General features: G+C 37.9%; 2 protein-coding genes across 3 annotated transcripts; both read right to left on the bottom strand.

Annotated features, from left to right (window-relative positions):
- Positions 1 to 27589: 27589 nt before the first annotated feature.
- On the bottom strand, positions 27590 to 31494 carry LOC149485514 (acetylcholine receptor subunit alpha-like). 2 transcript variants are annotated; one of them, XM_089700333.1, is made up of 10 exons: positions 31360 to 31494; positions 31146 to 31285; positions 31019 to 31063; positions 30669 to 30778; positions 30266 to 30446; positions 30071 to 30186; positions 29450 to 29755; positions 29142 to 29297; positions 27976 to 28342; positions 27590 to 27906 (listed from the first exon to the last, which is right to left on the bottom strand). In XM_089700333.1, the coding sequence occupies exons 1-10, from the start codon at positions 31421 to 31423 to the stop codon at positions 27709 to 27711; spliced, it is 1683 nt and encodes a 560-aa protein (XP_089556459.1). In that variant the 5' UTR covers positions 31424 to 31494; the 3' UTR covers positions 27590 to 27708. The 2 variants fall into 2 exon arrangements, with proteins under 2 accessions (XP_089556459.1, XP_089556460.1); XM_089700334.1 differs by having other exon boundaries at positions 27976 to 28294.
- Positions 31495 to 36771: 5277 nt separating this feature from the next.
- LOC149485513 (uncharacterized) lies at positions 36772 to 38571 on the bottom strand. The gene is made up of 3 exons (XM_089699670.1): positions 38323 to 38571; positions 37052 to 38228; positions 36772 to 36828 (listed from the first exon to the last, which is right to left on the bottom strand). Exons 2-3 carry the CDS (start codon positions 38153 to 38155, stop codon positions 36772 to 36774), a joined length of 1161 nt encoding a protein of 386 aa, XP_089555796.1. The 5' UTR covers positions 38156 to 38228; positions 38323 to 38571.
- Positions 38572 to 64713: the final 26142 nt, after the last annotated feature.

Genomic DNA, 64713 nt, shown 5'->3' with positions numbered 1-64713 from the left:
TGTTTAGTTGATGAGTTGTGGTGGTGGTGTTTGGGAGGGGAATGTTTGTTGGGTGGGTGGGGGTTTTGGAGTTAAATTAAGTTATGTTAAGTTAAGTTAAGTTAGGTTAAGTTAAGTTAAGTTAAGTTAAGTTAAGTTAAGTTAAGTTAAGTTAAGTTAGTAAGTTAGTTAAGTTAAGTTAAGTTAAGTTGTTAGTAGTTAAGTTAAGTTAGTTAAGTTAAGTTAAGTTAAGTTAAGTTAAGTAAGTTAAGTTAAGTTAAGTTAAGTTAAGTTAAGTTAAGTTAAGTTAAGTTAAGTTAAGTTAAGTTTAAGTTAAGTTAAGTTAAGTTAAGTTAAGTTAAGTTAAGTTAAGTTAAGTTAAGTTAAGTTAAGTTAAGTTAAGTTAAGTTAAGTTAAGTTAAGTTAAGTTAAGTTAAGTTAAGTTAAGTTAAGTTAAGTTTAGTTAAGTTAATTAGTTAAGTTAAGTTAAGTTAAGTTAAGTTAAGTTAAGTTAAGTTAAGTTAAGTTAAGTTAAGTTAAGTTAAGTTAAGTTAAGTTAAGTTAAGTTAAGTTAAGTTAAGTTAAGTTACGTTAAGTTAAGTTAAGTTAAGTTAAGTTAAGTTAAGTAGTTAAGTTAAGTTAAGTTAAGTTAAGTTAAGTTAAGTTAATTACGTTAAGTTAAGTTAAGTTAAGTTAAAGTTTGTTAAGTTAAGTTAAGTTAAGTTAAGTTAAGTTAAGTTAAGTTAAGTTAAGTTCAGTTAAGTTAAGTTAAGTTAAGTTAAGTTAAGTTAGTTAAGTTAAGTTAGTTAGTTAAGTTACGTTAGTTAAGTTAAGTTAAGTTAAGTTAAGTTAAGAACCTAACCTAACCTAACCTAACCTAACCTAACCTAACCTAACCTAACCTAACCTAACCTAACCTAACCTAACCTAACCTAACCTAACCTAACCTAACCTAACCTAACCTAACCTAACCTAACCTAACCTAACCTAACCTAACCTAACCTAACCTAACCTAACCTAACCTAACCTAACCTAACCTAACCTAACCTAACCTAACCTAACCTAACCTAACCTAACCTAACCTAACCTAACCTAACCTAACCTAACCTAACCTAAGCTAACCTAACCTAACCTAACCTAACCTAACCTAACCTAACCTAACCTAACCTAACCTAACCTAACCTAACCTAACCTAACCTAACCTAACCTAACCTAACCTAACCTAACCTAACCTAACCTAACCTAACCTAACCTAACCTAACCTAACCTAACCTAACCTAACCTAACCTAACCTAACCTAACCTAACCTAACCTAACCTAACCTAACCTAACCTAACCTAACCTAACCTAACCTAACCTAACCTAACCTAACCTAACCTAACCTAACCTAACCTAACCTAACCTAACCTAACCTAACCTAACCTAACCTAACCTAACCTAACCTAACCTAACCTAACCTAACCTAACCTAACCTAACCTAACCTAACCTAACCTAACCTAACCTAACCTAACCTAACCTAACCTAACCTAACCTAACCTAACCTAACCTAACCTAACCTAACCTAACCTAACCTAACCTAACCTAACCTAACCTAACCTAACCTAACCTAACCTAACCTAACCTAACCTAACCTAACCTAACCTAACCTAACCTAACCTAACCTAACCTAACCTAACCTAACCTAACCTAACATAACCAAACCATTACCACCACACCACACAAGCACTGACTGGACACGGTGGATTCGCCTTCTACTTGAACAGATTCAAGCTGAAGGAGAATCCATCGTGCCTGTGTCAGCCCGGAGTCGACGAGACGGTTTCTCACCTGTTGCTCGAGTGTCCGATTTTTGCAAGAGATAGATATTATGTTATTGAGCAAAAATTGGGCATCGCGATAACGGGTGAGAATCTGCCTGCGGCCCTGGGGGATAAGATGAGAACTGAATTCTTGGAGTATTGCGAACGAATTGTGAGGGTGGTTAATAAAAGACACTGTGATAAGTTGTGATGTTAGGGTTAAGTTTATAATTTATAGTTGTGCCGTGTTAATTTGTATATTTATTTGTATTGCTTTTATTTTAATTGTAATGTTTGAATTGTTAATTTTAATGTGACCTTTAATTATTGTATCTTATTATTATTATTTTGAAAATTTTATTGTATATTGTAAATTCGTATTTTAAAATTTTATTGTATTTTAATATTATGTGCCCATATTGTAAATAAAGAAAATTGTGTTTTATCTGATTAAAGAAAATAAATGTCTCTAGAGAAAAAGCAGACAACACCCTGCGATGGCGGGTGCTTTTAAAAAAAAAAAAAAAAAAAAACCAAACCATTACAGAAACCTAACCTAGTTTGGTAGTTTTTCTTTAAAAGTTAGGTTAGTATAGGTTATGTTTCTACAAAAGTTAGGTTAGTTTAGGTGAGGTTTCTGTAATAGTAAGGTTAGTTTTGGTTAAGTTTCTATAAAAGTTATGTTAGTGTAGGTGAGGTTGCTGAAAAAGTTAGGTTAGTGTAGGTTAGGTTGCTGAAAAAGTTAGGTTAGTGTAGGAGAGGTTTGTATAATTATAGTTAGGTTAATTTTGGTGAGGTTTCTATTATAGTTAGGTTAATGTACGTGAGGTTGCTGATACAGTTAGGTTAGTTTTGGTGAGGTTTCTGTAATAGTTTTCTTTAAAGGTTAATGTCAAAGTTAGGTTAGTTTAGGTTAGGTTTATGTCGAAGTTAGGTTAGTTTAGGTTAGGTTAATGTCAAAGTTAGGTTAGTTTAGATTAGGTTAAGTCAGTTAGGTTAGTTTAGGTTAGGTTAATGTCAAAGTTAGGTTAGTATAGGTTAGGTTAATTACAAAGTTACGTTAGTTTAGATTAGGTTAATGTCAAAGTTAGGTTAGTTTTGGTTAGGTTAATATCAAAGTTAGGTTAGTTTAGATTAGGTTAATGTCAGTTAGGTTAGTTTAGGTTAGGTTAATGTCAAAGTTAGGTTAGTTTAGATTAGGTTAATGTCAAAGTTAGGTTAGTTTTGGTTAGGTTAATATCAAAGTTAGGTTAGTTTAGATTAGGTTAATGTCAGTTAGGTTAGTTTAGGTTAGGTTAATGTCAAAGTTAGGTTAGTTTAGATTAGGTTAATGTCAAAGTTAGGTTAGTTTAGATTAGGTTAATGTCAAAGTTAGGTTAGTTTTGGTTAGGTTAATGTCAAAGTTAGGTTAGTTTTGGTTAGGTTAATGTCAAAGTTAGGTTAGTTTAGGTTAGGTTAATATCAAAGTTAGGTTAGTTTAGATTAGGTTAATGTCAGTTAGGTTAGTTTAGGTTAGGTTAATGTCAAAGTTAGGTTAGTTTAGATTAGGTTAATGTCAAAGTTAGGTTAGTTTTGGTTAGGTTAATGTCAAAGTTAGGTTAGTTTAGGTTAGGTTAATGTCATAGTTAGGTTAGGTTTCTGGCCTGGATAGGTTTCTCTATAACAACTTTAAAAAAAAAAAAAAAAAAAAAAAAAAAACAGGAACTTAAAATATTTCTGTAGCCCTTTGTAGAAGTCCAAATTCAAAAATTTTCAAATATTCTTCTTCATTTATCATTTTTCTATTAGAAAAAAAATAAAAAAAAAATAGGTATAAAATTGTGCGAACCGAGTTGATGTGCCTAAGAGATGTGGACTGGGAGGGTGGGTGGGCGCTGCGTTTCGTTTTTCGTCGATTTCTCCTAAACCCGTGGGCCGATTTTTACAAATTTGGTATCAAATGAAAAGTCTTTTTGGGCCGCATCCCTGGACACCAAATTGAATGGGGTGCATAGCCCAGTTCAATAGATATGAGAGGTGGCTCCCAACGTGATTTTCCTCGTTTTCTCCTAAACATGTTAGCAAATCCTCCTGAAATTGTTATCAAACGATAGATCTCGTTATTGCGCATCCGTAGACACCAAAATCGATAATATTTATTTACGGGTTGATTAATTATTCGAGGGAGAGATTTAGCGCTTTTGGAAGTGATTTTCCTCTACTACTCCTCAGCGGGTTTATAAATTTTCACAATATTAGTTTCAAATAAAAGTTCTTATCGATGCGCATCTATACATACCAAATTTAATGAAATTGAAGAAACGGTTAATAAAATATACGAGATAAGATTTTAACGCTAATCCGCACTATAAAACTCGGTTGAACAATAATTTTTATGTAGTTATTTTGTTATTTACTTTTATTTTTATTTTAGACACCCTGTTTATCACCATCTTTGAAGTGTTTTGGGTAAAAACAACAAAAACTTCTCGTACACAAATATAATAAAATAAAATAGGTAATGCTGTTTTAAATTTGTTATATTATGTAGTTAAATGTTTTATATTATAATATAGAAATGTAAAAAAAATAAGTTTTAACTACCTTTTATAACTACTATCCTCCGCAAGCAGTAATTTACAAGAATAAAGAATAATAATAATTAATTTTTAAATATTATATGTCTTAAGTGTATCTAAAAGATAAAAAAAACACTACGAATCCACACAATACATCTAAATAGGGTATATAAATTATAATATCATCTGATGTCGATAATTCGCAGATAAACTAAAAAATAATAATTAGCATGCCCACCCGGGCTCGAACCTCGGACCTTTTGTGTGGGCTTTAATCACAGAGTGCTGCTGCGTTTATTAAAGTTTTTCATCCGTCGCATAGATGGCCTTGTTTCCAAATATAAACATTTTCATTATATTATCTATCGGTAATCATAATAATACGCATAAATAGATAAAAATTAATTTAAGGTAGAATTTATTTTAATCATCATTTCTATAGTATTGTACTAAAAATGGCTTAATGGAGTGTTCACAACAGATCGTTCGATATAATTAATATAACTTGAGTAAGGTGATAATAGATGGCGGTAATTTATTTTTATTATTTCTGTATCTCACTATAATTATTTTTTCTCGAGTCCATATATTGTAGGGTCAGTGTGGCTACAATTACCTACCGGAAGGTTGGTTGTTTGTTCTTGGTCGTTTGGTCTCTCGTTCTCAGCGTTCTGCTCGCTGATCAATAATTAATTGATTAATTGATTAATCAAAATTAATTAATTAATTAATTAAATAAATTAATAACTCATAAATAATTTGTTTATTTCTGAGTTGTTAGAATTTTATTGCGGCCAGATGTGAATAAACACATCCTGCGATCATGCCGCCGCCGAGCGTGCCGCTGCTGCCGCAGCGACGCGCGACTCGTCCGCGCGCACTGGGCCGCAGGGTCTATAGTCGGTCGGTTGCCGCACTTGAAATGGGCCTGGACGCCATTGCTGCTTCCGGCCAGGCTGCAATCGTGGCCCGCTCAACAGCAACCGGCCGGCGTCCTGCGTTGATACCGGAACCTCTGTCAGGTGCCGGCGATGAATCGTTCCTGGCGAGTCCCCTGACGTTGTCGCCGGCCCAATCCACCGAATCAGTATCGTCGATTACTCGCTCGCTCACACCGAGTCGTCAACAGGCCTCGGTAAGCGCCGCCACACCAAATCCGGGCACTTTGAAGCGCCCCGCACAGGCACCACTGCCGCGCACTCCGCGCTTCCCCGCCCCTTTACCGGGTATTCCGGTGGGACGCTTTCCCTCCCCTCCACATAGAGTAGGAGAGAAAGCCATCACAACATCCTCGTCTCCGCCCACGCTGAATATGCCGATGATGTCACCGGGTTCTCCTATGGAAACCGGGACAATTGGCACTTCATACGCGAACATAGCCGCGTCTCAAAAATCCCCAGCACCTACACCCTCCACCTCCTCCGCCGCCGTTGCGCCCGCCGCGACCAACTCTACCTCGACTGCGACCGACACTACTGCCTATGCCTCCACCTCTGCTGCTGCCGGCGCCACAAGCGCCGCGCCCCCTACCAAACAGCCCAACCGCTACCCCCCGCTTATCGTGGAGACGCTGCCTGACTGGCCCACCCACTTTAGAGAGTTAAAGAAGGTCCTCGGGCATACCCCAAACGGACGTCCATTTGGCAAGGGCGTCCGCTTCATACCAAAGACGGACCAGGAGTTCCGACTCATCCAGCGCTATCTTACGCAGCTGGAGAGCAATACCGGAATCTCCTGGTTTTGCTACTCGCTGCCCGCTGAAAGAAGCGTTAAAGTAGCGATCCGCGGCCTGCCGGCTAACACAGAACCGGCACTAGTGGAGACAGAGCTGCGAGAGCTCGGGTTCATCCCAGAGCACGTGCGCGCAATCCCCGCTCGTCCAGGTAGGCCGGGCTGTTTGATGTTCGCGCAATTGCAGCGGACCCCGGATCTCATCCCAGGCATTTATGAGGTGAGCGAACTGCTCTGTATGCCTGGGATCACTATTGAGGCCTGGCGCGGCAGAAAGGGGCCCGCACAATGCCATCGCTGCCAGCAATTTCGGCACTCCTCCCAAAACTGCCACCGGCCAATAGCCTGTGTGCGGTGCGGTGAGAACCACCCGGCGAAGGAGTGTGAACGTCCGCGCGAGGATCCACCAACGTGCGCCAATTGTGGCGGCGCCCACACGGCTAATAATGCGAACTGTCCCATCTTCCGCAAGGAGACGCGCAACCGCCGAGCAGGCACCGTCGCACGCACTGCCACAAATGCCCGTGCGCCCGCAACAGAAGTCGATGCACCTGGCTCGCTCATGGCTGCCGCCAACCAGCCAGGGCCGTCGGGCAAACGCCGCCGTAAACGTGGCAAACGCACACAAAAGCGGCCACCAGCTGCACAGCCTTCCGCGCCACTTACTGCAGCGCCAGTCACTGCACCGCCTAGTATACCGCCTGCAGCAACCACCTCTAGGCCACGCTCTGCGCCGCCCGCTGCGCCGCAGCCTACCCAGCGTAGCAAAACGTCCAAGCCCACCGTGGTCGCCGCCCCCGTACGGGGGACGAAGGCGAAGCGAGTGATGCCGCTGGACCCCCGATTAACCAAAGTAATCAGCACCCTTAACCAGGTGCTGATAGCCATCCAAGAGCAGCGTGACCCAGTACCGCTGATCTTGGGCTGTATCGCGGAGCTTTGCGCCACATATGGCTGAGCTTCGCATTGCCTTTTGGAATGCCGACGGGCTCTCAGCTCAAAAAGCCCGTCTCTTCAAAACCCTGCTCTCCCAGCGCCAAGTGGACATCGGCCTGGTAAACGAAACGCACCTCAGACCAGTAGACAAGTTGAAGGTTTCCGGATACTATGTCTACCGGGAGGACCACTCCTCGCCGATCGGGACTGCTTACAGGGGATTAGCAGTCCTGGTACGTCGGAATCTTATCCACCAACTGCTGCCAGTACCTCAGTTGCAGTCGTCGTACGCCCTCGGCGTAGAAGTCTGCATAGACCGCCAGCCCACCCGTGTGTTCGCCTTCTACAAGCCGCCGCATAATCGGCTCGCAGTGGCTGATGTCCGAATCTTGCTGGACTCGCCACTGCCTACGATCCTCGCTGGCGACTTTAACGCGAAACACACGGCGTGGAACTCTAACACCGTGAATCCGGACGGCAGACGCCTCCTGGACGATGCAGACCGCCACGGCTACGAGGTGCTAGGACCAGAGGTCCCAACGCACTACCCGTACTATGCAGCCCACACTCCGGACGTCATCGACATAGCAGTTGCTCGTGGCCTCGTCGCCACACCGTCGCTTGACGTCCTGGATGACCACCTTATCTCCGACCACCAAGCCGTCCTCCTGACACTGGCAACGACTCCGTTGACGACATCGCTACCCTCTCCAAAGCATCGCCAGGACTGGAGAATCTTCACAAAACACATGGCTGAACATTCGCCGTCCTTCAAAGTAGAGAGCCCTGCAGACGTCGATCGACTCGCAACGGACCTCAGCGCAGTCATGTCCCAGGCGCTTCGAGAGTCCAGACTCGACGCTGCATCTACTCGTAAGAAACCCCAGGTCCCTGCCTACATACAAGCGATGATAGAGGAGAAGAGGAAGCTACGTAGACTATGGCAAAACCTGCGATGTCCGACCATGAAGACGCGGCTGAACGCTCTGGCAGCCAAGATCTCCGACGCACTGGAAACGGTAGCAGTCGAATCTTGGCACACCGCCATCGAGCGAGCCGGCGACGACTGGTCCGGCATGCACCGCCTTTGCCGCCTGCTCTCCGGGAAGCCGTCTCCGATTAGACCCCTCATGGCCGGTGACGGTACCCCACGTTACCGCGCCGAGGATCGAGCGGAGATATTTGCAGACCACCTGGAGACGCAGTTCATGCCTAACCCGACTACGAATGTGCAGCACGTAGAAACCATCGAGCGACACGTGAAGGATTACTTCGAATCGCCGATTCCGCCGACAGAAGACCCCGTCGTATTCTCTCCTGGACGAGTTCAAAGGATGATTCGACGAACTAAACTACGCAAAGCTCCCGGTCCCGATCGGGTCTCCAATGAAGCGCTGCGTCACCTTCCTCCGCGAGCCATTGCGACGCTGACGCGGCTCTTCAACGGAATCCTCCGTACCGGGCACTTCCCATCTCCGTGGAAGCTCGGCCGAGTCATCCTGATCCCCAAGCCAGGCAAGAATATAATGCTACCTGAGAGCTACCGACCCATCACTCTTCTGTCGTCTACCTCGAAAGTCTTCGAAAAGCTACTGCTGCTGCATATCACGCCTCATCTTCAGCCACGCGACGAACAGTTCGGTTTCCGTGCTGAACACTCCACCACTTTACAAGTGACGAGAGTACTGCACCACCTCGCTACCGCCTACAACAAGCGAGAACAGTCAGTCGCAGTATTTCTCGATATGGAGAAAGCGTTCGATCGCGTCTGGCACACCGGACTCATCTACAAGCTGTCCACGTCTACTACTCCGCGTCGAGTAGTTAAGACTGTGGCCACCTTCCTACAAGACAGGCGTTTTCAAGTGGCGGTTGAAGATGCTCTGTCCACTGAGCGCCCCATCCGAGCCGGTGTGCCCCAGGGAAGCTGCCTATCGCCCGTCTGCTATAGCAGATATACGGACGACATCCCAGTCGCAGGCGGAGCCATTCTGGCGCTGTACGCAGACGACGCAGCGTTTATCACCACCTCGCTGAACGCCAAACATGCATCTGTTAAGATGCAGCGAGCACTGGACGCGCTTCCCTCATGGCTGGAGGACTGGAGACTCAAGGTCAACGTGGGTAAAACTCAGGCGATTTCCATCGGTCGGGCGCGCATTTTGCCACCCCCGGTGTCTCTCATGGGCGAGAACGTCGAGTGGTCACCGAAGGCCAAGTACCTCGGTGTGACCATAGACAAGACCCTCTCGATGCGGCCCCATGTGAAAAACGTGGTCGCCCAGACGCGCGCCGTGCGGAACATACTCCGCCCCATGCTGGCGTCTCACCTGCCTCTCCGTACGAAGCTGTGCATCTACAAGGCGTACGTTCGCACGCGACTCACCTACGCGGCCCCTGCGTGGTTCGCGCTGACCAACGAGACGGACCGCAAGTCCCTGCGAGCGCAGCAGTCGCTAACGCTCCGCACCATCTCCGGAGCACCACGCTTCGTACGGAATCAGGTCATCTCCAGAGACCTGCGCATGGAGAGCCTGGACGACTTCGTTCGTCGCCTGAGTTCCTCTATGTTCGCGCGCGCCGACGGAGCGCGATCCCAGCATTTGCAGGGCATCGCGCCATACCATCGGCGACCGCCGGACATAAGAGGCCTACCACGTGACCTAATCTCCTAGGACACGACCACTTTCTCGCCGCTGGCTGATGGGCGCCCCCCGGCACTCTGCCGGCGGGCTCGACCTCGCTAAGCGGCGGTGAAGCACCCACGGACATTCCTCCCTGCTGCAGCTCGCAGATCGCCCGCGATACACGCGGGCTCGATCGCACTGCAGCAGGACACCTCCCGGACTCGACACCTCGGACCATTAGGTCCCACCCAGTGCCCCGCCTGTAGTTGCAGGCGGCGTTGCCACCACTGAAAGGGGCCGTCGCCCCGAACAGTTACCCCGAGGCCTGTGAAGGCCTGCGTGGAAGACCCGACTTGCTGCTTGACTTGCTACAATTACCCTTCATGGGTTGGTCTTAGGTTGTTTGTTTGTTCAGTTGTTCGGTTGTTCTGTTGTTCGGTTCTTTGGTTAAGTTATTACTTGTTTTTGGATGGTCGGTCTAAATTTTAGAGTTCAGAGTTCAGACCGAGCATCCAAGAGCATTGGATGGACACTATAATTAGTATTTTACTTTAGACTAAAACAAAATAATAATATAGTATCCATCGCAAATAGTCTATTGAATGAGACCCTCCAAGGGGGGTCTAGAGTGCGTGAGTTAGTAACGAAAGATGTTTCTTCGGAAACATGTCAAGAGTGCCTAGGTAATAAACATACTAAAACCCCGGGACACTAGGAGGAGCCCCGGAGTGGGGGGAGGGGGGGAATGGGTCCATTTTTTCATTTTTCGCTTAAGGGTGCTATTACCGATTTTTAACAAAAAACGCTATTTTACGGTACCATTTTAACTCAAAGCAATTACACGTGAGAACAAAGTAATATCTTAATTTAAAGATAATATATTCAGTTCTACGATCATCTTATAAAAATAATTGGAAGGACGGGTGTATCGCTCCTCGTCCCAAAAATAAAACGAATTAGAAAAAGATTATTGTGCGTGCACTGTCGTTTTCGTGATTTGAAATATTTGATACTTTTTATAAGAGTAAACTGTATAAGTTTCATATTCCAATTATTTGTAATTTAAAATTATGTTTTAAAAATTACCTTGCCTATGAGATGCTCTTTTTTATGGCCGTTGTTGAATAGATTGGTGGGGTAAAACAATTCAAGATGGCGTCGACGAAAATTTGACTTTTTTTCGTGATGGGTGTCATTTTCATAGTTTTTGGGGTAGCTATTAACGAATATGAGGTCAAAACTGAAATCCAAGATGGCGCCGACGAAAATTGTACATCTTTTCGTCATGGGTGTCATTTTCATGGTTTTTGGGGTAGCTATTAACCAATATGAGGTCAAAACTAAAATCCAAGATGGCGCCGACGAAAAATTTGACATATTTTCGTCATGGGTGTCATTTTCATGGTTTTTGGGGTAGCTATTAACGAATACGAGGTCAAAACTATAATCCAAGATGGTGCTGACGAAAATTTGACTTTTTTTCGTGATGGGTGTCATTTTCATGGTTTTTGGGGTAGCTATTAACGAATATGAGGTCAAAATTATAATCTAAGACGGCGCCGACAAAACTTTTACATCTTTTCGTCATGGGTGTCATGTTCATGGTTTTTGGGGTAGCTATTAACGAATATGAGGTCAAAACTAAAATCCAAGATGGTCGTCGAATTTCAAGATCGCGTCATGGTAATACTGTCGCATTATGGAGCAAGGCGGCGATTTTGGTATCTATGAATCTCGCCAAAGAAAATTCACTCCTGACACGTTTTCTCGGCACACACGTTCTTTTTTATTTTATTCTCTTCGTTTAAATGTTTTAGATAAACTTTATTTTAAATAAAGTTTAGCGAATAAATTTAAAGTTAATAATAATATCTGTCAGAATATAAACACAGATGATGATTGCCACAAAGTTGCGTTTTATATTACATTTCTAAATTCTAAATATCGCTCATTTGCGACAAGAACGTGTTAACGAGCATATGTATCGTTATGGAATAATGATACAGTAGAATCCGTCGCATCGCGCTCTACTTGCTGCTAAAACGCGATATTTCTAGCTCCAAAAATGACCGAGTTATGAGGGAAAAGGTCGGCGACTATCGGTTTAGCGAAATCTCTTTTCGCTCTTGAATTTAATGCAAGAACGGTTTAAGTCAGTTGTCGCTGCTCCCTTGAGAAGGAAACTGCTGCCCGATTGCGGTAAAAACGTAACAGCTTATTGTATCACGGTTTTGCTGAAAGGTAAGTACAGCTTTTTGTTTTTTTACTGATTTATATTTGCAGCTATAACGGGACATTTGTATGTGGGTCATTATTGTAGTAAAAATAGTATTCGCATGCTACGGTTTACATAGGATTGTCCCGTTGTTGCTGAAATAAACAATGTTTTTTGTTGGTTAATTTAAGATGTTCCGTTACAGTTGATAATAAAAGTATAAAATGTTTGGTATTTATGTTGGTTATCTCAAGTTAACACATTCTTGATAAAAAATAATACATTTTTACAACGAATACGCTACAATGTTGCATTATAAATGATAAAAATGTTGTCTGATTACTTAATTTATTTTTCAGATGGAATCACGGTCTAGGAAGCTTGTAAATCTTGTACGAGAAAATATTCATTATTTTATTTTACATTCACTTAAGTTAGAAAAACGAAAAGATCATACCGATTCTCGAAATAAGAATGAATTAAACAATCAATTTATTTAATAGCATAAACGAGTAAAAAATACCACTGGATAAAGAAAAATGAAAAAAAAAATGTGTGCGTGTACTAGAGTACACACGTAAGAAGTGAAACTTCTTTATGACCTTATTTTTCAAAAAATAATTTACTATCTACACTAATATTATAAAGAGGAAAACTTTGTTTGTTTGTTTGATTGATTGTAATGAATAGGCTCATAAACTACTGGACCGATTTTAAAAATTCTTTCACCATTCGAAAGCTACATTATCCACGAGTAATATAGGCTATATATTATCACGCTAAGACCAACAGGAGCATAGCCACGCGGGTGAAACCGCGCGGCACAGCTTGTATACAATATTACAGAAATACGTTAGTCTAACACGCTCGTCGCTTCGCTCCTCGCTACCTATTTAAATACAGTCAAAACCGTTTATGGCGACATCGTTTATAACAACATACCGGTTAAATTGACCAAAATGAAAGGTCCTTGCTGAATGTTATATGACCGCCTTATCGAAAACATTGGTTTTTACGGCATTGTTTACTACGACATACCACATTTGGTTAATATTTTTGGAGAATTATATCTGTAGAACGACCGGCTCAGCTGTATTGTAAACAATTTGAATAGGTAACTGTATCCACATCTGGCACAGTATAATAGTCAATGGCTATTATCGTAAAAGTAATCAAAGTTTAGGGTCTTTTGTAATTCTTAGAAACAAAGCACATGCATATTTTGATTGGACATAAAGAGTTTGAGGTTTATTCTTATAAATCGACGTCCCCCGCGAATAATCCGGTAATGACCTATTACGGGGTTCTTCATGTTATGCGTTTTTCGGCATCTAGAAGTTAAAATACACCATGTAAATTTTTTTCAGAATTTTTCTATCTTTATTTACGAAGATATAAAAAACTACGCGTTTATTCCATAAAATAACATTAAAATGTATTTGAAACGAATAATATGGTTTTAGATCTTTATGAAAAATAATATCAATATGATTTGACAGTAAACGTTGTTACGATATTATTCAGGTAAAAAGTTTTCTACATTATTTAATTAAGTGCCTAGTACAGCACTTATTCGGGGTTTTATTAAGAAATCGATTTCCCGCTACTTTCATTATGGAGTGCAAGTATGCAAGGTATTTTTTTAAACACTCTTTCTATTACTGAGCAAATGAATACACAGCCTTAGAAAAAATTAAAATAGATGAAAGTTTGATAGATAAACGAGGCAGGCATCAGAATAGACCACATCGAAACCTTCATCTTCATCTTCATTAGATGCTGGTCGTCCGACTCAGGTTCTACCTGCTGGCCAAAATAAGCCCCCATCAGTATGGCTTCATGCCACAGAGGAGCACCGACGACGCCCTCTATAGACTAGTGAGCCACATCAGAAATAAGAGGGAGGAGAAGAAGATTTCTGTTGTGATATCTCTAGACATAGAGGGAGCCTTCGACAGCGCCTGGTGGCCAGCCATAAAGGTGCGGTTGGCCGAAGTTGTGATGGAAGAGGTGTGAAAGTTAGGTGTGCGGGTGTGGAAGTGAGTAGAGAGACCAACAAGGCGTGCGTGCAGGGTTCCATAGGTGGGCCGCTCCTGTGGGACCTCTTGCTGGATCCTCTGCTGTGGATGTTAGAGGAGATGGATGTGTTTTGTCAGGCTTTTGCCGACGACATTGTGCTAGTGTTTGATGGAGATACTGCTTTAGAAGTAGAGACGAAGGCAAACTGCACATAGAGGAAAATTGACGAAAGGGGTGTCAGAAATAAACTAAAATTCGCGCCACACAAGACATGTGCCCTGCTCTCGACACGAAAATTAAAATTTGACAGGCCACGACTTGTAATGGGGAGTGTGGACATCCAATATTTCGAAAGTATTAAGATACTGGGCCTTACTATATTGATGGCGGCCTGACATTCAACGCCCATGTCGGGAGCGTTTGCAAAAAGGCAATCGCCCGTTATAAGCTATTAGCAAGAGCAGCTAAAGTAAGTTGGGGGCTTAACCCCCAAGTAGTTAAGACTATATATATCGCAGTTATATAACCGACTATATTGTATGCATCAGCAGCGTGGGCACCCAAAGCGGAAAAGATGGGGGTCCAAAAGAGGCTTAACACCGTTCAACGGGGTTTTGCCCAGAAGATCTGCAGAGCATATCGGACTGTCTCTGAACTCTGCGATGCTGTTGGCTGGGATTCTCCCTCTTGACCTCAGGATACTCGAAGCTTCGAGGCTTTATGAGATCAAGAGGGGTGTGTTGCACCCGGCGGAGTTGAGGGACAGGGAGATGAAACGAATGGCACCCGCGATACGGACCCACATACGGCAGAGCAGGTAGAGCTGGGGTTTGGCTTGATAGATGCCTATGCCGACGTGGTTAACAGCCACGTCTTCAGGGTCTATAGGAACGGCAGCAAGATTGCGGCCGTCGAGTCGGAGCCGCCCTTTCCGGAAACCGGATTACGATCTGTGTCCTGTTTCATTCGTCAAGCTTATTTTGAGACAGGATACGATCAGCGAATGGGATAGGAGATACGATGTAGGAGGAACGGCCGGAGTCACGAAGCCCTTTTTCCCAAGCGCTGCTGCTGTATACAAGGTAGTCGCGAAAAAGACATCACACACCACACCACACAAGTACTGACTGGTCACGGCGGATTCGCCTTCTGTGAGGTTCTGATGAACTGTAATAGGACCATAGTATAATTTTCATGATTGTGTAATCATGTGTAATAATAATAAAATAATAATAATAATAATAAGCCTCTCACAAATCTAACTCCACGTCCGGTACGAACACCTGTTACCACGTGAGGGGCGGACATTGGCAGCTTTCATAAGCTACACACTAACCAATGACTAACGGAGCGCTAGTAAAGTAGGGTTATGCAATGCGTTTAAGAAGTACACGTATACTACCCCAGGCGGGTACCGAAGCTAATAGTGGAGGAGAATCCCGCCCTGAGCCATCTGGCTCAGGCAGAGCCCTTCGTACTCTGGGGGAGGGCAACGAATCGCAGCTTACCCAGTCACAAACTGTTGTAAGCTATAGTCATGTCAGTCAAACGACAAGTGAACCATCTTATTTATCACGTTCATCTTCCACCAATGACCTCATACATTCACCCAGTTCATCATCTCTCAGTATGAACTCATCTACATCATCGACTCATATCCTCCCGATGCTGGCAGATGTTGGGCAGGAGGCAGAAGCCACTAATCCTGCTCCCACTGCAACCAGCAATAAACGTACGCGGATATACTGGACTAATGAAATGAATATGTTCATATGGCGTACATATCTACAAATAACAAACCTAGAACAAAACACAAAAAAATATCTTGACCCGTTATACAAAGCATTCACTAATAAATTCCCTCACATTATAGTTACAAAACAAAGAATTGGAGACCAAAAACGAGCCATTATTAACAACAAAATGCTACCACTTGACGTTCTAGAACAAATTAAACAGGAAGTTTTAAAATCTAAAGGAATTCGGACTCAGCACAATGCGGAAATACCAACATCATGCTTGCCTTTATTGATTCAAAATCAATCAAATCAAAATTCAAATAAAACTACTGCAACAGATACTATTACATCTAGAAATGTTCTAAACAATATGAGACCGTTAGTAACAAAAGCAGGCAAACAGCGTCAAAGACTACAATGGACTGATGAAATCAATAAAGAGCTACTCAGATGCTATTATATAGTCACATTGAATGAAACTAATAAGTCAGGATACAGACCACTATTATATTCCAAATTTATTGAGTCATTCCCAGAATTAAATTTCTTAAGTGAACAACGTTTATCCGATCAGATCAGAGTAATACTTAATGGTAATAGAATATCTGTAACTGAAAGAGAGACCATTAAAAATACTATAGAAGCTCAGGACCTTAATCACCAACCAACGGAATTATCAAGAGAAACAACACAGGAAGCGTATACAGATAATACCAATACATTAAATTCCACGAGCAGCGTTAGCCACACTATACCCAACTTACACAATAGTTCTCTAACATCAACACATACGAACATTAACCATTCATGCACACTCTCACCCCAGGAACCAGAACATTCAGAAGACAACATAGAAACAGATCATTTGGCACAAAATGACATTTATGTATTAAAATTGATAAGGGAAATGGAAATAATGTATGCATTTTATTCTAATACAGATCCAACTACCCGCCCAAAACTTCCACGTCTTAAAGCAAGTAAAAAACTATACGAATTGATTTATATTTTTAACCGATATATTCTCAGTAAATTTTATAACCTAGATTCTGATTTAAGTCACATACACACAATTATCTACTGCACCGCATTAATTATCGGCAGAGAATTGGGATACAAAATTAATACAGATACGTCAGATGTACAAGCCAAAAACCCTGTAAAGAAAAAACCGGCTTGGCAAAAGAGATTAGAACTAGACATACAGCAGCTAAGAGCTGACATAGGAAGGCTAACAAGGTATATAGGAGGTGATAGAAGCATGAACCTAATAAACAAAGTCAATAGAATTTTCGAAAACGCTAAAATACACTCCACACATGAAAGAAATAATGTTACCCCGGAAGAATATTTAGATACCCTAAAGCAAAAACTATCTCTAAAAGCACATAGACTAAGTAGATACAAAAAATCCTTAATGCGAAAACAAGACAACCGACTATTTAGCACAAACGAGAAAATATTTTACCGAACGTTGCACAGTGTGAATGAAGAAAACGTTATTGAACTTGTTCCACCTGAAAATGAGCTCAGAAACTACTGGACAGATATCTGGGGAATCAGCAAGAATTATAATGAAAGCGCCGAATGGATTAAAGAAGAAGAGGATCGATGGGATGAAGTAGAAGAAATGGACTTTTCAGAAATAACGATAGAAGACATTCATAGAATAACTCACAATATGAAAAACTGGAAGGCAGCAGGTATTGATTGCATTCATAACTTTTGGTACAAAAAGTTAACATCTCTCCATACAATATTAGCAAAAATAATAACAGATTTAATTAAAAGTTCAACAGCTCTGCCTGAATTTATAACTACTGGAGTTACCTACATGATACCCAAAAGTAAGCAAACTGCAGATCCGTCACAATACAGACCAATTACCTGTTTACCGACCATTTACAAATTAATTACATCTTGTATCACAAATAAACTAGTAACACACTTAGAATCACATAATATAATAGCAGAAGAACAGAAAGGATGCAGAAGGAATCACAGAGGATGCAAAGAGCAATTAGTAATAGACTCCACAATTCTTAAGCACGCTAGCAGTCATAATAGAAATTTGAATATTAGTTACATACATAGATTATAAGAAAGCGTTTGATAGTGTACCTCATTCTTGGTTAATACATATTCTCAAAATTTATAAAGTTAATTCAACTATAATAAAATTCTTACAAAATTGTATGGCTAACTGGAAAACATCCTTAAGATTAAAAACAAAAAATAGTAACCTAATTACAGAAGAAATTCAAATAAAAAATGGCATATTTCAAGGAGACTCACTCAGCCCTCTGTGGTTCTGTATGGCACTTAACCCATTATCAAACCTTCTTTCTAGAAAAGGAATGGGATATCAACTCACTAACGATATTGCAGTTACTCACTTGATGTATATGGATGACATTAAATTATTTGGAAAATCTCAGAAAGAAATTAAAACACTACTAGAAATAACTACTGAATTTAGCTCTGATATAAGTATGTCATTTGGCATTGATAAATGTAAGGCAATACACATAAAGAAGGGTAAAATCAGCAATAAAGAGGACATAATATTAAATTCAGATATTATAATAACTGCCATGGGTAATAATGATCTATATAAATATTTAGGAATTTTACAAACAAATACGATACACCATACACAACTTAAGAAAAATTTCACCAGGGAATACATGAAGAGAGTAACTGTTCTATGCAAAAGGAAACTAAATGCTAAAAATTTTATTAAATCTATAAATACATACGCAATCCCAGTTTTGACTTATTCATTTGGACTTATTAAATGGTCGAAAACTGATATACGACGTCTTGAAATTAAAACCAGAGCAATTTTATCAAAGTATAATTACCATCACCCGAAGTCTGCCATAGAAAGATTAACGGTTAACAGAGAAAAAGGAGGGCGTGGATTAATTGATCTAAATAGACTATGGCAAAGTCAAATACAAAACATCCGGGATTTCTTTTATAAAAAAGCTGAAACAAGCAAATTACATGCAGCTACAATAGAAGAAGACAACAACTTTACTCCTCTTAACCTAAAAAATAAAGAAATTCATTTTAAAACTAGACAAGAACAAGAAAAACAGAAAATAGATACATGGAGACAAAAAGAATTACATGGAAGACACCTAAAAGAACTAGAAAAATCCTACATAGATCTACAAGCGTCCAACGAATGGCTGAAAAAAGGCTACTTGTTCCCTGAAACCGAAGGCTTTGCAATAGCAATACAAGATCAAGTCATCAATACCAGAAACTACAAAAAATACATACTTAAAGAAAATATACCAACAGATAGATGCCGCAAATGCCAGAGACAGCCCGAAACCATACAGCATATTACGGGAGCATGCTCTAGCTTAGCACAAAATGATTACACACATCGACACAACCAGGTAGTTCATTATCTTCATCAAAAGTTAGCTGTAAAATATAATTTTCATAAAGGAAAGCTTATACCATATTACAATTATAAACCAAAACCCGTATTAGATAGCCCAACATCTAAAATCTATTTCGACCGCGCTATTCTTACCGATAGAACCATTCATTTTAATAGACCAGATATAACCCTCGTAAATAAAATCACAAAAACTGCATATCTCATTGACGTCACCATACCCAACACACACAACATACAAAAATCAATCAGCGAAAAGCTTCACAAATACACCGAACTTAAAGAAGAAATTCTCCGAATATGGAACCTTAGGACTGTTTACATTATTCCAATAGTTTTGTCATGTACTGGAGTTATCCCAACTAATTTACACCATAGCCTGAAACTTCTAGATCTACCAAAAAATACATACATTACAATGCAAAAGGCAGCTATATTAAATACTTGTCGTATTGTGCGAAAATTTCTTAGTGACAGCGAAACTACTGTAACCGATAGTTAAACCTAAGTTACCTAGGGTCTCTTGGCTAAATAGCCCGCGCCCCTAGCAAACAAACCCCTGAAAAGGGAGAAATAAAACAAACAAATAAAAAATAATAATAATAAACTCTTTATTAGCAGGTAGGCAATATTAAAAATTAACAATTTATGTACTTACAATCTACTTAATCTAACAACCTACATACTAAAAGGATAGCCGCTCAGCATTTTACAATGAAAAGCTTTCATTGCAGAGCTGATTTTCAGCGACACCTAGTTATAAAAACCGGCCAAGTGCGAGTCGGGCTCGCGCACAAAGGGTTCCGTAGCAGCAAATATAATAAATTACAGTTAAATCAACCTATCTCAAAAACTATAAGAGATACTTTGATCAAACCAAAAATCGTTGAAAGAGTTAATTAGCATGCATCACCTCTATTTTTTTTAGAATTTTATACCCCGTAGTTATAAAAATAGAGGGGGGGGGACATACTTTTTACGACTTTGAGAGCTGATATCTCAAAAACCGTTCACTTTAAGAAAAATGTTTTTTAGAAAACTTTATATCATTTTAAAAAACCTTTCCATTGATACCCCACACGGGTATGTACATCGAAAAAAAAAATTTCATCCCTCAGTTACATGTATGGGGGGCCCCACCCCCAATTCTTTTTTTTACTATTTAGTGTCATATTTTTGTAGCGGTTCATACAACACATATTCCCATCAAATTTCATCACTGTAGTACTTATAGTTTCCGAGTAAATCGGCTGTGACAGACGGACAGACGGACAGACGGACAGACGGACATGACGAAACTATAAGGGTTCCGTTTTTGCCATTTTGGCTACGGAACCCTAAAAACGATCTAATCTAATGTATTAAATATAATAAATAAATATAAAAAGAGGAAATAATATAATAAATAAAATAATAAATAGTAATATATATTTTAAATAAATATACATAATATTGTGTTAATATAAATACCTATATAAATACGTGTGATAAAAATATACATCGAAGTCATAACCAGAATATTATATTGCGTGTAGGTACAATGTGCTTTAAAATCTTTAAATGTTTTTCTGTTTATTTAAGAGGTATGCTGCTAAATACTTATTAAAAGAGAATTTTGACTTTTTATCCCGAATAGGAGGAGGTAAATCGTTCCAACAATGCGTTGCTGCCCATTTGTAACTACCTCGAAAAGCGCTTGTACGATACTTAGGTACTATAAGGGGATTCGACGTTGTTCTTGTGGGGTACACATTTGATTGTTCTCTCCATTTAATTTTATCGTAAAGATATTTTGGTGATTCCGTTTTGATAATTGAAAATACCAAATTAGCCAGATGCAATCTCCTTCTGGCAGCCATCTTTAAAATATTATTTTTATTGAGATAAGGTGTTACGTGATTTCTTTTTGGTATTCCAAAGCAGTATCGTGCGCATGCGTTTTGAACTCTTTGAATCATTCGCTCCGTTCTGACCAACAAGCATGGACCATAAACTGCATCACAGTAATTCAGTTTGGATAGAATCAAGCTTTCAACTAATTTTGTACGAAGTGATGTGGATATGAAATTTCGAAATGAGTATAATAATTTTAGCCTATAGAAACAATTTCTTACAACATTATTTAAATGAATTTCAAACCGGAGCTGTGGGTCAATTGTAAGACCTAAGTTGCACGCGACTTTTACACCTTCAATTACATTACAGTTAATAACAATTTGGGGTTTAGCGTTAATGATTGATTTTACTTGTTTCCTACTTCCAAGAATAATATATTTCGACTTCTGCGGGTTCAGCATTAGAGAATTTTGCTCAGACCATTCTACAATCCTCTGTAGTTCTTCATTCATTTTCTGTACAGCTAAAGGTGTGCAGTTTGGCTTACAGGAAATATAAAGCTGGATATCATCCGCGTACATATGATATCTACAGTAACGAAAACATTTAGTTATGTCAGCGCTATAGATTATATAAAGCAGGGGTCCCAGAATAGATCCCTGTGGTACACCTCTACAAATAGCTCGCGGGGATGATTTTAGTAACGATCCGTTTTCATTACGTATCTCGACAATCTGTGATCTCATAGATAAGTAACTTGTGAACCATTTGTGAGAGTTACCCGAAAAGCCGTAGTACGCCAATTTTGAAAGTAGCAAGTTTATGTTAATTGCATCAAACGCACGCGTATAATCCAATAGAACAAGCATCGTGCCTTCCCCCTCATCACAAGCTTCCAATATGTTACCTATTACATCACTCAGAGCAGTAACGGTCCCATGCCCTTTTCTGAAATAATATAAATAGTGTAATAGTCGTGTTTTCAGTGCAGTGTCTATTTTCTATGATAATAATAACTATCGTGTTTTGTGAAACAATCCAAAGTTGTTTCATTTAATAAAATGTCCTGTATTTCATAAATAATAATCATCAAATAATACTTAAGTAAACTATTCGAATAAACAGTAATAGTTATAACAATAAAATGTACGTTACTGTTAAACAATCGAATAACCAAATAATAGATTATTACAAATGTTCAGTATACAAAACAAATAACACGAATATTAGCGCAACAAGATTTTACGGTTGCCGTCGAAAATATAAATTTACACGAACAATATCGTAAGTGACATTACTGACCAGAGCTTGACCTACACTAGTATAGTAAAATGAATCCAGCTAAATTATAACGAAGCCCTTGGGACTACTTAAATTTTGTTGAAATAACCAGATAGCTGAAAAAATTAGCTTCCATATGCGATATTAAAAGTCTCTGATACTTGTTGTTTAATGGAGTTATTAAGGAAAAATGGTTTTTACCCACATTTGCAAATGTGTTTGCTACTTATATTAGGAAAAGTTCAGATTTAAAGATATAGGTAATGTGACGAATTTAATTTATCTCATTTCCGACTGTTTCTCGGAATAACATACATTTACTAAGAATTGCATACAATGCCGGGTTTAATATATTGCCGGTAACATAATTAATATTATGTATGATAATAATTCTTAAAAAAGTATTTTATACATTTCTTAAAAAGCTTCGATATTGTATACATTAATACAATTCATATTCAAATTGTTGTAAAATAGTCACTCTTTTTTAAGTTGGTTGACCGTTGAATACACTAAAATACTTATAAGGATCGTACCTACTAATAAAAGTAACAAAATGAATTTTTAAAGTTCCCTGTAATCTTCTGGAATCAATTTCAATAAAAATATTAAAAAATAATAATATCAAGTATGAAGATGGTCTATAAAATGGAATGCGCTGTGTTTACGTGAGCGTGATGTCCCGCGAACCACGTTGCGACGTTAAATACCTAAATTGTCCGTATTTATGCAAAATGGAACCACTCGACAAATTTCGTTTTTTACTTTTATTGAAGAATACTCATTCAAAAGTGGTCTAAATTCTTATACAAACAAGAACCACGTGATTTTTACGTTGGAAACAAGGTATACTAAAAGCAGAAAGGAACCACCAGCAACAACGAATAATACCATATTAAGCAAAACCGAACCACAGCACCACGGGACTGCTTTGTTCAAACAAATAAACGATATTACTATCATGTCATTTTATACAAAACAGATCCACACCTACTTGGTACCATTATACATTACACATATTTCTATTAATAACAATTATTTTTAATACACAAAATGGAACCAGGTTTCTGTGGTATGGTTATGCGTAAAATAAATACATAATTTAATTGTAATTTTTTATTGCAAAATAAAACCACAAGCATTCGGTTCTATTATGCATAAATAAATATTGTAAAACATTCTGAAACCCATCATCGCTATATGGAACCAAATGCCTTGACTTGTTACAATGCTTCTCATCTTTAAACAACGTATTTCATTACTTAAGTGCAAAACTCCAATTTTTTAAGTAAAACGTCGAACATCTGTCAATATAGGTGACATTCAGCGAAGTAGTTCGAATACGTGACGGTGTTTTTTTCCTCCGCGAAGTAAGTTCTATTGTTTTTGTTAATTACCTTTAAAATTAAATGTGAAAATGTTTAGTTTATAAATAAATAAGCAAGCAATTGGTAAGAAAAGCATTGGAGACGAACACCGAAGATAATAATGAAGATACAACGGGTAAGTAGTTTTATTTAATGCATTTAAGTACTTATTGAATCTGAGATGCAGGTACGCTTTATCCACTTTTGATTCATTCCCGATTGTGGTGTGATTTTAAGAAGATAGTTCATTAAGTAAGTACAAGAGGAATCCTCTGTGGATTTACGTATTTTAACGACAATGTCGTTGTTCACGAAGGCGCGGCGAGTCGAATTAAGAGATCATTTTGTTACGATTCATCTGTCATTGTGAGATGAAACTACTAAAGTCTAAACCCTGTTTTAATAATAACTGTCGATGATCTAGGTACCTACCTACTATTTTGGTAAAATACGTTTAGATTCAGATTCAGTACAGTACATTCAGCCACATCATTCAGCGCATATAATTATTTGTTTGATTTTAAAACTCGCGCGGCTACTGTTTTGACCGGAACAAGGCCCAAGCCTGCGAAATTCAAAATTTTAACAAGTTTATTTAATTTTTTGCTAGGGTTGCCACTGTTACGTATGATTTTTAGGGTTCCGTACCCAAAGGGTAAAACGAGACCCTATTACTAAGACTCCGCTTTCCGTCTGTCTATCCCTCTGTCTCATGAACCGTGACAGTTAGATAGTCGAAATTTCATATGATGTATTTCTGATGCCGCTGTAACAACAGATACTAAAAAACAGATTAAAAAAGACGTGTGGCACTCGGGGACTGCCACGGTAAAGCTATTGCATAGCATGCCTTAGCCACACCTCCGAGCCCGTCGGAGTGGAGAGCGTGAGGTTTTTTCGTAACGGAATTTCTCGATTCGATCCCCGCGCTCAAGGCCCGCGATAGAAGCTATGCAATAGCTTAATAAATATTTAAGAAGCTCCCATACAATAAGCCGTGATTTTTTTGGCGTTTTTATAGATAATGGTACGGAACTCTTCGTTGCGCGAGTCCGACTCGCACTTAGCCAGTTTTTTGTACATGGCGCATGTACATACAACATACTTAGTCGTCTAGTAGGGACACGGCTTTATAAGAACTAATAATATTTTGCTGTCGCCATATACCTACCTACGTATAAAAGCCACGCGGCTTTATTATTTTGATTTAAAGTTTTTTTCTATTTATTACAGAAGATAACGAAGAACCTTATACGTCGCTGCCTCTGGAGAAGCTTTTTTCACCTTCTAGCGATATTCAGTCCATATTACATCTCATTCCACAAGATGCACAGTTTTTATAACGGTCTCATTAGTGATGATGCAATAGAAGACCACATAGATGGACTAGACACGGTGGATTTCGAAATCCAATTTGATGATAACGTCGAATAAACGTCCTCTATAAGTATTATTTTATATATTTTATTAATTAAAGCTTTAATTACGATATTATAAATACATAGTTTCATTTATATCATTAAATCCCTGGGATGTGGTTCCTTTTTGTATAAGAGAAAACCTATCAATTGATAAATGTTAAAAGGAACCACATGCACATTTTCTTAATTATCTAGAAAGTTTAAGAATATTCAGAGCAAATTTATATACACATACTTAAATAAGTAATTTATCAATGAATTTAAATAAAATAAATTTTAATTTTACTTCATCTAACAGAGCTGCAAATGTTTTTGTAAATCCTTTGATATCTCAGAAGTGCGTTTTTGCTGGGTGGTTCCTTTTTGCTTAAATACGGACAATTTGAGTAGCGCAGATTTGTGACAGCGTCCTTAAATCTCAAAAACGGTACATGTTAGAGAAAAACTTTCAAGGAAAAGTTGAAAGGCCATAAAATTATCTACAAGTTGTACCTAAATAATTTTTTCCTATATCCTACCGTTTCTGAGTTACACGCAGTAAAAAATGATTTTGGCTCAAACAATTTCCCCATACTACATACCCATGTTTATCACATCAATCGATCAAAAAATATTTCTTTCTTCCAAAAAACTCAAATGTGCAACTTGTGACCGGTACTGATAGATTGCTCTTAATTAGGTCTATAATTGGTAAAATAAACACATTCCTCCATGGAAGCCTTTAGGCGCGGGTCAAACACAAGCGGCGCGGGCGCGGGCGTGCCATAAGCGCACCTCTTGAATCTGTTTTGCACCACGTCCTTCTTATACATTTTGTATGAAAGAATTTTGGACAGGCGTCGAGACGGCACGCCACGGTTGTGCCACGGTTGCGCCGCCTTTCCAAAATTATTTCATACAAAATGCCAATAGCGCACCCGATGCACGCCGGCCGCGGCAGCGCGCCCGCGGCGCGCCGCGCCGCTTGTATATGTCCCGCGCCTTAGGAGGAATCGATTGTCAAAATATTATGTTAGGGTAGTTTGAGTTACTGAACTTGATCTTTTTATTTTTTTCTTCCAAAAAACTCAAAAGTGCAACTTGTGACCGATACAGATAGATTGCTCATAATTAGGTCTATCATTGATAAAAATACCAGATTCCACTACGGAGGCGTTTACGGGGAATTGAATTTTTTTTAGGGGTAGGGGTAGGAAGTGAAATTTGCTGCAGACCTCGTAATAATCATCAGATTTGTACGGGACGTGTAATCGGTAACATAGGAATTTCAAAAATTTCATCTGTATTCGTTCAATTCTAGTTATATATTTATCGTATCGCGGATTCCATATTGGCGACGCATATTCTAGAATGCTACGTACGTAAGCACAAAATAGAATTTTAAACGTTTTCGCCTTTTTAAAATCTGACGAAATTCTCATTATAAAGCCTAAAGCTTTAGAAGCTTTAGCTAGAATACAATCGATATGTTTATCAAACATGAGTTATGGGTCATGTATCACTCCTAGATCTCTTATGTCAGGGCTAGTTCCAAGATCTTGATATTTTATTCGATAGTTGAAACGCAGTGTTTGTTTTTTACGACTAAATGAGACAACTGTGCATTTACTAGGATTGAGATCTAATTTATTTTGAGTACAATAGTAGTCTAATTTATTAAGGTCATCTTGAAGCATAGCAGCATCAGCAGATTTAATAGTCCTAAATATCTTCATGTCATCAGCAAAGCAAAGAAGATTTGAGTATGTGAAGCAACTTGGAATATCATTAATTATGAATACGCAAAACAGAAGAGGACCCAAAAGGGAGCCCTGAGGTACTCCACTTGGTATTACAACCCAAATTGATATGTAATTACTTATTATAACTGCTTGAGATCTATTGTTGATATACGAAGAAAACCATCTGAGTAAGTTACCTCTAATGCCCATTATGTATAATTTATGCAAGAGAATATATTATGTATAATATTTGTGATCTATGCGGTCAAAAAATTTACTATAATCCGTGTAGATTACATCAACCTGATGGCCTGTCTCCATAGCATTAGTAATGTAATCATTCAGAAGCACCAGGTTAGTCACGGTTGATCGACCGAATGAATGTGTTTTTAAATACTGAAAATATAATAAATAATTAATATTACTTGAGTAAGGTATATATAGATGGCGATAATTTATTTATAGTATTTCTGTATCGCACTATAATTGTTTTTTCTCGAGTCCATATACTGTAGGGTCAGTGTAGCTCCGATATTCAGTTTTCTGAGCGCCCCATCCGAGCCGGTGTGCCCCAGGGAAGCTGCCTATCGCCCATCTGCTATAGCAGATATACGGACGACATTCCTGTCGAAGGCGGAGCCATTCTGGCGCTGTACGCAGACGCAGCGTTTATCACCACCTCGCTTAACGCCAAACATGCATCTGTAAAGATGCAGCGAGCACTGGACGCGCTTCCCTCATGGCTGGAGCAACGTGTTGTCGGAGCGGCCCGCTAGGGTTTTCATAAAATGAAATAGCACTTTTTTTTTGCACCCATCAAAATGGGCACGCTAATACCTAATATTATAAGGTAATAAAAATGTTTCAAGTAAAGACAATTAAAGTAGTCAGGACTAAGGTTTGCTTAAAAAAATTACTCAATTGTAAACAATCGATTTATTTCGTGTCTATCAAAAGAAATTCGACTTATATTCGATCACGTTATTTCGTCGTATAAACTATAGTTATAATAGAATTTTATTTACAATAAACACAATCGAGCAAGTCGGGGCGGGTGCGGCTAGCGCGGCGGCGGCGGGCGCGGCTTGGCGGCCGTGTACGCGATCTCGGACAGGCGCACGTCGATGGGCGCGCGCTCGTCGTACAGCGTGGGCGCCTGCAGGATGATGCCGGCCGAGCCCACCAGCACGGCCAGCGTGAAGATCCACAGGAACAGCCGGTCCAGCACCATCGCCACGTACTTCCAATCCTCCTTCACCTGCGTCAAACGGAACGCTTAACGGGTACAACTCAAAACAAGTATATATAGGTTCGTAAAGCGGCTCACCCTCGTGGACTCCTCCTCTTTGCGCGTCTGGTCGGCGATGTAGTTGATGCCGTCGATGGCCTTGTGTATCTCGGGGCAGCGGTGCCAGCGGCGCAGCGTGTCGGCCAGGCCGGGCGCGTCGTGCAGGCGGCAGGAGGGCGCGGGCGAGCCGGCCAGGTCGCGCGCGCCGCCCGCCGCGCACGGCCCGCCGCCCGCCGCGCACGGCCCGCCGACCGCCGCGCACGGCCCGCCGCCCGCCGCGCACGGCCCGCCGCCCGGCCCCGTACCCGACACGCCCGCCAGCGCTGGTGACCAGCCCTCGCTGCTGATTATCCCTGCGCTGCATAATGGACACGAAGCGTTGAACCCCCTCGTGTTCAAATGTCGACTGCAAACGTAGTTTAGAAGAAGTCGAAGTTTCCCTGCTTGTCCTAAACTACGTTAAATTGTAAAGTGGACTTATAAATTGATTTTTATTTTTATTATATACTAACTGCGCCTCACGGTTTCACACGCACGCGTGAATTAGTTTTTTCTTTAAATGCTAATGTTCCTGTGGGAATATCGGTATAAATTATGAATTATTTTAATTCAAAATTTCGAGTCGTGGTAACCGTTTACTGCTTAGCGCGACTAAATTGCTTAGCCCAAAATTTCAATATTTAAACTAAATCTCGATAATTTTTAAATGAATGAATTTTTATAATATCCAGAATTGCATTTAATTAATTTTTACATTTCATGATAGCGATGAGAATAATATTATGAGAACCCCGCACTTTGCCGGTGTTTTTTTTATACAATCCTCCTAAACTTGCAGCCCTACTGAGGATATAATGTATGTCTGTGGAGGATATAGATGCATGATTTCTAAGGGACTACCCTGTGTCACATTGTTTAGCCAGATTTTTTGAAACAACAATTGCAAAAAAAAAAAATTGGTTAATATAAGTAAGTATCCAAATTTTAGCTAAGTAATTCTATTCGAAATAAAAACAATATAAATTCGAACTTAAAAAAGTCGAAATAGTCATAGGACCTTTTTTATTCATATTTTAATTAAGAATATAAAAAAATGGCCAGTTAGAAAATTCCTGGCAATTGTTTAAAAAAATGTTTATGAAATATGAAACGGAGTTGTATCATGCCAACATTCATTTATATAATCAGTAGGGAGAGACACTCACAAGCGGCTGCGGTGCGGGTCGAGGCGGTAGTGCGGGCGGCGCATGACGAGCAGGCGCGGCAGCACGTGGATGAACACGCGCCGCACCCACGGCGCCATCGTGTGCGTCTGCGGCGAGCGGAAGTGCACGTTCAGCACCACCACCGTCACGCATATACTGCAACACGCACATCAAACGGCTCCTTTCAACTTTAAACGTCATTTGTAGGGGTATAGACGTTCTTTCCAGTAGACATATAACAGTGGGGAAAATCGATGTGAAAAGCATTCATTTAATGAGCTATTGTTATATAGTAGCGAGGGGCTCACCTAAACGTATCCAGGATCATGGTGAAGAGCACGAACTTGCCGAGTAGTGGCACGACCAGTGAGGTCGGCGGGATGATCTCCGCCAGCAGCAAGAAGAACACAGTCAGTGACAGCAGGATAGAGATGGACAGCGACACCTTCTCGCCGCTGTCCGACGGCAGGTAGAACACCAGCACCGTCAGGAACGAGATGCCCATGCACGGGATGATCAGGTTCACGGTGTAGAACAGCGTCTTGCGCCGCATCGTAATGTTGAACGTGATGTCCAGGTACGGCTCATCACAGCACGTGTAAAACTTTTCGTTCCTGCATAAAACAAATATTGACTACTAGGTTTCCTCCCGCGGCTTCGCCCGCGCAGTCAAAGAAAAACCCGCATAGTTCCCGTTCCCGTGGGATTTCCGGGATTGCGTCATTTTCCCGGGATAAAAAGTAGCCTATGTCCTTTCTCGGGTATCAAAATATCTCCATACCAAATTTCATGAAAATTGGTTCAGTAGTTTAGGCGTGATTGAGTAACAGACAGACAGACAGAGTTACTTTCGCATTTATAATATTAGTATATTGACTATTATGCCAAAAAATAATGACATGAATAATAAATTGTAGATCTAAAAATACCTCACTGCCGGAACCTCTAATATATCCCATTCGACGGAAGTGTAAAATTCGCTTAGATCGACTCCTAATTCCACAACATTTGTGCCCTTTACTTCATCGATATGTCGTAAGTCTACCTATAAAGAGAGAACTGCGGTTAATTTTAAAACAATTGAGTAAATAAATTTAAGTTCAAATACAATAAAAAATAGATACTTGAAAGCCATCATAAGTCCAAGAGCCGAACTTCATAATGCAGGTCTGCTGGTCGAAAGGGAAGTACTCGACGTCAATCTCACAAGAGGACTTGTAGATGGCAGGCGGGCGCCACTCCACACGGCCCGTGTAGTTCAGCGTCGCCTTAGTAGCCAATGTCACCTCAAAGTTTCCATCCGCACTGGCGACATACCCTATTATTACTTATCGCATCTTTCTACTCACATTAAAAACCATAAATACTGATATGTATAATAATTGTGGTGGTTGTGAAATGTGGATATCCTCCCATGAGAAATGAGGTATTTTCGATAAGGTCGGGAAGTGGATGGTTAGGAAGGGGATGTTTTATAGGGCTGAGGTGAGTATGGTAAACATTATAATTGCACAATAGTTTACTCACTTGTTATACAATACTATGTCAGGACGCCAAATGTGATCTGAAGGTACGTGGAGCATTTCCACTCCACCGTATTCACGAGGCTCCCACGATAATTTATAATCGTACCAGCTCTGTAAAGAAAATATACATTTTATATGTATTCCCTGAATCCTGAATCTGTGTTCCCTGACGAGTACAATATGGGGGTCTTCAAGCAGAGAGTGAACGGGTATCTACATCAGGCGAGATTGTGGTCAAGCACTTCCCTATCTAAAATAAAAAAAAGCTATATAAAGGTGTGACACTTAAATAATATTATGTACATACAATATACATAATATATTTTCACTAAATATTAAAATGTGACTTACTTGCTCGACCCATAAATTGGTCGTCATAATCTGATTCTTCAAATTCTGAAACAAAATAGGATATTTAAGTAAGTATAGGAGACGATAGCAGTTTAGCAAAAGCGGGCGATGGTCGATAAACACTCACAACATCGATGAGTTGGCTGAGCTTGAGCTTGATGCGCACGGTGAGCGCGTCGCTCACGTTGAGCACGGGCCGCACTAGCTTGTTGTAGTTGCTGAGCAGGTCGTCGTACAGCCGCTTGGCGTCCGGGTTGCCGGCGCAACCTGCACAATCATTTCAAACTGTTGAAGTAATGGAATGTAAAGCACGAACTGATAACCTGTAGCGAGGGGCGTACCGGCGAGCAGCAGCGCCAGCAGCAGCAGACGCGCCACGCGGGCGGGCAGAGCGCGCGCACGCATGTCGGCGCGCGCATGTTGTCAGCGCATCGCGCGCGCCGCGCCCCGCCTGCCGCCGCCGCCGCCCGCCGCCGCCGCCGCCCGCTCTCCGCCGCGCCCGCGCCCCGCGCCCCACCCCGCTGCACCGCTCGCGCGCTGCGAACAATGCCAACAAGAGCTCTCAACTCATATTTGGGGATCAATTTTATAAAATACAAAAAAATGAAAGTTTATTTAATTGTAAATTATTTATTTTATTCATTTTTATATATGTACATATTAACTGCGCGGTTTCACCCGCGTGGCTCCGCTCCTGTTGGTCTTAGCGAAATGACATAGGTAATATATTTTTCCTTTCTTGATAAATGGGCTATCTAACACCGAAATAATTTTTCAAATCGGACCAGTAGTTCCTGAGATTAGCGCGTTCAAACAAACAAACAAACAAACTCTTCAGTTTTATAATATTAGTATACATAATAAAGACCAGACTCTCAGTGGAGTTTCGTTTGCAAAAATAGCGGACCTAAATCTGACTTCTCATATATATTGTATAGATCCCAGACATCCTATAGACAGATGTTGCCAACCAGTTTTGTGGTCCCCCTCTCCCAACCCCGGTAATTAAATATGGCATACAAAGAAAAAAATAAAAATTTCCAAAACATGCCGTGTGGGGTATCAAATGAAAGAGCTTATTGAGTAGATCACGAATATATAGCATACTATAACATTTCTTACACTTTCTCTAAGATTTTTTAGAAAATTTACGAAAATGCTCCATTTTTGAGTTAACTTTAAACCACTATAGATTGAAAACTAATGAATATATTTTTTAAATTATTATTTTAAATAATTATCAATAGTCCATTGTTTACGATTCAAAAGTTCGTACAGTGAAATAGTTGCATGGGGGAGTGGGAGGAGCATTCAAAGATGGCGAGTATATTTTCAAGTTTATGCCAGAAATAAAGGCCTAATACAAAAATATCGGTGTCAGGGCTTAGAATAATTATCTCTGCAATATGGCAGAACATTTTTGAATCAGCCTCTGTGTGATTAGATTTCAAATCGGTAACTTCAGTGAAAGTTGCGCCTTGCAATTTAAAACATTTGGTGGGGTCATCAAATCCACCACATACATATAGCTCACTTATTACAAACTATTGAATCGTAAACAATGGACTATTGTTAATTATTTAAAATAATAATTTAAAAAATATATTCATGAGTTTTCAATCTATAGATAGTGGTTTAAAGTTAACTCAAAAATGGAGCATTTTCGTAAATTTTCTAAAAAATCCTAGAGAAAGTGTAAGAAATGATATAGTATGCTATATATTCGTGGTCTACTCAATAAGCTCTTTCATTTGATACCCCACACGGCATGTTTTGGAAATTTTTATTTTTTTCTTTGTATGCCATATTTAATTACCGGGGTGGGGGGAGGGGGACCACAAAACTGGTTGGCAACATCTGTCTATAGGATGTCTGGGATCTATACAATATATATCAGAAGTCAGATTTAGGTCCGCTATTTTTGCAAACGAACATCTCCTTGGAGCCTGCTCTAATAGATATTTAATAAAATTGTCATCGCGCAACCCAGCCCAACGGTACGTAACGTAAACGTCATTTAAACAAGGGTACTATTAATATACCAAATCATCATCATGCTTTCCATAACTTAGTGAAATCAGTAACATAATAATAAGAAATGCGAATCAGAGGCAGTCACAGTAAGATGATTAAAAAACAAAACAATTTCACTGATATGCTCTGCCAAAACACCCTCATCACTTGTTACAGCTAAATTCGTAGTGTCGATGTGTTTATAATTGTTTTCATTTAATTCGCGAGAAACGCCAACGTAAAGTTTAAAATTTTTTTTTAGTGGACGTGTCACCTGGTCTTAAATGACCCATGCAGCCATCATAAAAAGACGTCTTGATTTTCTGCAAGTTTTTCATAAGGCTGCTCTAAAGTCTGTACACTGAGAGAATTCTGAAATAATGCTGGTGGTAAGTCGGATAATATTCAAATATATATACAGGGTGTCACACTTGGTATACTAAGCGCGAAGGAACTTGTAGTTTTGCATACACTGATCACGTAAAAAATACATAAACAACAAAACTACGTTAAAAAATTTTTGACATTTTTTTCCTGAAAATCCATGTTTTCTTCTCTAGCTTCGCGCAGCCGTCATATACCGCTTCTCTAATGTGAGCATTTTGTCTATGAAAACATAATCTTAAATGATAGCTCACGTGCTAGTGGCAAAAATGGGCGGGTTGCTTGCTATGGGTGTACACATAGAGTTTTAAGATTTCATCTATTTGAAAAAAAAATGCGTCTGGAATTTTTTAAGTATTTTTTACGTACTCAGCGTATGCAAAACTATAACCTCCTTTGAGCTTAGTATACCAACAGTGGGACACCCTGTATATATATATATATATATATATATAAGGTATTTTCCCAAGTTTTGGGCGACACAAAACACAATTGAGTTTCTCTGTAAATAAAGTTTTTATTGTAATTAGTTTACATAGTTCACATTTAGTATTCATTAGTTCAATTTCACATTTAGTATTAACACAAGATCGTACCTGTAAATAAAGAAACAACATTTAATGTTTATAATTGTGTCGTTTCTTAATTAAATCACAATAAAGGATCAATAGTAATTTTATCCACAATGACGAGCGCTTTTTGTGAGATCCATAGATTACCTTCAAGTTTTCTTTACCACAGATTAGACTCAAACATAGAATTATAAACTGTTTTGATGTTTCGGTCAGATTGCGCGGGAATTCAAATTAATGAAAAATATATTTTTCATTACATCTCCCTCCCAAAGAGAAAAATAATGAGCTCAACACTCTTCAAGTGCAGTCAGGGGCTGGCGTTAGTTTCGAGATGTGGAAAAAATTTGATTCTGACTTCCTATGATCCGTGTTTATCCTGTAAATTGACTTTGATATTTTTTCTAAAATTTTGTAGGGCCCAAGTTTTAATACATCAAGCTTCTTCCTATTAAGTCTGTTTCCATTCTCCACAAAAACGGTATCACCAATTTTGAAGTCTATATGTCTGCGATTTTTATCATAAATTGTCTTGTTGTAATCATGTGATCTGATTGTATTTTCAAGAGCTTTTTCCCTGGCCTGGAACAAATTGTATTCTGTCTTCTTTTGCTTCAGCTCATTTGGTAAAATTGTCACATCTGTGCCATAGAGTAGGTATTTTGGAGCATACCCTGTAACAGTGTGTTCTGTTTCGTTGTAATTTTTTACACAGTTGTGGGCTATAGTTGACCAAGCTATTTTTGTTTCACGTTCATTTATCCGGCACCTGATTCTATTGACTAGCGTTTGGTTTAGTCTTTCATTTATGCCATTTGAGAAAGGAGAGTTCACTGCAGTAAAAATTAATGAAATATTCTTTTCATCCAAAAAATTTTTGAACTCCTTTGAATTGATACCTGGGTACTGGTCTGAGAGTATCAATTCAATCTCATCTGTTTCTGCACAGTTGCTTATCAGTTTGATGAAATCATTTGCATTTTGAGTGCTTGATGTTAAAATATATGCATACCTAGTAAAGTGGTCTGATAGCAGGTGTAAGTATCTCTTTGTTGATCTAGAACCTCCAAAACCCCCAATGGTATCAATAGAGCATATCTGAAAAGGTTTTGTAGCAGGACCCAAGTGGGACATCAATCCATATTTATTTTGTCCTCTTGATTTATTTTTTAAACATACTATACAATTTTCACAGATACTTTTTATATTTTTTGACATGTTTTCTGCTGTATACACTGAGCTAATCATTCTTTGCATCTGTTTAATTCCTATGTGACCAAGATCTGTATGGACATTTTTCATAAATTCTAAGCTGAATTTCTCCGATATAATTATTTTCTCTTTTTTGTTTACTTTCTTGTAGTAAACATTGTTCCTTATTTGTAACTTATCTTTTCTGCACTGTATATATTTATTTTTTATTTGATCTTTTAAGATGTCTTCTAGTGTTATTGTGTTAACTATTTTTAACTGTTCATCTTGGTTTTCATTTGCTTCCAACACAGGATTCCTACTGAGGCAGTCCGCTTCCAAATTATCTTTTCCTGGAGCATATTTTATATTAAAATCATACTGTGATAGGTAGTATGTCAAGTCGCCTAATTCTTCATCTGTTCTCGCTTTCAAATTCATATGTTCTAGTGGTTTATGGTCTGAATAAACTGTAAATGATTTTCCTATCAGCCAGTACTGCCAGTATCGCACTGCTTCTTTGATAGCCAAGCACTCTAAATATATCGCTTTTTTTTTTCTTTTGGGCTCCATTAAGTTTCTTAGAAAAATAAGCTACTGGTTTTTCTTTTCCATCTAACTGCGTCTGTTTCAAAATAGCTCCAACACCCTGAATAGAAGCATCTGTGTAAATATTAATCGGTAAATCTTTATCAAAAATTTCTAGCACTGGTTGAGAGCATAGGAGACTTTTTATTTTCTCAAATGCTTTCTGACATTCATCAGACCAAATAAATGGTTGATTTTTCCTAAGTAAATTATGCAACGGATCTAATATTATCGCACTTCCTGGTATATATTCATTATAAAAATTGATTTTTCCTAGAAACTGTCTTACATTTTTCTGAGTTTTAGGAGTAGGGAAATTCCTTATCGAAATCAGATTATCTTTCACTGGTTTAATAGAATTATTTTGAATTATATGACCTAGGTATTTTACAGAGTTTGATGCAAATGTACACTTTTTAAATTTTAATCTGAATCCTTCTGTTTTTATGGCTTCAAACAGCTGTGTTAGGTGATGGATATGTTCGTCAAAAGATTTTGAAAATATCAAAATGTCATCTATGTAATTTACAGCAAAATCTGTGAGTCTGTATTTTCTTAGTATGTTACTTAATATCCTTTGGAAAATTGCTGGTGCAGTTTTTAGACCAAACGGGAGACAAGTCCACTGGAAGTGTCCTTCTTGTGTTACAAATCCTGTCTTCTTCCTGTCTTCTATTCTCAAAGGGATAGACCAGAATGCAGAGTTTATGTCAAGTGTTGAATAAAAATTGCAATTTCTTGTCTTAGTTATTAAATCTTCTATTAGCGGAAATGGTTGGGCTTCTGGTACTACAATCTTGTTTAAATCTCTGAAGTCTATACATAGCCTTGATTTTTTATTTTCTTCTTTTTTAAATGCCAATGTGACAGGTGCAGCAAATGGGCTGTAGGATTCTTCTATAAGTGTATTATCCAATAATTTACCTATTTGCTCTTCTATTTCTCTTTTGTCTTCGACAGTGCATCTGTAGGGCCTTTTATTGCAATATGTGTCTACTAACAAATCTATTCTGGCTTCATAGCCGTTAACAGTTCCAACATCATATTTATTCTTTGCAAAAACTGTGTTATATTTATTAATCAATTTATTTATTTCCGCTTTCTGATATTCATTTAAATTGTTAGTATTTATTTCAAAATCCTCTTCTTTTACATTTTCATTAAAATTAATCCTATATTCTTTCTTTATATTTTTGTTTTCTATTATTTCATTAGAAGCTTCTTCCACTTTCTTTTGTTTTTTTCTCTTAGTATTTATTTGTATATTTGTATCAATATCTTCTACTTGTTCTTCATTCAAGTTTAGTTTTTGGGTAATTTTTAAGTCCTCATTTTGTATTAACTTGAACTTCTTTATCATGTCTAATCCAATCAAAAAATCATATTTGAAGTTTTGTTCATCTATAATGTATACTTTGACATTTTCTTCTATTTTAAATATTTTAATTTTTAAGTTTCCATATTTTCTATAGTTAGAATAATTCTTTTTGTTTTCCAAATGTTCAAACTTTCTCAGTTCATTGAAAAGATCTATTGTATCTTTCAATGTTTCCCTATCAATCCTGTTAAGTACATGTTCTGGCAAACCAGCCGCAATAAGGTCTATTAGGGTACCTGAATCCATTGTTTTCCTTATCTCGAGTAAAAGTTTTTCCTTTTTCACTGCATAGTCTAGTAAAGATCCTGATTGATACTTGAACGATAAAGCATACTTGCTAGATGTCCAACCTTTATTGGCATAGGTTTGCAAGAAACTTGATTTCCATTTTGACCATTCGGAGTGTATACTTAACTTTATCATCATGGAAGAATACCAATCAATGCATGATTTTTCTAAAAATAGTCGGAAGATTTCAATTTTTTCTTCATCTTTTATTATATCAAACCTTGTACATTCTTTTTCAAATACATTCATCCACTCATATGCACTTGAGTTTCTTCCGTCAAACTTTTCAATAACAAATCTCTCGGCTAACTTTTTTACGCTTTGTTTTTCTTTGTTTTGTTGATCTTCAACTAATTTTTCTAAAATTTTTATTACAGGATCTTCAGAATACTTTTTACTCTCAAAAGATAATTGTTCTTGGGTACTTTCCTCTAGAAATTGGTCCTGGAAAATCATGTTGCCGTCCTCATCAACATATGTTTTCAAAATATCCTCTGTAGTTTTTATCCAAACATTTCTGGTTTGATATCGTTTTTTTAATGTATTTTTCACAGTGGTGAAGCTTTTCGAGGCTAAGATATGTTTATGAAACGATATTGTTTGATATTCTTCAGGGATTAAGTAGACTCTGTCATCTTGCGTGGCAATTGAGGTTATGGCAATAAAGTTTGACTTTCCATCTGTTGTTGGTTTTACTTGGAACATAAATTTTAATTTTTCCATCTTCTTACAATAAATGTTGTTTTATAAGGTATTTTCCCAAGTTTTGGGCGACACAAAACACAATTGAGTTTCTCTGTAAATAAAGTTTTTATTGTAATTAGTTTACATAGTTCACATTTAGTATTCATTAGTTCAATTTCACATTTAGTATTAACACAAGATCGTACCTGTAAATAAAGAAACAACATTTAATGTTTATAATTGTGTCGTTTCTTAATTAAATCACAATAAAGGATCAATAGTAATTTTATCCACAATGACGAGCGCTTTTTGTGAGATCCATAGATTACCTTCAAGTTTTCTTTACCACAGATTAGACTCAAACATAGAATTATAAACTGTTTTGATGTTTCGGTCAGATTGCGCGGGAATTCAAATTAATGAAAAATATATTTTTCATTACATATATATATATATATATATATACTTAAATATATTAATTTTGTGGGAGAAAGTTAAATCGTACGGCAAAACCCCTCCAGTGAAGGTGCAACTTACTGTGCGAAATTAAAGTAAAAAGTTTATCGGAACACTTTCCAATACAAATTCGGTAAAAAACACGAACACTCCTCCAACACGAACTTTGGGGGAGGCCTATGTCCTGCAGTGGATGTCTTGAAAGGCTGGAATAATGAAAATGGTGAAAAAACACGAAATTATGCTTCCCTTCTGAGCGAAAGAGAGTCGAGCTCATCGGAGAGTTTGAATGACTGTAGTGCTAATGACCAGAGGCGGCTCGTGACAAAATTTTATGGGTGTTCACTTGAAATAAAACACTGAAAATACATGGTGTAAAGCAGTACATTTATCAAAAAAATTACTTATAAAGGAAATAAATACGTCTTTCTTTTTGGTGTGCAAAAATATCTATAATAACTTAAAGCGACCGAACCGGCAACGTTTGCGGGAGCGGCGCTCCGAATTTTGCTATTTTTACATAGAAAATCTTCTGTTTCACGCGCGCAGGGCACTGGCAAACCCTCTCTTTCACTCCTATTGGATTTCGTATTAGGAAATGTACTAAATATTTTTTCATTGGAGCGCAATCGTGAGCGCTCCGCTTCGCGCGTTACTGTTTAATACAGTATTATTCAGGTGTATGGAATGATGGAATGATGGATATATTCATTGGTATTGACAGTAGTTTTTTACGATTACGATTGATTTTAAATAGTAATAATTAATATTAATAATGAAATTAAGGAGTATGATTTTATTATAATTATTTATGGGAGTTCACTGCACCAGCGCTCCTTAGGGCGAGCCGCCTCTGCTAATGACTATCTGTGCCTTTTACAAAACAAGAGTAGATCAGCGAAATGTAAATATCTTTCCATCTAACTTGGTAGATGCTAGTTTTGCTTCGTGTTTCAGTTGACCGCGAAATTGGATATCATATTTGGATGATATAATGATATTTCAATGCCTAGAGTTCTAACGCCACGCTAGGTGAAATATTAAGAAACAAGAATCAAGAAATAGAGGTTTTAGTCATCCTTCGCTTTATACCTTGGCGATTTTTGAATAGCCAGAGTAAAATCCAGGTCTGTACTGGCGTCTTCATAAAAGTATTTATTGCATTGCATGTGCAAGATCGACCGCCTCCTTGGTACAGTGGTTGACGCGTGAGCGTAGTGCCGAGGGGTTCGATTCCCGCTGGAGAAGGCTGATCACCTGCTTGTCCCTAAAGAAAATCGATCAGTGTAACAGATGTATGCATAATACATCTGCCGCATACCCCACTAGGGGATACAGGACCTCACTTTATGTGCATGATGAACTGGATGGGAGAGAGCACATAGCCTGAGAAGACTTCAGAGTTAACTTTAATTTTTCTGCATGTGCGGAACGTAGGATTATAATCATCACGTTAAATTTAAATTATTTAGATAATCATTATTTTCACTATTTAATTATTTGGTTATTCGATAAAAGAGATTTGTGCCAGAAATTGCTTTACCTACACTATTAGTATAAATCAACATATTGTAATAAAGTTACTGTGTTTTTAATTTTTGGGAAATCATCAATCTATCGCTGTGTGTAACTTGTCGTCGTGTTAAGTGTAAGGTCGGTCTGCTCGTATATTCTCGCAGCTATTGCAGATTTGTAGAGCCGTCACAACGAAATGGGTCGTGCTTTATAACCGTGTGTAACTGTTACATTAGTGGCAGTGTGCACTGCATGCATCATAATATTATAAGTGCAACAGTACCTATCTATTTATTAAGGAATTTCAATTCTCCGACATCCCTATTTTGCCAGCGTCTTTCTTTACATTTCAAGTCATAGTGTAAGATTTTAAATGATTCGCTTACACCTAACGTTGCAATATTTTTTACTGTTATTTTAAAAAGTTGTAATCTTTAATAGATTAGTTACATAATATCAATTTATTTGCTTTCTCGACTAAACCAAAACGCTTTCACTCACACCAAGTTTTAATTAATTTACTTTACAAATTTTGTCAACGATTATCCTACACCTTAATTATTTATTCTATCCTACTAATATGAGAAAATATGTGAAACCTTGTAAGGATGGATGGATGTTTTCTATTCTGTCCGCCCCACGCAGCTGATCGAATGTGTTCGGGTCATTGCTTGTCAGGTCATACCTACTTTGTAACCTTTATAGCCCATATTCATGGTACGATACCACGAATGGAATCGCGGGTTCAGTTAACAAGTATATAATATAAATGAATCTCTGGCTAAATTGTAAGCCATTTTAGAGATAATCACTATCAGAGAGACTGCGGGTGGCTGCGGGGAACTCTGATTGTACAATATATCGTCTGTTGCGGCACGTAACAGAGAAGAGTTGGCAATAGTAGAAACATGTTTAAAACTTTAGAATTATTATTCTATAAAATAAAACTAAATTAAGATTAACGTTACATTGAAGCGGGTTGAAGCCTGACATAACATTCATTTTACACGGTGAGATTTAGTAATTCCAGGATAAATGTAGTTTTTCAAGTATTCATTTGAAGTCGCAACTGCACGTGTTCAAGTAATTACGTTTACTACGCTGTCGTGTCGGAAACTTGTTCCGAGTTAAATGTTCTTATAAATTGGCGAACATTTTTCTGGTACAGATTATATTTTTTTCTTTCTTTCTACATGTTGAAAAATTCCGTGATGATGAAAAAAATAAAAAAGAGCGTGTGTGACGAGCACACGTGTCAGAAGTGAAACTTTCTTTGGCAAGATTCAAAGATTCCAAAATCGCCGCCTAACCCCTATACGGGACGGTATTGCCATGACGCGATGTTGAAATTTTACTCTCAACGCGCCAAAAGAAGTTTAACTTCAATAAAGAATGTTCTCTTGTTAAAAAAGTTTTCTCTACTATCTCAGTTTTGTCAGTGTATGGTATAATTATTATGTTTGTCGATGTCGTAAACAAAGTATGGAAAAACGAGATTTGCCAGGGCATGTCACAGATGTGAGGTAGTGCCCTCGGCGTGAAGGGCTCTCGGCCGCTCGCCCATCACTCTGAGAAACGCTAGTCTGGAAACTTTTGCAGTGTTTAGACGACTTGTACAGCTTGGGCATTGGCAGCGATTTTCTGTTTTATGAAAACTGTAGGTATACATAATTAACTATCGATGAAAATTACTCGTAATAGCATGTTGAGCGAAATTTCACGTCTCTCTCAATGACCTATTATACTAGTAGACGCGGCATACGCCAACATCGTTGCACTAAAAAACAGCGTAATTAATACATACCTACTTACTAACGCATTATCACCAATACAGTTGTTCTCTCTTTCACTCTCACGCACGAGACATAATACATGTCTCACTTATGTACTTCGTAATAACAACTGCCGATTAAAATATAAAAAGAACGTCCAGCCACGACGCTGAATGGTGCGTGACTAAGTGAAACTCGGGCACTTAGCTGAGTTTTTTCTTGCCAAAATAGAGAGCGGGTAACGTATCTAGCTTTTTTATATATCATAGGTCTCTCTACGGTTTAATAAGTTTTTGCAGAATTGATAATATATTTTAATCAGTCACTTTTCACTTCTAATCTTGATTTTGTCACTATAATATTATAACAAATAATGAATAATATATTATCGAATCGTTGTTAAGGCGACGATTTTGGTATCTTTCAATCTTGCCAACGAAGTTTTCCTTCTGAGCCGTGTGCTTGGCACACACGTTTTTTTAATATACCTATAGGTATTAATTGCACGCAATATCAAAAAAGAAAATAAATGCTTGCCGTAAGCCAGGGTGTGATGAATTTAATAAGTGCAATGAAGTTTATAAACCAACAAGCCTGCGTATATTAAGGTTTGGAATATTTTGAATCAAAAGTTTTGCAGGCACCTATAACATAGGGCATAGTTTCCATGGAAAGTTATGCTGATATTAAATTGATACGATCCATGACAATATTTTAATAATAAAATTTAGAAACAAGACTTTCTATAGGGGTGTTGCTTATTTTGTTATAAAAACTTAAAAAGTAAATGAAGTTGGTACCTATTACAATTTATAACTGAGAAAATTAGTTTTTTACACGCTTTATATTAGCTTCACCTGTATGTTTGTTTGTTTGTACCTAACCGTCTTCTTTGGGCGCGATTTTGACCCACTTTAAACGGCCAGATTTCGTTCAAACTTTGTAGATTTATTGAGGACCGATGACAATACACTAATTTGATAAAATTTTCTATTTTTTAGTTCGGTTTTCTATAAAAAGCGTGTTTTTTAGTTTTTTTAAACTATTATTATTTATCGTATGGTCAATTGGTTAGGTGAATTATCGTATGCAAATAGCATCAATATAGCGATAATAATTATAGTAATGTAATATTTGTTGTGCTACAATATAAACCATGTAAAATATACAAGCTCTTTAATTACCTATGTATCTAAAATAATATTATCGTAGTTAAGATATTATGTAGAGCTCGTTTTCAAAACATTTTTAAATCTATAAGATTATAGAACAGTGGCATTAGCATGCGATATATTCAAAATAGGCGGTAGATTATAAAACCATGGTAGTTATCGTATTATTATGTTAAAAGTATAATATGTTGCTCCTCCATGCGGTGTTTTGCCAGTGTATTTTGAATAAGGTTCCGAAATCTCCATATTTCGAATTTCATATTTTTCCAGAACTCAAAGTAATAAGATAATAATGACACCATAATTACATATTATTTCACTAAGTCACAATTCACTGAAGTATCCAGGAGAGTCGAGAGGAATAGACGGGTTGATGTCAGCGATGTCGCGTGTCAGTTCATGATAACGGCGCGGCGCGGAGCGGTGTGATGTAACGATGCGGTCGCGACGCTCGCTGGAGAGCGACTGCCGCGCGCCGCTCGTCGCCGCCCGCCATTGGTGCCCCCGCCCCGCGCGCCACCGCGCACCGCGCCCCTCGCCAGCCGCCTGCCCGCACAACGCTGAAGCCCCGCACTACAATATTCTTACCAATGGCCAGGGAATGTTACTGTTATCACAAAGCGTACAAGGAATACAAACTTCCTTAAGTGGTTGGTGAGAACGTAAAATCTTTTCCCACGTTGCTTAGATAATATTTATACCGATTTCTTTAAGTATTCGATCTAAAGCAATGTTACTTACTCTAGAGTTTATTATTTCATACATTTACCTAGTACCATTATAAACATTATTGACATTTATTCGAAATTTCCGTTTAATTCGCAGAAGTTTTACTTGGGTGAAGACTTAACCACAAAAATATTAACAAAACAGCCAGATTATTGCTTTTAATCAATTCAATGGAGATTTTTTCCATTATTTTATTGATAAATAATTGAAGAAAACTAAAACCTATGGCGATATGTGAAAAAATCAATAAAGTATCTCAAGAAATGAAAAAGTTATGGGACTACATCGTGTGACGTCACGCGACATACATGACGCGCCGGGTGCATAAGAATTAATATAGAATATATTATTGTTTTGTACTTATGTTTAATTAATGGATATAACTACTTGATTTGTGCCTTTTTTGATTTCGTTACCTGCCTTTCGTCACTTTCGTCTAGCAGTGGACGTCCCACGGCTAAAACGATGATAGACGACGACGTTTATTATGCGTTAGTAGGAGTTAAAAAAGTTGGGCTATCCAGCACCTGTAGTTCCCGAGATTAGCGCGTTCAAACAAACAAACAAACAAACAAACTCTTCAGCTTTATAATATAAGTATAGATATTGCAATTTAAAGCTCAATATAATATATAGGCAGAAATTAAATAAATAGATAAACGGTCTACATAACGCGGTAAAATGTTGTCTTATATCAACTTTGTTTTTAATCCTTATTTCATAGGGTTATACCTTTATAGCAGTTTTGTCAATTCTGCCAGATCTTTATAAGTGTGCGTTAATTCTCCATTCTTATCGTAATAATTACGAGAGCCTCTACCATAATATTTGCTGTTGGACTGATAAAGTATTATTGAAATTATCAAAATATGTTCTATATAGAACTGAATTAATTCTCGCACTAATCGGACATGATCGTTAGGATACTGAGAAAATATAGCTACATAGATAAATACGATACCTAGAGTACCTACCTATGGCTAGTGGCTAGGTTTCCGTCTCTCGGGCGCGTATCGGCACGATGCGCTGGCAGGATGTATCGCCGGATCGTCTGATAATTTCCCGCCCCGAGATTTACATTAAATTTTCAAGCGATTGCGTTATCAAATAGAATCGTCCTTTCTTTATAAGAAGTAAATCAGTATTATCGTTTTGGGGTTAAAACGCATCAATGTAGTCTAACTAACGGTTAAATTGGATTATCATTAGAAGCCTCAGCAAAACATAATCGAGAGCCCTTCTTGCCTTCAGCTGGGGCAGAAATCTAAGATACTAAAATATTCAGGACTATTGCAATTACATATTTTTGTGCGATATGAGTTTAATATTAATTTTAAATAGCATTAAATTAAATTGACTTATTCACCTCTACCATCAGACGTATACGTAGGTACGTCGTACTTAGAGCATAGGTACGTGTGACGTGATGTTAAATTTTTACGAATCGATTGTCGAGATTCTTTTTATAAAATTTAAAAATTACTAAATACATGAAAATAACAAATTCAAATCTCAGATAAGAACCGTTGCAGACTCAAAGTTTAATTCACAACATTTAAATTGAAAAAAAAAATTTTGGTGTTAAACTTTTTAATTTTTTTTTTTTTTTTTAATATTGTATATACTGCCTCATGGCAAACTTTTTAATGAGTTTCGCCTTCGAAGATGTACTACTCTTAAGTGTCAAATTGAAAAAGAAGCACTAAACTCCAGTTCAGTTTAGTTCCAAATGCATCCTGTTTACATGTGAGCGAGCGGAGCGGGCGGCGAGGGCGGGCGGCTAACGAGCCACCGCGCTATTGAATTAGGAGCTGCCGCCTGCCCACCGCGCGCTGCACAACGCGCGCTGCACACTGCACGCCACTCGAAGTGAACTGGAATGAGTTCATTGTATGCATCGCCCGCAAATGTGAGCCCTCGTTCAGAGATCCACGTGTCTAGCCGGGGGTCTATCGGTACTGGAAATATTATCTTCGACGGAATAATTGTATTATTTTAACTACGTCTTCAGATAAGTGATTGAATTTCATAGCGGCTGATTGTGTTTCTGAGTAAGCAATTTAAGAGTTCGTGTGCAAAAACTGCATCCATATTCCATACATATTATACCTATCTATCTGTGATCATTCTATTTCTTAAGTCGGCTGAAGGGATGTTAATTATTTTTGTATATATGAATTCTACTCAACTATGATGACGATAATTATCTACTAATAAAATTTCGAGAAATTGAAAAAAAAAACACAACGCGGGCGGAGCCTGAGATAAGAGAACAACCTACTGCATAGATTACTAAATACTATAATTCATAGTTATTACCTAAAGAATAAACTATTAACTTATACGAAGGGAGCATGGAAGTCTTGGAAGATGTTGTTTTTTAAATTTTATTGTACTCGTATTGTTGTGGTGTAACTACAGGCAACTACGGTCATTGTTTTCTCTTTTCACCAAATGCTATTCATACACCTTTTCGTGGCAAACAGTGTGTGTATGACTATACTTTTTTACTGCGAAGAAATAAATATTCTATGCTATTTGCGTCGACCCGTATATCTTCATCAGGAAAATCGTGATAATATGAGCAAAGTCCCCGGTGCAGGAACAGCCGCGCATTGATTGCGCAAATAAGGCAGAAATATTAATTATTGTCAGGAAACAATAACAAGGCAGTAAAGGGCCGCCTCGTTGCGTCGAGTCGAAAGACTGATGCGGCTCGCATTATGTAATCATAACTTTTCCACTTGAGATTTATTGTGTCTTGCGATCCGATTTTGTATGTATATTTTAGCATATTATTATTTAGGGGTGTCCCTACGACACATAAAAACCGCGCACGCGCACGATGTGTTTCGTACTATCATCTATGATAGAAAATCATTTATTGTATGGGGATATTTAATATGTTTTTAATTTAATTTTTTAATTTTTAGTATTTGTTGTTATATATACCTACCTACCGGCAACGGAAATACATCATTTGTGAATATTTCAGTTTTCTAGCTATCACGACAAAATAGTAGAATAAATTCGATTGCTCTGCTCTCGCCCTACTCTAATCCCGCCTCTTGACCGAAATTTTTCTATTCCTTAAAAATTTGTTTAATTAAGTTTATTCGGCGTATCTGATTATTTTTGCTAACAAGAAACATTTTAAGCAGTTAAGCTCATGAAATAAATAATTAACTTCGTTCCTCAGAGTTCCTTACAACACTGCAACAAAATAAAATGTACAAGCTCCCCGTAATCCATACTTAATATTATAAATGCGAAAGTAACTCTGTCTGTCTGTCTGTTACTCAATCACGCCTAAACTACTGAACCAATTTGCATGAAATTTGGTATGGAGATATTTTGATACCCGAGAAAGGACATAGGCTACCTTTTATTGCGAAATATGTACCACGGGCGAAGCCGGGGCGGACCTCTAGTAATATTATAAATGCGAAAGTGTGTTTATTCGAATGTGACATGGCCATGGGTAACTTTTGACAGCGGTGAAACGACTCATATTAATACGAATTTATCATCTAGACCGGACTCTCAGTGGAGTTTCGTTTGCAAAAATCGCGGACCTAAATCTGACTTCTGATATATATTGTATAGATCCTAGACATCCTATAGACAGATGTTGCCAACCAGTTTTGTGGTCCCCCTGCCCGCACCCCGGTAATTAAATATGGCATACAAAGAAAAAAATAAAAATTTCCAAAACATGCCGTGTGGGGTATCAAATGAAAGAACTTATTGAGTAGATCACGAATATATAGCATACTATATACATTTCTTACACTTTCTCTAAGATTTTTTAGAAAATTTACGAAAATGGTCCATTTTTGAGTTAACTTTAAACCACTATAGATTGAAAACTCATGAATATATTTTTTAAATTATTATTTTAAATAATTAACAATAGTCCATTGTTTACGATTCAATATTTCGTACAGTGAAATATTTGCATGGGGGAGTGGGGGGAGCATTCAAAGATGGCAAGTATATTTTCAAGTTCATATAGTATATAGTTATTTTCATCAAATCCACCACATAGCTCACTTATATTATATTACGAACTATTGAATCATAAACAATGGACTGTTGTTAATTATTTAAAATAATAATTTAAAAAATACATTCATGAGTTTTCAATCTATAGTGGTTTAAAGTTAACTCAAAAATGGACCATTTTTGTAAATTTTCTAAAAAATCTTAGAGAAATTGTAAGAAATGTATATAGTATGCTATATATTCGTGATCTACTCAATAAGCTCTTTCATTTGATACCCCACACGGCATGTTTTGGAAATTTTTATTTTTTTCTTTGTATGCCATATTTAATTACCGGGGTGCGGGCAGGGGGACCACAAAACTGGTTGGCAACATCTGTCTATAGGATGTCTGGGATCTATACAATATATATCAGAAGTCAGATTTAGGTCCGCGATTTTTGCAAACGAACATCTCATTGGAGCCTGCTCTAATCAGGGGAACCCGCGGGCAAAGAAAAATATATTATGAATATTGTTTTCAATACAAATGATGATGATGATATTGTTCATGAAAATAATCTATACTAATATTATAAAGAGGAAAAGTTTGTAATTATGTATGTATGTATGTATGGTTTTCACGCATAAACTTCTGGACCGATTTCAAAAATTCTTTCACCATTAGAAAGCTGGATCTTCACTGAGCAACATAGGCTATATTGCAATTTCAAAAAAATTAGAGATCCTTACCAAAAATGCAATAATGTAACCCAAGGTGTAAAAAATTCCTCAATAAAACTTCTGTCATCGCGTGCGCTGCGGAACTATTGAAGATAGAACAAAAAAATGTTCTACGTTATTATAGAATGGATCAATATCCACAAGAAAGTCCGGGATACCATATTATGTCCATCTTCAGTAGTTATGTTACTACAACAACTTTTTTACGTTTTCAAAGTAAATAGAAGTGCCGACAGTAATCAAACCATGTTATCCATACACATATATTAATCCTTATCCCATTAAATGATGTTTTATTATAGACTGTTTCAATACCAGCAAAATACTTTTTAAATGAAAAAAAATGGATATTCCATACAAAAGATATAACGAATTTTTAAAAGTGTCAATCTACAGAAAATAGTAGCTATACTGTTCAATACAATGAGCAGGCCGTAGTGCGGAACGCGGATTGGGTAAAGGTGATTTTCATGTGATTAAAAATTAAACCTATAGTCCGACCTATAGTAGACTTTTCACTGTCACGATATCGCTATCTATGCGGGTGAAACCGCAGGACATTGCTAGTAAATAATAATTCCATAATTCCAGGGCCCTGGTGAAAGCGCCCATCGACCGGGCGAGTTTATACTTTCGCTAGCTAGTAGCTATGCAGATACTGTGGATAGTGAGCATAGTGTACGCGCGGCCTGTGGATAGAGAGCATAGTGTACGGGATGTGGGTGGGAATAGGTGGGTGGTTTACTTTAATCAGTCGTAAAAATTTCCAATTTTAGGAAGATTAGAAAAATGATTTTAACAATAGTTAGGGAAATTTCGATTGACAGAAAAATTACGATAAGTCAGGAAAAATTACTATAAGTCAAGAAAATTTCCACAAGTCGGGAATATTTCTATAAGCTGGAAAATTTTCATAAGAAAGGAAAATTTCTATACGCCAGGAAAATTTCTATAAACAAGGAAAATTTCTATGCGTCAGGAAAATTTCTATAAGTTAGGAACATTTATACAGATAAGGAAAATTTGTATAAGTCAGGAAAATGTTTATAAGCCAGGAAAATTTCTATACGTCAGGAAAATTTCCATAAGAAAAGAAAAATTTCAGACAGAAAAATTTCAATGCGTCGGAAAATTTTCTATAAGCCGGGAAAATTTCTATAAGCCAGGAAAATTTCTATAAGCCAGGAAAATTTCTATACGCCAGGAAAATTTCTATAAGCCACGAAAATTTCTATACGCCAGGAAAATTTATATACGCCAGGAAAATTTCTATACGCCAGGAAAATTTAAGACAAGAAAATTTCCATAAGTCCGGAACATTTCTATACGTCAGGAAAATTTATATACGTCGGGAAAATTTCTCTTTGTGGGGAACATTTCGATAAGTCAATAAAAAATAATATTATAGACAAATTATAAGCCAGCAAAATTTATATAAGACAAAAAAATTTCCATAAGTCCGGAAAATTTCTATACGTCAGGAAAATTTCGATAAGACAGGAGAATTTGTTTTCGTCAGGAAAATTTCTCTTTGTGGGGAAAATTTCTATAAGTCAATAAAAAATAATATTATAGATAAATTTCTATACGCCAGGAAAATTTCTATACGCCAAGAAAATTTATATACGCCAGGAAAATTTCTATACGCCAGGAAAATTTCTATACGCCAGGAAAATTTCTATACGCCAGGAAAATTTCTATACGCCAGGAAAATTTAAGACAAGAAAATTTCCATAAGTCCGGAAAATTTCTATACGTCGGGAAAATTTCTGTTTGTAGGGAAAATTTCGATAAGTCAATAAAAAATAATATTATAGATAAATTATAAGCCAGCAAAATTTCTATAAGACAAGAAAATTTCCATAAGTCCGGAAAATTTCTATACGTCACGAAAATTTCGATAAGACAGGAGAATTTCTATACGTCAGGAAAATTTCTCTTTGTGGGGAAAATTTCTATAAGTCAATAAAAAATAATATTATAGATAAATTATAGATTTCTTTCTTTCTTTCTTTCTTCAAATTATGATAAAATACGTATTAGGCGATAGAAACGATTCGACTATAAATTTATATTTAAACATGGTATGCATAATAAATAACCTTATATTTCGTGTTTCTCAGAAATAATTCAGACGAGAACTTAAAATACAACGGTTCCGTGCGATGGGAGAGGATACGGAAGATTGCTCTAAACCGTTGTTAGGCGATTGTGAAGGTAATATTATTATTTATTTAATTATTTAATTTGATAGATAAATTAAAAAATTTAATCAGAGAGATAAAGTAAAAAGCAGTTTTAATCCTACTAATATTATAAATGCGAAAGTTTGTGAGGATATGTGTGTGTGTGTGTTTGTTACTCTTTCACGCAAATATCTTATCTACTAAAATGTCACGTGGCGGTTGACGTAAGACGTAGTAAAAGATAAGCTTTGGCGGTAATCTTAGCTGTAACCTAGCTCGCTTATCTGTCCCCCCCGCTCGCCCCGCGCCCCGTACCCCCCTGTTTTCACGTCTCGTCGCGTGCTGCACACCTACTTCACAGAATTCATGGAAACTCGTAGGTACATGAACCAAAATTTCAATATTGTATGGTTATATAGAAAAATGTGTTTAGGTAAATTTTATCAAACGTCGCTATTTACTTGTGTTTACGGATATTTTCTTAGGCCTTAGATCGTTAGGTACCCAAGGTTCTATATGGACTATGGCACTCTATGTGCAGTACCTACCTGATGCGTTATAGTTTATACCGTATGTACTTTTATTCCTGTAGCAAGGTTTCAAGAAGTCGTAAGGTAAGCAGTTAGGAAGCGCAGGGATCCGTCGAAGGGGTGGTGTTATCGCGCGACGATGGCGCGGAGTCACGCGAGCGACACATTACCGTAGTGTTTATCTGTTTCAGATACTCTGCTGCCGCCCTTGCATAAACATTACATTATGATCGTTACGTTTCTAAGTTACGTTTCAAAGAAAATCATTTATTAATTATTTATGCGTTCAGGATTTTGTAGAGATATACCCATGTATTATAGCCGTCGATTGTTGTATAATCGTAACAATGATATAAGTAAGTGAACAAAATATTTTTGGTTCATATTTTCAGCACATAGTAATATGTAATTTGAATTCCGAACAATTTAAACATAAAAGGGAGGAGACCAAATACAAAATGCAAAGAATTTATTACTTACTCATAGTAATACCTATGTATGTATAATATGTTAAGATTTCTGTATTTTATAAAATACTAGCGGTCCGTCCCGGCTTCGCCCGTGGTATATGTTTACGTTTTCTCTACATAAAAACCATCCTCGTACTTGAAGGAATATAATAAAAAAAGAATTATCGAAATCGGTTCAGCCGTTCTCGAGTTATGTGCTTACCAACACATTTTGCGATTCATTTTTATATATAAGAAGAAGACTAGCTGCGTTCAGCGGTTTCACCGCGTGGCTCTGCTTCTGTTTGTCTTAGCGTGATCATATATGATCTATGATATGAATATATTATAGCCTGTAGACTTCCTTGATAAATGCGCTATCAAACACCGAAAGATTTTTTCAAATCGGACCAGTAGTTCTTGAGATTAGCGCGTTCAAACAAACAAACGAACTCTTGAGCATTATAATATTATAATATTATCGTATAGATATTCTTCATGACACATAAATTCATATCAGATAACTTTAATACAATTTAAAGTAACAGAAGGAGTGTGCGGCATCACATTCATTAATTATGGTTCATGCGGCGCGTTGTTCGCAACGAACTTCTTCCGCGACTTTGCAGCAACTCGGAAGAAAGCGAGCAGGGCCCGGGAGACAGGCGCGGTGAGGGTGTGCGAGGTCCGGGGGGCGGGAGGGGGGCGGCCCTGACCCACTTCTCGCGGCCACTACACACGCATTAGCCGAACTTCAAATTGGGAGACACCTCGACACCGCAGATCCCGCGTAACAGCGCAAACATTGCGTGGGGCGCGGTGCTCGTGTGTACCCTACTCTTCTACCTGCTTTTCAGTGAGTTACATCAAAGTTCCTTTTATGTACTCATGCTGAATTCAAAAACCGTTTTTTTTTTTGTTTGTTTGTATTCGGTTATCGCCGGTGCTATCCCTGATGCTATCCATGAATCTTTCCACCTTTCATTATATTTTCAATGCTGAATATTTGATGAAGTTGTTAAATTACTATGAATCAATTTCGTCGTCAATCATGTACGTTTTAACACGTTCCCAGCGGCACAGATATATTATCTGGTGGTTACGGGTCGTTTTAAACCTTGTCCTATACCAGAGATTGTGGCGGCACGAGGCATAATAAACCCCACAGCCCGTAGGAGACCAAAATCCTTTTTTTGGCGCCAAATAAGACAAAGTGTGCGGCTTTTGTCGTGATTATTATAAACAATGAGTTCATTAACCTAAATCTTAGATTAGTTAGTTAGTTACCATATATTTTATTTTACCCAAAGAATCTAAAATCTTTGGGTAAAATAAAATGTGGGGTCTGATGTACCCCATACCGCACTGAACAATAGCAGTTTTTCATATAATTACCAAAAATACCATTGAACTAGGAATCAATAGCACATCTCAAATATATAGTTATCACTTTCATACACTGAACCAGATGGAAGTTATGCCTCCCGCACGACAGAGAAGTTTAAGTTTTTTCTTACCGCTATAACGACGAGACACGGACAGGGTGTTTCAAGCCCTGTTTCGCACCTAACGTATTAAACATCCTCTCATCATCAAGTTCGGCATGACGACTGACGAGTGTGACGCCTGACGGCTAAGATTACGTGTAATACCCACGGGCTAACCTCACGTAACTCTATTGTAAGCCGCTGAAGCACGAGTGACGAGTACAATCAATCGTGCCTGCGCCCTGACGTGACTCGGCAATCCTATTAGTTAATCCATTAGTACACAACAATGTGCGCAACTCCACAACCTCTAACTTTGTACTCATAACAATTGCAGATTCGTTTATTTGTATATTGCAGAAAGAACACGTCAAAAAGAATTGGCTCGATGAAGTTTTCACAGAGATCTTTTTCATAACAGCAAACGTGATGCAAATATAAATAGCAAAGGTAATAATAAAATATATTCCAGGGTCTCATTGCCAATACCATAGAAATCTAAATAACAAGACAATAGAAGTCGTAAGCGCGCGTGACCTTGTCGCCACTCAGGTGACTTTCACAACACCAGCGTGTTCGTCACTGTTCAGTTGCTCTGGAGACGTATGTGTATAAACATGGTGTGTTTCAGCATATCCCATTGCGGAAATTCTTCCACAAGTTGTAATTATACTAATAAAGGAATAATATTTCATCGGTAAATATTTCTTTTTTAGAAATAATGCCGTTTTTCCTTAAAATTATAGAATATTTACAAGTATTACGAATGTCACCATAGTAATCGAAATAACAATGAATGACACAGTCCACCATTCTTATTATCACGTTTAACACAAATTTCAACCTTATTTCTATGAGTTTATGTTCAAAGTTATATCTATTGAAAATTGACAACTTCTGTTGCAGAAAAGCCGAATTTTTTCGTATTGGAACAAAAAGAAACAAAACGTCTCATATACTTAGGGATGTTATTCTCAAATAAACCGTAAATTCGTGCGTTAGGATACATATTAAAAAGCTTAATTTAATATTTAAGTTAGTTTTCACTAAAATCAAGCTGTCCAATAAAAGGCATAGTTTACTTGTGTGTACTGTTTAGCTATCGGTTTAAATGTGTTGATTTTGGCGACAGCGGTTTTCATATGAATTATGACATTATAGCACTTCTATGTGTCTTGTTATTTAGATTTCTATGGCCAATACAAACATTTAACTATTAAAGCCTTCCACTTATTCCCGAGTGCCGCAAAGGACCGGATTGTCAGGAAAGTGTCAAATTATAGGCCGGACGGACGTCTCTCCTTTACGATACAATATATTGAGCGTCGGATAAATTCAGGTGTTCAGTTGTAAAGTGCTAGCTTTGTTCGGTCTCGGAGGGATCCATCCGACACGGCACAATGGAGACGGCGACTGCAGCACAAAGCGACTCGTTGTTATTGAGAAGTTAGAGTAAAGTTGAGTGTTTAATAAGCCAGCCTTTTCCTCTGCGGAACGTGTAGGAAACAGAAAATGAAGACATATTATGACTATGCTAATAATTAATTTAGGCTCTGAAACATAAGAATTGTTGAAAATTCAAATTCTAGTTCTAGTTAAGTTTATGAATAAGGCATTTGCTGCTTTAGATAAATAAACATTTCTATTCTAAATGTACAATCGACTTAATTAATAATCATAGGCAATCGAGCCATTTAGTTTAGAAGCGAAACTATAATAAGAAAAACGTTCACATTTGTTTTTAAATTGCTTATTAGTCGCGGGGCTCCGTGATTGTGTCCGAAGCTAATGAGATTTGTGTGAAACAAGGAGAGTAATGACGAAATAATACCGCTGGCGCGTTCATTTCCACGATAATGAACATTTTTGTTGTGATGCTGATGTAACTTTATAGCTTGAAAGTGCCATTAAAGGTTTTTTTAACATTTTAGTGATTTTTTTTATGATTACTACTATAGTTATATGGTGTTATAATAATTATGATCTGTGGTGATTTTCTTTAACTAAGACGCTAGATTATAGGTAATATTCGTGATTCTACATGCTCACCTATGCATTATTCTTGCAACTATGTTAGTTTTGTATAAAATCAGTCAATCCTCGTTAGTACATTTTTATAAGAATGGAACACATAAGTGCAGCGGTGCGGGCCCGTCACGGGCGCGGGTTTATCGTCGCGTCGCATCCGAGAGCGAGCGCGCTTTCCCGCGAAGACATTAATCGCTGTCAGAGGCGCCATTAGCGTCGCTCCAATTTGCTTGCCTTTTGTTCAATTGACAGATTTTAATATTGGAGCGGAGTGGGCTGAGCCCTGAGCCACTTCACGCGCTCCGGTCCTCGAGCAGATTGCAGTCGATAAGTGCAAATTAACGAGCCAAATAAGTAAACATCATATTAGAAATTATACCAGACTAACTATGAGATTATTTTATTACAAAAAAAAAAAAAAATTAATTGTATTCTTCTTTTTGACGTTATATTTACGTATAACTCTGAATGCTTGTTTAGGATGCCTAGTATGTAGAATGTATAATAATAGGTACCTACCTACTCTATTAGAGGTAGAGAAGCTTTTTGTATTTATTCCATCGTCTTGTAGCGATAATATTGCCAATTGAGCTAAATTAAACTGCGAATAACTTTCGCTTGTAATACAAGAAGAGTTTGACACTTTGACAGCGTATGGCGGTTGATTTGATAATATTATATGAAGCAAATTTCAAGCGAAGATAACGTCTCATATCATGCATCGTGTTGGACCATTCACGCTTTTCTAATTCTCTCAAATCTCATCATACATCAGCCCCCTCTCCCTCCCCCCTCTCGTGCCCTGGCCGTCCCCCGCCGTCGCCCGTGGAACCGCAGTCGAGGATAAGGGAAACGTGCCGAATTGGAAGTTAGTTCATTTGGTTTGGTGTGAGGGACGATCGCTAGGAGGCACGTACACGTAGTGTCCGAATTGCCATGTGCTTCATAATATTATTCGAGCGATGGAGAGAGTGGAATTAAAATTTACCTGCAATGATAAAGTTGTTTGGCAGGGTAACTTTGTAGGGCACGCGTCGAAATTTTAAGGACAAAGCAATAGTTGACAGAAACTTGCTTATTATTTAAGTTGCTTTAATAATATAAGCTCGAGGTAATACGCATCGAAGTTCAATTCAGATTAATTTCATAATGTATATATAAATATAAATATTTTACGTAAAGGATATTAAACTGTCTTCATGACTCCTACAAAATAATATTAAAACAAAGGTAAAAAATTGTATGATTTTTGAAGCTTAATCGATAAGTAGTTAGTGCTCATGTGAACGCAGTCGCGGACATAGATCTAGTAACATGCGAATTAATTGCATCCCCGTCTTCCATGAATGACATGAAAACAAGCGGCTATTTGATTATGCACGTCGCATTTATCGGTACATACCTGTGAATATATAAACAGATAGGTTTTACTCTTTTTTTTCTACAGGTATAAACTGAAATATATAAATATTTCAGTAACTTTTATAGCGTTGCTAACACTCGTGACATTGTATTACGATACTAACACAATATAACTATAAAAGATTGTGCTGATGGTGTTATAACGTCAACGTAGCACGGTGCTACGGTGCTACGGTGCTACGGTGCTACGCGACCGAATCGCAAGGGAATTCAGTGCAGGTCCCGAGCGAGGTGATGTGCAGCGCTTTTTACATCAATAGTTAGTAACACGAAGCAATTATATCTGTATCGCGACAGTCCCAGCCGGCCTTTGCTATATAGGGCTGGTAACGTCTCATTTCTTATAATAATATAATGGCGAGCAGTCCAGCACAGCAGAGCTCTAACATGATAATAAACTACGGTCGATGTTACTTGAGCGCAATTTTGTTAAATCTACTAGTCCCCCATGTATGGCTAAAACGATGAGGTCGGTAGCCCTGGGAGGAACCGAGTAGAGTGGAGTAATTCGATTCGCGTCGCGTTTTATGAGTGCGATGAACGAGCTTCATTTAGCCGAGTGGCACGCACCCGCACGATACGCTTGTTGCTAACGAAATAAAAATCTTTATGATGCTTCACTTTGTTTACATCGCTGTTTCTAAGGCAAATAGGAAATGATGGATTGAATGGCTCTGGGTGAATTAATTTATTGTTTGTTTGTGTAGCAACTTTATTTTGTTATTATTCATAAACTAAATGAATGTATCTAGATTGAATTTCATTTTTTCAGTTTTATTTCGTAATGTTTATAGTATTAAGCGAAAAGAAATTTCACATCGCGTTGTGATCACACCAAACGAGTCACAAGGCGAAATTCATGTTGTGGTTCTGATGAAAACTCACACAATGAAAAAATGCTACGACTTGTTCTGAGCATTGATTGGCTTACCCCAACACGTTGGATAGATACACTTTTATTACTTGCACATTGTAAGTATAATGTATCTGATCGTTAATTTCTGAATATATTGGTATTTATGTTTCTACGAAAGCTATTTTTCATAAAACGTACGATAGGTGTTATGTTAAATAATGTATATAATATAACTACCCAAATAAACAAAGTAGGTTTGCATGAAGATAGCAAAGCATTTGCGTCGTATACAATGAAATAGTAACACGTTAGCCGCAACTTACATTATTCTCAAGGAAAGCGCGCTAAAGCGTCGCCTCAGTTATATTGGATGTAAAAGCTCACACAAGTTGTGAAAGTCCATGAAATATTTCCTTTTCACTTGAACCCTTTGATCGCGGCCGGTCGCACACGGAGCGGCTAAAATTACATTTTATTCGATTTGTTCACTATAATAATATGTGTTTGCTATGTGTCCAGATTCAAATCCTCGTTATGCCTGATAACGCTTTGTCCTCCAGTGTTGGTATAATACCATGACTTTCTTTTTAACCTTTCTGTTGTAATATGTATAAGAATAATTGGATAAGAATAGTTTCCTTAGTGTGTATATGGAATGAATATAAACTCCTTCTATAAGATATTACCTTCGACAACAACGGTATTGCGAAGCTTTCATCAAATTTATAAATTGTCACAAATAATCAAATCGAGTTAAAACTTTATAGCTCGCATCAAAATAATATTATGATCTTATATAAAATCGAATATGAAAAATATAAAATAGTAGATGTTTAATACTGGCCGTGCTACAAGACGTACAACAATTACAATTACCGAAACGACAATTAGCATGCTTCCCGTGTAAGTGACACTTATCTATTCGGAACGGTCTCCTCACGTAAGAGTGCGTTGAACGAAGCTCCGCAGTACAAGTATATAGGTTACCTTTTGTGGAAGGGACAAAAAGAACAATGGGCGAACAAAGACAACAATGCTCCCTCGAAGAGAGGGCCCTCGGACGTACCTTTGTGATCGCAAGGAGATATCAGGCGCGGCGCACGACTGCCGCGTTACTAGCTTTGCGGCAACTTGGACCCTTTCTACCAGGAAGGATCACAACTTTTTACTTATTCATATTTTTAACCTATAATATTTTGGTAAATAAGTGATTATTACCAAATCCAAATAGGTATTATGTTTCTCACTACAACGATTGAGCATTGCAACTGAAACCGTAATTAAATAAGTTATAAAACAAACAGAATCTTTTATCATCTTCAGCTAGAGTAAATTATGGTAATCATATTATTATCATAAAAGGAATACATTTCACTGGTTGAGTAATTATTTCTTATGAAACCTAGTTATGTGTTTGGAAGTGCAGTCTGACAGTGTCCTTGTAAATAGGAAACAGTTACCTTGACGTTTCTTTGTTTGCTCAGCGTCAGGATTGGAATGCAGCTCCTGTCGCGTGATGCGTGCTGTTTGCGGGCCATTTAATGAACGGTGCCGCTCGGGCTAAGGCCTAAGACGGCATTAGCGGCCCGCTCCCCCGCGGAGCCGCCCGCGCCGCTCGGGGAGATCCGTCAAGTGTCCTCTAATAAATTACAGCCGCATGTCTCCTTCGCTAGATATTTATGGCCAATTTTATAAATGTGATGTTTATTTATCGGTCCGCGCGGCGAAATAGCGGTGTGTTTTATTATTTCGATCATGTTCCCATACCCTTTTTTATATTTCAAGACGGGATAGTTTACTGATATATTACATTCCTTTCAAAATACATACGCTGTCTATTGATCAGTGGTAGAATATGTGAATAATGCGCGAATATTAGAATAATATTACCTGCACTATTAAATTTTAATGTGTTTTTCAAAAAATTTATTATTTATTATAAGTCAATAGCAGCTTGTGAAATATGATATAGAATCGGTTTCTGATAATGAAATCCCAGTAGAAGGAGCGGAACACGGGCGAGATTCGATTACTCGTATCGGCTGCGGATCGTCCGTCGTGCGGCGAGCGGCGTAACTCGGTCACAGCTCGACCCACATTCCGTATTTAAAATTGAATCGATGTTACCGAAAAGATAATGTCTCATAATATATTATAGCAACCTTTATCACTGCTTAAACATGTAGGTATTCCGTACGGTACCTTCTCACATTATATTATGACTTTAACTTATTGTACCTTTTAAGCAAAATATTTATTAATGTAATAACATTCAATATCATTGTAACATAACAATATTATTGGTCTCAAATTTAAATTTCCCACAGTACAAAACTTCTGGTAGTTGTGTCAATGTATGTTAAAAGCAGACGTTAAGCGTAGGTACCAATTACAAAGTAAGAAACTTCCGGCAGATAATGAAAATGAAAGATGAAGTGATGTGTGAGCCCCTCGGCCGGTCGCTCCCCCCCCCCCCCCCACCAGCCACTCACATTCATACTCACAGTTGCAGAGCGAAGCCTCTCTCTCGCTTTATTTTCCATCGTCCTTTGTTATCAACGTTAATATTTGGCAAGTACGGGGAACTTACCGCGCCCGCGAAATGAGAAATTTCACGCTTTAATAAAACGGGAAAAGCAGGTTCATCTTTTGATACAACGTCCGCCGTCAGCCCGCCCGCCGCCCGCCGCGCCCTGCCCGAAGCTTTATGAGCTCTTTGAAACAAAACAGGAATACTTACACCACCATCGTCACTTATCCATGGAACTAAGTGGAACCTAACTACATGAGTCTTGATCCCAGATATACCTATCACTATCTGCAAGTTTTAAACCAAGGACGGTAGTATGCTACATGCGATATATCATGAAAATAAATGTAATACATAATTTATTAGTCTTAAAAAAAATCTAATACGCTGGGCACACCCTCGACGAGTGGTATGGGAAGTAACGAGGAAAGTAGGCGGAGACATAGCGTGACAACGTTACTCGTCATGCCACTCGTCTGCTCATCGTCCTGCTCACTGCTCCCTATTCTAACGTATAAATCGAAAATATAACAAAGATCAACGCTAACATTGACCTATTAAAACTTCAATATTTATAGAAAACATGATACGAGTATATTGTTGAACTCTTCCATGCCGCTCGGCACTGCGGTTGTGACTTTTCTTCCAAGTAGCAACACGCACGCTATTCTAAAGGCTGCAGACGTAGTGTAGGGCCGTCCCTCTTCACCGAGCACTTGAACTCGAACCATGCATATTTAATTTGCGCTCTCGATATCTTGCATATATTCACTATAAAACTGTGCTATTTACATATTGAAATTCGGTCAGGAACGTCGGTCGAATTTGGCTCTTTTAATTTTTTTTCCATAACTGGCTCTGGTAGAGTAGTCACTAAAATTATTCTAAAAATGTACATTTTTAACTCGATAGGTACCTATAATTAAACTCAATGGTATTACGAGTTTTATTATCAGAAAAAAAAAATCAAGTGGGCAAGGATTCGCATCCAGGAATTCAGCAAGCGTAGGTTCTGTGACGTGTTTTAATTTCGTTCTATTTTAATTAGGAAAATTATTGATATCATCATTAGACATTATCATAATATTATTATAAAAATTTATTTCACTCCAATGTAAATAGTTTAAATGTTGCCTTGATAAATATTAAATTATGTATTTAGCGATTCAAACTGCTTCTAAAGGAAGTCTAGTTGACTGAATAAATGTTTGAGTTTGACCAAATACCAATCCCCAACGAATTAAATTCTAAATTCGAGTTTAAATGCGTAGGTAAAAATTTGCTTTTTGGGAATACTTTCTTTTTTCGAAAATTAGAATATGGGTGATCGTAAGAAGGTGTAAATAACGCAACCCTCGCGAAGGTTTCACTTATGTGGCGTTACTTATTCACCGGCCGCTCTCATATTGCTGGTCGGTTCGCGCTCCGCCCGCGCCGTGCCCGCCAGCTCTGCCGGAACAAGCGGGTTAAAGTTTAAGCGCCTCGGTTATCGGTTGCAATGGAGATGTGCAAAGGTTATCGATATTTGAATGCTTCCCATTGACTGTAATGATATCATCTATAAACAGTTTTCTAATTTACCATTCCTTTATTTTCCTCATATGAATGCGGATGAGAACGTGGGGCACAGCTAGCAATTGATAAAGGAATATGCATACATAATATTATATCTATAAGCCTAATATGAGAGTGCTATAGGTACAAATGTAATGAACATTTTTGCTAGTGATCCTCTTCAGGTAGTAAGCAGAATTCATTAAGAGTCTTGGAGTCGGGTGTACTGCGATAAATAGCAGGTGGAATTCCATCGGAATGCTGTTGAGCGTACAATCTAATATCGAATAACGGAGCCCGAAGCGAATAACTGTGTAATGGCGAGAGGAGCTGCGAGCTCGTGCGAGTGCGGAATGTTTCAGTTTGGAAAGCAATTCCCGAGATTAAAGCGTCGACGTCGAACCTGACGCATCGCTGGAGACGCGACGTCACCTCTGAATAATGTACCTCGTTAATCTTCTAAATGCTAATTTTCAATACAAAACGTTACCTTTACGGAACAAAGTTGTTTCAGCACTTAGCTTACATTTAAAAGATACAGCGACGATCTGAATATGTCTGTAATCATACCTATGCCTTAAATTTCTCAATACCTAATACCTATATTCCAATAGTATATTGTCACGTTGCACTTTTGATCATTTGATGATTATTTATAATACTTAGTTCGGTTCTATAAGAGGGGCTGTTGCTGGTAAATGGTAATGATATATTTGCACGTCTGTACTTGAAAAGGGCTGTATAACACAACAACGCTCGCCCTGTAAGGCGATGGAAGGCCCCGGGTGTGTGTGGGGGAGGGGGGAGCAGCGCGATCGAGTATCAATCACAGAAAGCGCTCCTCGTGTCGCCATTACACTTTAATTAAGGCTCATTCGCGATCACCGAACTCTCCTCAGAGTGATCCCAAAGAAATTGAACTTAATTGAACCGCCTGACTCCAACTGAGATTTGGCGATACTTTGCTAGTGTTGAAATGCGATATGAGGACTGGAATACTCGACGTACACAAAAAAAATTCATGAAAGATCATCAATATGCATGTTCAAGAATTATGTTGAAATTGGTCAAACGGAAACCATTACTGAAACAATAATAAGGTTATGTGTTTGGACTAACCGCATAAAACTGTTATCAAGTGTTTCGTTTGTTTATAAACGAATCCAATTTACACATTAAATTCCTATTGTTACAAAATCCTTTCCCCGCATTCAATGGCAATAATGACAGTAAAAAAGGTTTATAGAAATTAAAAAAATCACAAGTAGGAAAATATGTTATAAACCTTTCTTTAGTAAGCCTCAGCGTTACTTTGTTTCGTTTGCTTTTGTTATGGAAATAGCCCGATATTGTTGGTCACCTTTGTGAGCGACCGGAGCCCGGACCCTCGACGCCGTTGTGCGACCTTGCTCTTCTATGGATTGCTGCTTCAGAAGGCTTCAAAGGTGACGGAACAAAAGCATCACACCCGATGGTGTTGATGCGCTTTCTGATGCAGTTCAGGGTCGCTTTATAGATAAAGCCCGACAAAATAATATTGAATATTAAATCCTCAACATTTATATTTAAATCCATACTAATACTATAAATGCGAAAGTAACTCTGTCTGTCTGTCTGTTACTCAATCACGCCTTAACTACTGAACCAATTTGCATGAAATTTGGTATAGAGATATTTTGATACCCGAGAAAGGACATAGGCCACTTTTTATTGCGAAATATATGTACAACTAGCTGTGCCCGCGACTTCGTCCGCGTGGAATAGTGACTGCATAGTAGTTACTACTTAACACACAATTATTGAGTAAACACGTCTTGAAACACGTACTATCATATACAACTAAATTATAAGTACTTACACATTATTATAAAGTTAAGAAATAAAATAAATAATAACACAAAAGAACTGTTAGTAAAATTTATTACTAAACTGAGCTAGGTATAAAACTTAGGTACAGAAGAGTTCAAAATTTCCAGGATGTGGTTATTCTCCCGCTCCCATATTCCTTCTACTTTCACAGACGTTCAACTTTTCCCTTTCACCCCTAGTAAATGGCTGAACCGATTTTGATCTAAACCATGTCTATTGTCTAATCATACCTATATATTATGTACATGTCATATCCTTTCGTTTGGTACTCCATTTGGATTATTTATCCCCACTATCACCCCTAAGGTGCCCTATATGTAATAAACAGATTAACCAATTTTGATAAAACATGACTAATTGTAATTCACACGTCATTTGATATGCCGCTTGATTATATTATTTGACCACATTCGATTATTCATTCCCACTTCTACCGCTATAAATCAATAAATGGATGAACCGATTTTGATTAAATATGCCTCATCATACTTCTCACGTCAGGTCATGCCCTTTCATTTGATATGCCACTTGGGTATATTATTTGACAACTTTTATTCCCACTTTTATACCTATATCCAATAAATGGATGAACCAATTTTGATAAAATATGTCTTATTGTACTTTACACGTCATGTCTTTCATTAGATACGTCACTTGAGTATATTTGATAAAATTCATTTATTTATTCCCACTTTTACCCCTATATCAAATAAATGGATGAACCGATTTTGATAAAATTTGACTAATTGTTTCTGACATGTCGTCTATTTTCATTTGATATATCACTTGGGTATAACCTACATTAACAACCTACATTAACAACTAACATTCGTTTTTTTCATTCCCACTTACCCCTATATAATATAAGAAACAACTAATGTAACAAAAAAACGCATCTAATTGGTATTACCCGTTAGCGAGCTACGGTGGCACAGACAGACACGCAATACACACATAGCGGACACCCCTATTTTTGCGTCGGGGGTTAAAAATAATACCTACGACATAATTTCAAAGACCTCATAATTTCTTTTATATAGAAAATTTACCTAGAAGTAACCATAATGCTACATATTTGTGCAGGTTTTAGACTTATGAGCAAAAATCTAAATAAAGGTCCTTTGACCCCCCCTACTACCCCCTCAGCATAACCACCCCCCCCCCCCCACGCTTGGGGACTTTCGATATGATCATCTGGACATGTCAAGGAATAACTTTAGCGTATAATTTACGTAATAAAGTAATTCATGTATTAGAATGCCTTAGCAAATGTTCGCTGTGATTACTTAAATGGTCATAACTTTTTTATTTATGA

Source organism: Colias philodice, chromosome 10, assembly GCF_061535455.1.
Source record: "Colias philodice isolate Cphi_HAF_F1 chromosome 10, ilColPhil1 Martin Lab GWU primary, whole genome shotgun sequence".
Classification (NCBI taxonomy): domain Eukaryota; kingdom Metazoa; phylum Arthropoda; class Insecta; order Lepidoptera; family Pieridae; genus Colias; species Colias philodice.
Note: the sequence above shows the minus strand (reverse complement) of the source record. Positions and strands in the feature narration are given on the sequence as shown.

What these genes read in the sequence shown, in the direction of transcription:
- LOC149485514 (XM_089700333.1), bottom strand. Translation starts at nt 31,423, where the DNA reads ATGCGTGCGCGCGCTCTGCCCGCCCGCGTGGCGCGTCTGCTGCTGCTG. An exon ending in GGACTTATGATGGCTTTCAA is followed by an intron (nt 30,187 to 30,265) that starts GTATCTATTTTT and finishes CTCTCTTTATAG; the next exon opens with GTAGACTTACGACATATCGA. An exon ending in TTAGAGGTTCCGGCAGTGAG is followed by an intron (nt 29,756 to 30,070) that starts GTATTTTTAGAT and finishes TGTTTTATGCAG; the next exon opens with GAACGAAAAGTTTTACACGT.
- LOC149485513 (XM_089699670.1), bottom strand. Translation starts at nt 38,155, where the DNA reads ATGGAAAAATTAAAATTTATGTTCCAAGTAAAACCAACAACAGATGGA. An exon ending in TAAACTTGAATGAAGAACAA is followed by an intron (nt 36,829 to 37,051) that starts GTAGAAGATATT and finishes AATATAACACAG; the next exon opens with TTTTTGCAAAGAATAAATAT.